Source organism: Gastrolobium bilobum, unplaced genomic scaffold, assembly GCF_033153095.1.
Source record: "Gastrolobium bilobum isolate Gb01-03AN ecotype WA unplaced genomic scaffold, APGP_CSIRO_Gbil_v1 utg1487, whole genome shotgun sequence".
NCBI classification, from domain to species: Eukaryota; Viridiplantae; Streptophyta; class Magnoliopsida; order Fabales; family Fabaceae; genus Gastrolobium; species Gastrolobium bilobum.
In genome coordinates this window covers 26,139-87,086 of record NW_026899081.1, presented here as the reverse complement: position 1 = coordinate 87,086, position 60,948 = coordinate 26,139, and the positions used below count along the sequence as shown (strand labels likewise).

At 33.3% G+C, this 60,948-nt stretch overlaps 6 protein-coding genes across 9 annotated transcripts; 5 read left to right on the top strand and 1 right to left on the bottom strand.

Moving 5' to 3' along the window:
• Window positions 1-11,943: 11,943 nt before the first annotated feature.
• Window positions 11,944-13,781, top strand: LOC133287067 (GATA transcription factor 7-like). 2 transcript variants are annotated; one of them, XM_061484622.1, is made up of 3 exons: window positions 11,944-12,103; window positions 12,185-12,535; window positions 12,632-13,781. In XM_061484622.1, exons 2-3 carry the CDS (start codon window positions 12,188-12,190, stop codon window positions 13,238-13,240), a joined length of 957 nt encoding a protein of 318 aa, XP_061340606.1. In that variant the 5' UTR covers window positions 11,944-12,103; window positions 12,185-12,187; the 3' UTR covers window positions 13,241-13,781. The 2 variants fall into 2 exon arrangements, with proteins under 2 accessions (XP_061340606.1, XP_061340607.1); XM_061484623.1 differs by having other exon boundaries at window positions 12,182-12,535.
• A 10,202-nt stretch (window positions 13,782-23,983) lies between these two features.
• Window positions 23,984-27,512, top strand: LOC133287027 (cytochrome P450 84A1-like). Its single transcript, XM_061484575.1, has 2 exons — window positions 23,984-24,916; window positions 26,701-27,512. Exons 1-2 carry the CDS (start codon window positions 23,984-23,986, stop codon window positions 27,331-27,333), a joined length of 1,566 nt encoding a protein of 521 aa, XP_061340559.1. The 3' UTR covers window positions 27,334-27,512.
• Window positions 27,513-30,736: 3,224 nt separating this feature from the next.
• LOC133287025 (zinc finger CCCH domain-containing protein 19-like) lies at window positions 30,737-40,139 on the top strand. Of its 2 annotated transcripts, none has more exons than XM_061484573.1 (10): window positions 30,737-31,675; window positions 31,779-31,858; window positions 32,742-32,932; window positions 34,623-35,547; window positions 35,646-35,773; window positions 36,209-36,268; window positions 36,350-36,400; window positions 36,596-36,666; window positions 37,744-37,898; window positions 37,995-40,139. In XM_061484573.1, exons 1-10 carry the CDS (start codon window positions 30,912-30,914, stop codon window positions 39,818-39,820), a joined length of 4,251 nt encoding a protein of 1,416 aa, XP_061340557.1. In that variant the 5' UTR covers window positions 30,737-30,911; the 3' UTR covers window positions 39,821-40,139. The 2 variants fall into 2 exon arrangements, with proteins under 2 accessions (XP_061340557.1, XP_061340558.1); XM_061484574.1 differs by having other exon boundaries at window positions 31,779-31,862; window positions 32,746-32,932.
• Window positions 40,140-41,134: 995 nt separating this feature from the next.
• LOC133287070 (uncharacterized) lies at window positions 41,135-44,872 on the top strand. Its single transcript, XM_061484626.1, has 5 exons — window positions 41,135-41,452; window positions 42,886-43,055; window positions 43,364-43,433; window positions 44,308-44,380; window positions 44,506-44,872. The coding sequence occupies exons 1-5, from the start codon at window positions 41,224-41,226 to the stop codon at window positions 44,615-44,617; spliced, it is 654 nt and encodes a 217-aa protein (XP_061340610.1). The 5' UTR covers window positions 41,135-41,223; the 3' UTR covers window positions 44,618-44,872.
• A 1,874-nt stretch (window positions 44,873-46,746) lies between these two features.
• On the top strand, window positions 46,747-50,742 carry LOC133287023 (endoglucanase 24-like). Of its 2 annotated transcripts, XM_061484571.1 has the most exons (5): window positions 46,747-47,452; window positions 48,699-48,904; window positions 48,980-48,998; window positions 49,552-49,713; window positions 50,001-50,742. In XM_061484571.1, the coding sequence occupies exons 1-5, from the start codon at window positions 47,048-47,050 to the stop codon at window positions 50,607-50,609; spliced, it is 1,401 nt and encodes a 466-aa protein (XP_061340555.1). In that variant the 5' UTR covers window positions 46,747-47,047; the 3' UTR covers window positions 50,610-50,742. The 2 variants fall into 2 exon arrangements, with proteins under 2 accessions (XP_061340555.1, XP_061340554.1); XM_061484570.1 differs by having other exon boundaries at window positions 48,699-48,998.
• Window positions 50,743-58,640: 7,898 nt separating this feature from the next.
• Window positions 58,641-60,477, bottom strand: LOC133287017 (V-type proton ATPase 16 kDa proteolipid subunit-like). Its single transcript, XM_061484556.1, has 3 exons — window positions 60,266-60,477; window positions 59,475-59,760; window positions 58,641-59,109 (listed from the first exon to the last, which is right to left on the bottom strand). The coding sequence occupies exons 1-3, from the start codon at window positions 60,339-60,341 to the stop codon at window positions 58,977-58,979; spliced, it is 495 nt and encodes a 164-aa protein (XP_061340540.1). The 5' UTR covers window positions 60,342-60,477; the 3' UTR covers window positions 58,641-58,976.
• Window positions 60,478-60,948: the final 471 nt, after the last annotated feature.

Sequence of the window (60,948 nt, the reverse complement as noted above, 5' to 3'; positions counted from 1 at the left end):
TACTACAATTGAATTGACTAATGTAATAAGGGATAACTGGAGTGAAGATAGAGTAAATTTTGTTGCGATTATTTAAAAAAAAAAATGAAAAAATCCCACTATTCTCTTCTTTGAATCACTTGTCTCCTTATATTTTTGGAGAAGGATATTGTAACAACTAATTAGGGCTTTTTGACCCTTATGACCCTTAATTAATAATTAATTATCAAATTGCCCTTCATTCAAAACTATTTCGAAAATTTACCCTCCCCAACAAACATAACACCAATCTGCCCATGTTTGACCGTTGACCACGAAGCCTACCCGGGTACACCCTTACCTACCGGGGTAATTTTTGAAAATTTTTAATTACCCGGGTATGTAGGGGTGTACCCGGGTAGAGTTCTTGAATCTGAAAAAATGGTTGAATTATTTACCTGGGTATGGAGGAGTGTACCCGGGTAAACCTCGTCCAGAAACCCCAATATGTATAGGTTTCGGCCATTGTTGCGAGGTATAGGATTTTTGAAACCCCAAATCTCTCTCTCTTACCCTCTCTAATCCGAAACATCACACATATTTCATCTCATCATTTCAGAAAGCTGAATCTTGGTGGGACATTGAGATTACATCTCCACACTCCCATTTTGTGCTCAAAAATCCGAACCAACCTCCAAACCCAAAACCTAGATCTAATTTTTGTGTGAAAGATGAGTTCAACTCCAAACATGGTTCCTATAGTTATTTACTACAATGGGAGGCATTTTGAAGGTCCGAACGGTGTCCGATTTGAAGGAAAAACAAAAACAATGAAAATCAAAGTGGGGTTAGAGACATCCATTCCATGGGAGGCAATGAACTGAAGGAGAGAATTCTTCAAAAAATGGGGTCAGAAGGCATCCATTCCATCCACCGCATGATAGCCAGGTTAGAGACTGTAGTGGATATGGATACAATATACTACATTGGAAACGATATAAATGATGATGAAGATGTGGAGTTCGTAACAGATGCGTTTGTTGAATGGAAAGTATTAAAATATATTGAGATATATGTTGAAGTTGATGCTGGTCAATCTTCATCTTTACCAGTGCATACAACCACTACTGCACACTGTACCGGTCAAGAAGATACAGTTGTACGATCTTCTGCACCTCCTCAGGTAGCATTAGATGAGGATGAAGAGGATGAAGACGAGGACTATGTGGACAGCGAAGATGAGGGAGAACCTGAAAGTGCTATTCCAGAAGGTGATTCGTCAGACACTGACGTGGAGGGTAATTTTGAGGCTGACATGAGCGCCGTAAGTCTGGGTACCCCAGCCTTGTCACCACTTCATGTCGACCCAGTCAGTAGTGGTAAGTTATTAAATTTGAACATTTGCTTTAGACAATTTATTATTTGTGGTGGTATTCATTCAGACAAATGAGAGTTGATCTTTAGATGCAGTGACTGAGGTGGAGCCATTCTGGAATGAAAGCCAACATTATTCATTCATTAACTGGGCACACCCTAATGAGGAGTTGGAGATCCTATATGGCGATGATGACTTGCACAGAGGTTGGAAGTTAGGAGATCCGTTATTTGTGCAACAAGAATTTGGGTCCAAACCAGAATTGCAACATGCTGTGAAGATACATTGTATGAAGGGGCGCAGGACAACCATAGTTGAAAAAAGCGACGAGTCAAGATTTGTTATGAAGTGTAAAAACCATGCTGACGGTTGTCCCTGGTATATGAGGGCAATTAAGCCGAAGAAGGGAGCTAATTGGGTGGTCCGTAAATGGGGTCAAGGTCACACATGCCTAAATCAAGGCCTATCACAGGATCATAGTCAGTTGGATTCAAATGTCATTTGTGCGGCTATAATGAGTATGTATTCTACTGTGTATTTAATGATTCAGATTAATTGAGAATATGGTAAAGTTATTTTTTTTTTCCAGATATGTTAAAGGAAGATCCATCCACAAGACCAGCTCTGATACAGGAGAGGATACAGGGAACATATGGATACAACATAACGTACAGGAAGGCCTGGAAGGCAAAAATGAAGGCCATCGTTAAGTTGTTTGGTGACTGGGAGAAATCGTACGGATTCTTGCCAAATTGGCTGAAGTATATGACGGAGGTGAATGTGGGTTCTGTGTTCAAGCTTGATACAAATCAATGTTTTGATGAACGTCGGGTTTATACAAACAGAGCCGTATTTCAAAGGGTTTTTTGGACATTTCACCAATGCATTGAAGCATTCAAACACTGCAAGCCTATAATTCAAATTGACGGCACTCATCTGTATGGGAAGTACAGAGGTACTCTCTTGATTGCAACATCTCAGGATGGAGTGTGGAGATGTAATCTCAATGTCCCACCAAGATTCAGCTTTCTGAAATGATGAGATGAAATATGTGTGATGTTTCGGATTAGAGAGGGTAAGAGAGAGAGATTTGGGGTTTCAAAAATCCTATACCTCGCAACAATGGCCGAAACCCATACATATTGGGGTTTCTGGACGAGGTTTACCCGGGTACACTCCTCCATACCCGGGTAAATAATTCAACCATTTTCCCAGATTCAAGAACTCTACCCGGGTACACCCCTACATACCCGGGTAGATAAAAAATTTCAAAAATTACCCGGGTAGGTAAGGGTGTACCCGGGTAGGCTTCGTGGTCAACGGTCAAACAGGGGCAGATTGGTGTTATGTTTGTTGGGGAGGGTAAATTTTCGAAATAGTTTTGAATGAAGGGCAATTTGGTAATTAATTATTAATTAAGGGTCATAAGGGTCAAAAAGCCACTAATTAGTGTTACTACTAATGTTATTACCAGTCAATTTCACTGTTAGATTGATTATGTTAATCCAACGGTTATATTTATTTTCATCTTTGTATGGTTAAAATTTTCCATATTTAATACATTTTTATATTTATTTTCACCTTTATATGGTTATGATTTCTCATATTTAATGTGAAAATATAACTATTGGATCAACATAATTGATCTAACGGTGAAATTGATTGGTAGTAACATTGGTAGTAACACTAATTGGTTGTTACAATATCCTACTTCATTTTTTTTTAATAACTTACCCCCTATAATTATTTTATCCAAATTCATTTTTAATATTGTTAAAAACTTAACTAATCTACCTCTTTTACCATTCTTATAAGAAGAAAATAATCTGAAGACAAAAAAAAATAGAAAAAAAAAAAGATAAAAAGTAGTAGAAGAAAAAGAAATTAGTGTTTTAAGTTTCCAAAAAAATTTCTTCTTTTTTGTTCTCAATCTATTTGTTTTATTCTTTATTTAAACATATTTGGTCTTTTTGTTTCTTTTATTTTTTATTTTTAGTCTTTTTTATCACTCTTAAAAGAAATAAAAAAAAAATCAGTGTTATAAAAGTTTTCTACTTATTCAGTGTTTTTTTCTATTGTCCTTGGTTTATTTTTTCTTTTTGACTTAGATATATATGTAGGGCCTGTTTGATTTCAATTTTGTAAAACAGTTTTTAAATTTTAGAAACAAAAAAATAATAAAAACTGTTTGGCAAAGCTGTTTTGTAAAAATAATTTTAAAAATTGTTACTAATTTTAGTTTTTAAAACAAAATTTAGGAAATAGCTAAATGGTTTTTTTGTTCTCTTTTTTAGTTTTTTTTCTCAAAACAAGTGAAAATACAGAGAACAACTATTCTCATTAATGGCAATTGTGTAAATAGTGGTGTTATCTTTATTCTCATTTTACAATATAAGTGAAATGAATTGAATTAGAATTTGAGGATGGCAAAATAGAAACCCTCTGAAGCCACTAAGCGCGCGCAAAAGGATTAGCTCATTGTCTCTTCCTCAGGTGCAAGGTACAGCTTCCCAAACCTTAAAGCATCATGTAGTTTTGTTTAGCATCTTACAGGTCAGCTTTGATTTATTTTTCTTGGATCCATTTTTGTTCCTTTTTTCTTGGGTTGTTCCTTTACAACCGATTGTATGTTCTTTAAGAATGGCAGACCATCATTCTTCTTTCTCTCTCTTTCTAAAACCTCTCCCAGATCTCTTTCTTTGTGTGTAAACTATATTCTGATGTGTAGATCTTAAAAAGTGGCCATTGTGGATGGATAATGTGTCTTAGGGTTTAAAAAGGTTTTTCTTTTTCTTTTTCTTCAATGGCTACACCCTTTAGAATATGAATTGAGTGCCATGTTTCCGAATGTATTTGAACTCTTCCTAAGGAAAATAAACAGAGAACAACACATGAGAGGGATCATTTTGGGTGAGAACTCATTGAGAGAATCAACACACTTCTCCTGTCAATACTCAGAGAGACCACAAATCAACTTTTTTTTCTAAGGATTAAAATGGGTTCCGTATTTTTTGTTGAAGACCCAAGATGGTATTTACTCTATTATATTTGTCAAGAACTTCAGAAGGGAAGATAGGCCTAAGAGAAAAAAAGGGTAACCACTTACCAAGTAAATAGTTCTATACATTTGTTTAGATTCTGAAATGCAGAGTAAACAGAACATACAATTGTCACGAATTTTTCTTACGTAGAACAAGTTTTCAATGGAGGTTTGAATTTAAAAATATTTTTAGATTGGTATTTCATACAATTTTAATTTTTAAGATTTAGGAATCCATCTTTTGCAATATATTCAAGATGCTCAAAGTTTTAACGTCTTTTAACAGAACATAATGAATTGTTTTTTGGATTTAGATTTAAGTCATTCTTAAGAAAATGTATTTTAATTTAATAAAGCACTTCTTAAGTGTTTTTTTTTACATATATAAGCAACTAAAGGTGTGTTACCTGGCAAAATTTCCAAATCATATCAAACTGCACACCAGTTCTGCAAATCTCCCGAAAATCATATACTCGTGACCATAAAAATATGCCAATTAAACACTACTACATCCCAAGCGTCCTAATTGGGGTTGCTAACCATGTTTTCAAACTCTACATTATATCTTCTCTCCTCCATGGAACACAACCGAAACTGATATCTTATAGTGCAATAATAAAATGTATGCATAATCTTTGAGTTGTAAAGTGAAAAACTTACCTTTGTGCCAAAAATATTAGGAACTTAGAACAAGACCCAGATTCTCTTCCCTTGTGTTGAAATGATTTTTTCTCTTGAAAGTTGTTGATGATCTTTGGAGAAGTTGTAAACTTCAATTGAACTCTCACGTTCAGTATATGTTTATTCTCTCCCTCTTTTTCTCAAAACCCATTGTTTTTTGAAGTGATATTTTTTTTTGAGTGTGTTGGTTAGAGATGAGTGTCGATAGGAGAAGTGTGTCGAGTCTCTTAGTGAGTTCTCACCCAAAATGATCTCTCTCATGTGTTGTTCTCTGTTTATTTTCCTTGGGCAGAGTTCAAATACATATGCCATTTTCTTTTTCTTCATTTTCTCCTGTGAAGTAATTACTATTAGATGGTTGTAGTTGGCTGCTAGATAGATGAAATTTAATTAGTATTCTGAATGTGTTCATGATTTCAAAAATACAATTATATTTAACATTTTGAAATTCTCATACTAGCAATAGTAACAAGATTGTTTTTATGTTGTTCATGATAGATGGAAACAAATATTGACAAACATGAGTTAAAGGTCTGACCAGTTTCAATAGTTAAGTCTTATATCCAGATTATGGTTGAAGATGTTACCAAAGGAAATATGCAAACTGGTGTTTTTAACTCTAAAACATGGAATTCCATAAAGGATAGGCTGAATTCCATAACTAACCGCTCTTTTAATGTTAAGCAAATAAAGCAAAAGTACAATAGCCTGCGGTTCAAGCATCGTAGGTTCTTTTTACTCTTGCAACACACTGGATTTGGTTGGGATGCAGAAACAGACATTGTTACTGCTAGTGAAGAAGTATGGCAATCATACATTCGGGTATAATTAATATTTTATTTGTGAGTTATGATTTTATTTGTTTGTCAACATTTTTAAGTATAATTTGATTATTTTTTAAAATTATTTTAGGCACATTCGGAGGCTGCTCAATTTCAAAAGAAAGGATGTGAGCATTACAAGTTATTGGGAATCATATTCAATAGAAGTACTGCAACCGGAATACTTCATCATTCCTCTACTCAAGACCCACCAAATACAGATGAAGAACAAGAGCTTGAAAATCAATACCTTAATAATGGGGTTCATGTAGATCTTGATGGGGATAGACAAACAACTGAGTACAACACACATGGGAGAAAGCGAAAATTCAAGTAAGAGAGCGCAAGTCACACAAAGAGTCTAAAACATATCAAATGGGAGATGCACTTAAAGCATGGGCCGAAGCATCTAAAGCAAGAGCAGAAGAATCTTTAGCTAAAGCTGAAAAGCATAGGGCCACTCCTTCAGTTGGCTATTCTATTGCAAAGTGTGTGATTTCCCTTGATGAGATTAAAGATATTGCTAATGACATCTACCTAAAAGCTTTGCAAAAGTTTATGGAACCTAGTTGGAGGGAAGTGTTTCTTACCAAGTTATGGTTAGATAGTCTTGATTGAGAACCTTTGCATGTGTGACTGATGTTTTTTGGTTAGGTCATGTTATGTTGTAGTTTGCTACACTTAAGTTTTAGTTTTGGTGCTGCAGTGTGGCTTTAGTGTTTATTTTGCAACTTCAGTATTGATCAGATTTACTTTGCTGTGAGTACAACTTTTGTTTTGCTAAAAACTTTGCTCTGATCATTTCTGTTAATGTGGACATAGATATGTTTGTTTTGGAAAATATTAATGCAAAGGAACACACTTGATCGTATATGTAGTCTTGACTTTTGGACTTCTATATAGTAGGATGTATAATGCCCAACCTAGCTTATGTATTTTGTTGTGTAGCTGTAGCATAATAGTTATAATAATTTGAAGTGTTATGCACTTGGAGTACTTTTGTTTACTGCCTCTTTGCCAAATGAATGTTCCAATAGTCATACAAGTTTGCATACCTTGTTAATGGATAGTAGTCTTGTGACATCAACTAAGAAAGATGCTAGATCTCACTTGTTATATACCTGAATGTACTTGGCAATGATTTACAATCTCATTTATATCTAAATGCTCTAGTTGTCCATTAATCACACTTATATATAAATAATTAGATGTATTAAATATAAAGGAGAAACGTAGATATGTTTAAAAGCCATTATCGTATTTTTCATATCAAAGGAAAAAGTTTATCAAGTGGGATGAAACTAATAGTTATGGACTGAGATTTTGTATCTCTTAGGCTTAGTTCACGCCCAAATTTTGCTGACTTGAAAACTTTACTATATAGTTGTATTAGCTTTGCCCTTGATCAATACAATTAACTGTATTTAGTAGTAAACTTTTGTCCTAAAGTTTATAAATCAGTTGTGTTGGTTAAAGTTTGTGGTATATAAAACTTGTACTATTGCTACAACTAGCCTGATAAGTGAACTACAGCATCACATTTGAAATTGGAAAAGTTTGAAGGTATGCTTATATTATCACTATGTAGCACTAAAGCAAAGGTAATCAAATATGAGTACTTTTTTCTCATATACATTACATAATGGTGATAGGGGTAAACAGGGACCTGAAATTGTTACAATAGAATTTGCTCTGAATGCCTAATTTTGTAAAAAAAAAATAATAAAAATAAAAAAATAAAAAATATATGATCTTACTATTTTAAATTGACATCCAAAGTGATTTTTGAGTTATTTGCTATTGTTAAAAAATTATAAAATGATGTTGACATTATATATGGTGCGGAAATAAGTTCTCCTTTAAAACATTACATACAGTTAAAAAAAATTTAAATGAAATTGACAAAAAAATAGTAATCAAACGAGTTTTATATTTTTTGACTTTGAAAATATGTTTTTAAAACAAAATTACCAAGCAAATTTTTTTGTTTTTTAAGTTTTAAAACTCTTTTAAAAACAAATTTTTTTTCTTCTTTTGTTCTGAAAAACAGTTTTTATAAACTATTCTACAAAACTGTTGTAAGAATAAAAAAACGAAAAACACAATCAATCAGACCCTTAGTCTCTTTTTTTTTTTTTCTATTCTCGTTTTTTTCAGTTTTAGTCTTGTCTATCGCTGTTAAAACAAATATAAGATAAAAAAGAAATAGAAGAGGGAGAAAGTAGTGTTATAAGTTTTGAGTATATTTTATCTTATATTTATTTTTATTTTCTTATTTTGGATTTAGATATATGTGGTCTTATATGTTTTCTTCTATTTCTTTTTGTCTTCAATCTATTTTATTCTTTTTTACTTAGACTATTTTTTTTTTAGTTTTAGTCTTTTCTGTTATTATTATAAGTTTCCAATATATTTCATCTTATCTTTTCTTTTTGTTCTAGATGAATTTTTTTATCTAGATATATTTGGATTTTTTTCTATTATTTTTTTCTTTTAATTCTTTATGTAATCATTAGAAGTTTATCACATATTCGGTCTTTTTTTTCATCAATTTATTTTCTTCTTCCATTAAAGATAAAATAGACAAATTAGTTAGATTTCTAACGAAATTAAGAATAGGTTTGGATGGGAAAAAAACCATATAAAGATAAGCTATTAAAAAACAGTGTAAGGGATAAATTAAATGATTCAAACAACAAAAATATAGAACTTTTTTTTGAACTTTCCCACTTTTTTATAAAATATATTCAATTTACCATAAGGACGGAATTAAGAGAGCATTTGGTAGAGAGATTTTGGAGAATTGATATTGAGAATTTTATGTTTGCTATAAGGATTGCGAAAATTTTATTGAAAAAATCAGATTTCTAGGATTCATTTTTATGCAGCAAAATGCCAACTTAAAATACCACCGGTTACTTCACGCCGCTTCCTCTGCTTGCCTGCTACGCCACTTCCTCTTTCTCTGCTAAATACATTATAGTATTATACCATTATTGCTGAGTTACATACACCGAGTGAACTCGCTCTTCACTTCTCCATAAACACACACACACACGCAAAAAAGCGTTGCATTCGCTTCCTCAACATTTCTTGTTGTTCAATGAGTTGCGTGTGTTCTTCTTAACTTGAGGAGGGTAAAAATCTGAACTTCTTCGTGTATAACGCTCTCAAATGTATCCTTTCACCTTGTAGTACTAAAAAAAAAAAAATTATCCTTTCACTATCATTTTCCTTTCTTTAGAATTATTATGGTTTGGGTATAACATACAATCAACAACTTATAATATGACAAATAACTCTCATAATTTAATTAAAGGGGTGTTTGGTCGGAGGGAAAAAAAATTCCCAAGAGAGTGGGATGGGAAAAATAATTTGGTCATTTTTGGTAGGAGGAATAGCAAAAAAATGATTGGAAATTTTTTTTTGTTGGGTTTCAGTTTTGCACATAATTTCTTAATCGAAGATTGTCATCGAAGGTATGGTAAAAAAAATTTCCCATACAGTGAGAAGGAGTACAACACAATTTTGTAAGACAATAATACACAATGGTGTGTACAAAACAGAAGTGTCGTGAACCATAACGTGAAGACTGAAACAGTTGTTTTGCTCTTTGTTACCGATGGTGTCATGGTTTTGTCAGTGAGCAAACATATTGCATAAATGATACAATATATTAGGAGAGGTATTGAGCTGACAGGACAGACAGTGCTGTAATATAAGCAATTATCTGCAGCAGTATACAAATGTCCAACCATGACAATGCATCTTGGAAGTTGCAAGCATTAGGGATATGCATGGGTCGAACCGAACTAATTTTTTTGAAAAAACAAATCGAATTGGTTTAAATGGTTCGGTTTGAAAATGGTTCGGTTCGGTTCAAAATTGGTTTGGTTCGGAAGTGGTTTGGTTCGGTTGAAAACGGTTCGGTTCGGTTCGGAATCGGTGCGGGTCGACCCTATTTTGAAAAGAAAAAAAAATTGAAATTTAAAAAATAAAGTTATAAAAATCAATTTGATTCGGTTCGAAAACGGTTCGGTTCATGAACAGATTCTTTAAAAATCGGTTCGGTTCATGAACTGGTTCTTAAAAACCAGTTATTTTAAGTACAGTTCAGTTTGGTTCATGGTTCGGTTCAATTTTTTAGTTATTTTGCACAACTCTAGCAAGCATACTTGCTGCTATAAATCCATACCTCAAACCTACTTGAACATGGCAAAAAATGATCTTTGTTGTTTCATATGAATATCTTTCACGTCATTTGGGAAAACATTGGAGAGACATGGAAAAGAGAAAGAGAGGTGAAGTATTACGTAGATAAAGAAACAAATATAGAGAGACATAAGGCAGAGGAAAAATAACGTTTTTATGACATACATTCAATTTTCAAAATGCGGGGTAGTTTGATAATTTTATTCATTTTTCCATCAATATTTTACATTCATCTAAACATAACATCAGTAAAATTCACACAACTTTCCAGTAAAAATTTTCTCTGCCAAACACATTTTTGTAACTTACCCAGAAAAAAAAATTCCATCATATTCTAGGAAATCTTTTTTTATTGGTAAAAAATATCTCTTCTACCACGATGAATAAAAAATTAGGCTTAAGGTTAGTTTTGTAAATTTAGTCCACATTCTCACTTCTCAGTAATATTTTATAATTAACTAAATATAGAATCAAAAAATTTAAAGAAATATTTTAGGAATATTCTTGCCTATAAAATAAAATTTTTGATAATATTTTCGCGAAATTCACTTTTCAATATATTTATGTGAATCGTAATTCCAAAAATATCTAACGTCCCATAAATAATGGCTTCAAACTTGAAAAACTTGGGGTCTTATAACTCGGAACAAGTTAGCTATTTCAAATTCAATTTTTTTTTTTTAAGAAAAAGAAAAAAAGCTAACTGCATGTTGCAAACCCATCGACAGAATATTCCCGCGCCAAACAAGAACATTATCTGACATGATCTTTACATTTTTTTTCTCGTGTCAGTTAAAATGGGATTTTAAAAAAATACAGAATATTTTTTAAAAACAATTGTTAAACAAAAAAAATATCTTTTATTTTTTTTTCCAAATTCAAACATAATATTACTTTGAGTTGCATTGCGACAGAAAAAATATTTTTTCATTAAATAAATTAAGTTATTTAGTAGTAAATAAATTATTATTTAATAAATGATATATGTTTATCCTTATTATTTTAATTTAGCTAATTTATAAGAACAAAATTCACAAAATTATTTTTCGTCCAAATATTGGAGAATCAGAAAACAAAACAAAAATGTACCAAAATAAATAAATAGAGAATATTGTTTCTCATGTTCCATGAGATCAATTATCTTCTATAACACATACAAAATAGATGAAATTTACTTTTTTTTTTTGTTGTTGTTGTAAATCTCATTTATTTTTTATGTGTGTTACATAAAATAATTTCTCATTTATAATATAAAAAATAATATTCTCAAATAATGGAAAGGATAATCCAAAAAAGTAACCACATCCAAGGCGCAATTAACGCTGCCAACTGCCAAGCAATTGATAGCTAACGTATAATTCTATTTCTTTTTTTATGTTGAATTTTCAAAAACTTAAGAAGGTTGTACTTTCTACTTTGTAACGCTCTGGTTAGTTCATTATGGACTTATTACGGTATCTTTGAAAACTGAAAGCGCCAAAGTGATTTTTAATAAAGCACATACAGTCAACCACAGGCGTTAAACTCCCGCAACGAAAACCCGATTACGTTGACTGTGAACAGTCAAAACCGGCATGTGATTTTAACGTTTTGTTTGTAACTGGATGGAATGTTGGATTGGATGGGGTCAGTTTTTTTTTTTTTTTTTTTCTTCAAGAAATAAGAATTACAGCATATATTTTTGAATTTAAAATGCCATCGTCGAAGGTCCTCTATTCCAAAAATAAATAAAATTAAAAATAAAAAGATGCTAATAATAGTGATGCCCCCACCACCTGACCAAATGAGTGCATGGCCCTCTCCAAGAAGGAAAATTTAGTAGTGGCATATTTAAATTGAAAAAACTGTAGAGAGAGTAAAAAAGAAACAAGAGAAAGATAAGATAAACCAATACCTCAACGCTTGTTTCGCCCACGAACCTGCCTTTCATTTCAGTGTTTCCAAACCAAAGGAAACTCCTGTGCGGTTTCTCTTCTTTGTCTTCACTGCTCTCTTTTTTCTTTATTTTATTAACAGGTAACAACGCTCGTGTTTGCAAAGAAAACAAACTGTTAAAAATTCTTTTGTTGTGACAATAATAGTCTAATTTTGTAGTAGAAAATGGAAGTTGCGGTGGCGAAAGCGTTGAAACCAAGCTTGCAGAAAGACGTTGTTCTCCCGCAAGCAAATTACGAGGAGATTTTGTGCGTGAACACAAACAACGTTGTTGTTGGTGAAGATTTCTCCGTGGACGACCTCCTTGACTTTTCCAACGGCGAATTTCAACATGGCTCTGTTGGAAAAGAAACCGATGACTACGAGGAAGAGGAAGACGAAGAAAAAGACAGCACCTCGGATTCCTCGCAGTCACAGGACCGGATAGAAGACGATAGCAACTCCAATTCCACCGGTTTTTCCGGCGTCGCCGGCGACTCTGACTCCATTTTTGCCGGCGGATTGGCAGTTCCGGTGAGTCTCTATGCTATGCATCAATATTTTTACTTTTATTTTATTTTATTTCATAAAATAAATAATTCAATTAATGACCCCTTTGGGTTTTTGTAGGCTGATGATGTGGCGGACCTGGAGTGGGTTTCTCACTTTGTGGACGATTCTCTCCCGGAGCTCTCGCTATTGTACCCTGTTCGTTCCGAACAAACAAGGGCTTGGGCCGAACCGGAACCTAGACCGGGCTCAGCCAAAACCCCTTCTCTTCCCTCTGCAATTACCAGCAAGCCCAGAACTACCAAGACTAGAAAACCCATCGGTCATGTCTGGTCATTTAAACCCGTGTTCTCGCCGGCGCCGCCTCTCGTGTTCGCCGGCTCTGTCCCGAACAAGGAGTTCTACGAACCGCTGACAAAGAAACAGAAGAAAAAGCCTGAGGCCCAAACCGGTGGGCCCCAGTTTCAGCGACGGTGCAGCCATTGCCATGTGCAAAAAACGCCACAGTGGAGGACCGGTCCACTGGGAGCCAAAACCCTTTGCAACGCTTGTGGGGTTCGATACAAGTCGGGTCGGCTTTTTCCAGAGTACAGACCGGCCTCTAGCCCGACGTTCTCCGGCGATATTCACTCGAACAGCCACCGTAAAGTGTTGGAGATAAGGCGGAGGAAGGAGATGACTGGACCGGAGTCCGGTTCGGACCACACTCAAATGATCCAGAGTAGCTGAATTTTTTTGAGTACTAGCACAGATTAGGTATAGGTAAACGAACCGGTAAGAACCGGTTCGTTTTTTTGTACCGTAGTTAGTGAATTAGGGATTTTAGTGCTAGTCAGCTAGGCAGGTAACGGACATTAGGAAGGCATTGATAGTTTGAATTTCATGCGCAGTTTGATTTATTTAATGAAGTATAGTTAAGTCGAGGTAAAGATATTTAAATATGTGGCCATCTTGGCCATATATACTCAAGTTGGGTTTGATATTTTATTTGCCTCTCTTTCACGACTCATTAACTTTTGATTGAATTATTCAACTTAGTTCAGCGGTGTCTGTGTTAGATTCTATGAGCGCATGTGTAAGAGAGAGAAAGAGAAAGGAAGGTGGGGCAAAGAGTGATTGAAGCATTAAAGTTGGGTGGCATTGATTTGAGACCACCGAAACTGTGCTAGTGCCAAATAGAGTGGACATGTGGGATGTGGTGGACTTTTATTATCTTTACTTTTGTGTTTTCGGCCCTTGTGACCCAAAACTTGTATTGAAATGGCCCGTAAAGAATCAATAAATCTTTGGTATTATTGATATATCTAAATTCAGTGTATTTTATCAATGAAAGTATTATACATCAAAAAAAAAAAAATTAGATAGAACAAAAAAAAGTTGACATGTAATATTTTTATTAATGTGATGCACTGAATTTTTGATACAGCAGTAGTACCAAAAATTTATTCGTAAATAACATGCTTTATAATTGCACAAAATTTGAAGGAACCTTTCTTCTAGAGGTGATAATATGGGTTAAATTCGATAGGTCAACCCGCTAAAATGAGATAGATTGGATTACATATCTTAACCCACCAACCCATCTCAACCCGCTCCGTCGAGTTATGGGTCAAAACGGGTTGGCGACGGGTCGGGTGGATTGGCCGATCAGGTCATTTTTTTTACTATTAAGTAATATTTTATTTGTTTTTAAGCTTTTGTAATATCCAAAAATTTTTATCTTAGCACTCCCTAGAAAAAATAGAGAAGAAAATCTTTATTTATGACAAATGTTATCTATATATGGAGATAAAAATAAATTCTTAAAGAATGTTTAATTGAATATTAGCATACATTTAGACTTGAGATTGGAAAAAAATTAAGAAAAGTGTGAAATAAAAATAATTAATATTATAAAATTAATAAAATATAATTTATTTTTTATTTTTAATTATTTAGGTGGGTTGACCCGCGAACCCACCACAAATGGGGTGGGTTGGGATTTTCTATCCACATTGAAGCGGCAGGTAAAGGAGGGCCGACCCGTTTTGTCACCCCTACTTTCTTTCTTTCTTTTCAGTAAAGAAGGAACCCCTTTAAATTGTAAGGGGAAAATATATGTTCTTTTAAAGAATATAAATTTATGTTTTTTTAAGAGAGATAGACATAAAAAGGTGAGTCCCACAGAAAAAATAAAGACAAAAATAAAATAAAAGTGTGAATATCATCTTTTTGTATTTATCTCTTTGTTAAGAGGACCTAAGTTTGTATTATTTAAAAAAACACATTTTTCCCCAATTTTAATTATTGAGTACTTTAGTTTTAAAATTTTTAAAAATATTTATGAATCGTTCAAATTTTGCATGTGTGCGTTTAAGATCAAGTTAATCATGTTTATCTAAAATTTAAAAAATGTACTAAGTTGATCCTCTAACTTTTTAAAAAGGAATCTCTTAATCTAATTTTTGTCAAGCAACAAACAATATAATGAAAAATATATTTTTCATATTACATGAGATAATATTGTCTCATATACAAAATGTTGGTGAAATTCACTTTTTATTTGTTTTTGTTTTTCTTATTAGATTATATCTATTTTTTATGTTGCATGAGATAAAATCATAATATGAGAAAAATATTCTCCATAAATAAATACGTGTCACGTAATAATTTTCGTTCCATAAATTACTTTTCAGTCGATGCTTTAACCTTTAAACATTAATTTATGCATAGGGGCCTGGTTTGATAGGTTTTGCTCCCGTTTAGGGTGAAGGGAGTAGCATAAATTAGAATGATTTATAGGATGTGGATGTTAAGGCAATAATTCTCAATCCATATTGAGCAAAAGATAATCATGTCACTCTCAGGTGATCAATCAAACGTATCGTAGCTCTTTGATGAAAAATAGATAGATGACTAAGATGCGGACTTTTGAAAGTTGGAAAAATAATTTGGACATTTTTAAAATTTCAAGATCAAATATACAGTACTCAGTTAAAAGAGTTAACATGAAAAATCACATGCAATATATTGATAAATAATTCGATAAAGATATCCTCATGTGTAGGTCCTATGAATACTTCTGTTCAAATTTTGATGAAAGATATCATTTTAGACTTAAATAGTTAAATGTACCTATTTAACAAGATGCACGTACATATTTGTATAGTTTAAAAATCACAATACACAACGACTAAAGTTGAAGAGATTTTTTGGATTTCCCCTTAATTATCTTATGGATCCGTGTGAAATATTGCTAGTGCAGTGAAAAATGTTGGGTATTGTTCATACTTCTTATTCAGACGTGAATTTTTGTTGACAAGATCAGCAAAAAGCCAATTAAAATCTTGTAGAGGTCTGATATTGTTGTGAACTTTTGACTTATTGTAATTTTCTTTTTTCTTAATAATTTGGACTTGAACTTATAAATAGTTGTTGTTAGGGTTTTTCTACATTCTATTTATATTTTACTATAAATCGATTGACTTATAATAAATGACGGTAATGTGAATATAATACTGACAAACTGAACGTATTCTACGTTGAATGAATAAGAATAAATTACTGCATCAATTTTCTTTTTTATTTTCGATTTATGTATTATGCGATTTTCAATTTCCAACTAAAAGTGCTTCCCAAATGCTGTAGGGAGTCTATGTTCATTTGGATCTAGTGTAACTAGTTGTTAGTGGACAATGACGATGGAAGCCGCATCCATTCAATGAACAAGGTGCCTCTCATGTAAGAGGCTACGAGGGCTGCTGTTCTAGAATCTCAGGTCTTATAAAACAATCTAAACGAAAAGCACCAATTCCATTGCACATCACCCTTGCACACCATTTTGGGATATGGTCATTTTTTAAAAAGTATGTGCACTGTGCTAAGTAAAACACCACCCTCATCATTAATTTCTATTTCCTCGGTTTTTTCATTATCGTAGCTCTTATGTAATAATTAATTACTAAATTGACCTTGATTATAAATTATTTCAAAAATTTAACCTCTTCAGAAAACATAACATCAATCTGTCCTTATTTGACCGTTGACCACCAAGCCTACTCGGATAATCTCCTCCCTACCTGAGTATATTTTGAAATTTTTTATCTACCCGGATAAGAAGGGATACCCGGATATATTTCTCAAATCTAGGAAAATGTTTGAATTATTTACTCAGGTAGAGAGGAGCTACCCGGGTAAATAATCCAGATTAAATAACAACAGAGATGGTGCTATGCCAACTGAAGAACAATTGATACTATAACAGCTTTTTCCCCTTCTTCTTGAATTCTTGTGTTTTGCGTCTTCTCGGTTAAACTTTAGCTCGACAGTGTTTGGGAGCGAAGAGATACTCTAGTGATTGAAGGTGAGGCCGTGAGGGTAGTATATATAGTGCGAGGTTGCAGATCAATCCGCAGTGACATTCGTGCCTTTACTTTTTTTTTTTTGGGTATATAGTAGATTTAAAAGTTATACTTTAGAATTTATTTAATTATTGATTTTTAAATTACTTTCAACTCATCATATGGTTAAAAGAATTTATTTTTTAAAGTATCATGTTTTTATTGTCCAACTCATTTTTAAAATTTAAAGAAAAATATAAAACTACAAATATATTTTATTAATTATTTAAGGATTTAAAGTTTTAATAATACTATTAAAAAGGATAAAATCTAACCTTATTTTTTAAATTCGTCCTAATATATTAAATTAAAGAATAATAATTTAAAAAAAAAAGTTAATTTCTTATTTTATTTTTTCTAAAAAATAACATATATTATTCTTAATATTTTAAATTTTGAATTTAAATATCCTTTCAATCTGGATATGCATATTCTTATTTTTAATTATAAACATCTTATCTCTTTTAAATTTTATTTTTTTAGAATATTAAAACAATTTATAAAAAAACCTTGCAATGCATTAGAACCATCATTGGCTATGCTATCGAGAATAAAATTAAAATATTACTGATTTCCTAAACTATCAATGTTTAAAACCATCAATAAGAGATAATGGCTAAAACGGAAGTCGTAAATAAATTCCACCATTTTCCCCATTGTACGTCTTGGGAATTGAGATAATCCTTTCTTGTGTTGCAACAACTACCTAGGGATCGGTAGCTGTATTTTTTCTTGGAGATTGTTCGTCTTTTGCTTGAGTCCCCCGTCTCCTCCCAAAAAACTCCAGTGTAAAAATCCAAAGAGCTTCTATTCTCTCGGTCATGGCCAGCAGAACATGAAGGGGACGTTGTACCTGGTGCGTATTTCCCTAAAATTGCTGTGAGCTTCTCTACCTACAAATGTTTTTGAGTTTTGTGGACACAAACCTCAGCTTTGAGTTTGACATTTTCAATTCAGAGTTGTTGTTCTTCAGTTGGCATGGCACCATCTCTGCTTGTTCTTCAATCTGGATTATTTACCCGGGTAGCCCCCTCCCTACTCGGGTAGATAAAAAATTTCAAAATATACCTGGGTAGGGAGGGGGCTACCCGGGTAGACTTGGTGATCAACAGTCAAACAGGGGCAGATTGGTGTTATGTTTTCTGAAAAGGTTAAATTTTTGAAATAGTTTATTAGCAAGGTCAATTTGGTAATTAATTATTACATAAGGGCTACAATGGTCAAAAAGCCTTATTTCCTCCCCACGTATTTTTTTTTTCACAAATAAAGTGTAATTTTCTTTTTTGATTTTGCATTTCTTTCTTTTAATGCACTACACAAAGCTCTTCTGGTGGACAATATAAGAATTGATATTATAATAGGGTTGAATAAGAGTAGGATAGGATATGAGTTTGACAAACTCATATCATATCTTGTCTTTGATTTGCATTATAGGTAAACAGTCTAATAAGATAATATTATCTTATCCGGTGTTTGAAGAGAACCATATAATATCATAATATGATTGATATAAATACACAAAAATATATTTTTCACTCAAATTTCATATTTTTTTAAAAAATTGATTTTTAATTATTTTGTTTACTTATTTACACATTGTTCTTATTTTAAATTATCAAAAAAGTTTAAATGTAATAATTTTAAATAAAAATAAATAAATACATAAATAATTTAAAATTATATCCTCACCACATAAATTTTTAAAAGTTTAGTTTTTAATTGATTATCAATATTGATGGTCTGCATCTAGAGACAATGGTTGGTGTTAGTGGCAGCAGGTGCGGTGGGTGACTGATTGAATTGATGGTGGTGGTTAATAGTGGCGATGGCGCCAATAATAGCCGGTGATTGATTGATGGCGGTGGTTAATAGCGACGATGGTGATGGTGGTTGGTATGAAGGTGGCAAGTGAGTGTGTGATGGCGGCGCCAGCATTGACTGATGGCAATTGTAGTGGTTGACGGATATTGACAGTGGCAGTGGCAGCTAGTGGTGGCGGTGATGGTTGGTGCTTGGTGGTGGTGGCCAATGGGATGACATTCGTAGGAGAAGAGTATATAACTATATTTGGAAAGAAAGAGATGTAACATTTGTTATCTTATAATGTCCATTGCTGACCTATTTTTTAGGATAGCTTATCATATCTTGGTGAACATTGATGCAATAAGCTAAGAGTATACCATATATTGGTGAACATTGATGCAAGATATGATAGTCTACCATATATTATCCTTTCTATCTTGGATTCTAAACGAGTCCAAAAAGTTTTCCTTTTTAAAAATACAGGTTTGATGTAGTTTATATTTACATAATAATAACTAAAGAATTTTTATTTTTCCTTTAAAAAATAATGATTTTTTCTGTCATACGAGATGATTTCTCTCTACTACTAACAGAACAAGCAAATAAGCCCCACATGTTTCCAATGGACCTCACTTGCTTGTTGTATTAGTAGGAGAGCTTCTCCTGTGATATAAGAAACCATTTTCCCTTAGAAAAATAGGATGCAAAATTGAGCATAAAATTATTGTTAACTCGCTTTTCATTTATTGAGGTTTGACAAATTCATAAGATCGAATAATGGAATATTATATGTATATATATATATATATATATATATATATATATATATATATATATATATATATACATATATATATATATATATATATATCTATATGAGAGAGAAATATTTCTTAAGCAGCTTGAGATATATTTATCTCCGTCCATTCCAAAATCATGTCATTTTGTTTATTTATTTTCTTATATTAATTTATTCACCTTGGAATGGTTATGATTCCTTTTTTCTCCCTTCCTTTATTACCATTGATCCATCTTTATATAGTTATGATTCTGTAGCCGGAGATAAAATTATCTCAAGCAGCTTGATAAATGATAAGCCCTATATATGTATGTTATTTTATTATTTTTCTATACAATCTCTTAGAATTATTATTTTTATTATTAGATCAAAATCAAATAAACAGTTATAAAATAATATTATATTAATTTTAATTTAGGAAAAAATTATTATTATTTTAAATTACACAACTTTGTGTCATTTTTAATAAAACTATGACGATTTGGTGTGCTTTTTGTATTTTTTTTTTTTACATTTTCTCTTTCTTATAAAATTAGAAAGAAAAAAGTGGAGGAGAGAATGTAAAAATATACAAAAATGACATAGTTTCATTAAAAATACAAAATTATGTCATTTAAAATGATAAATATTTTTCCATTTAATTTAATGATAACAAAATAATTATAAGAGGTTATAAAATATTGTAAATATAACCTACCCCTTTCTCTTTATATATATTTCACAATGTTCTTTGCATCCTTTTTCATATAAGCTTGTTTAGAAATCCAAAAAGAAGACTCGGAAAAATATTTTTTATTTTTGAAATAGTGTAGTGCCATAAAAATTACAGTTTTTCTATGTCCCAAATAATATATTCTTTATGGTATTTTCGTATTAACTTTCAAAGACAAATAGGCTATAATCTCACTATTATTATTATTGAAGAATTTTACAAATGATGGCGTGCCATGCATCACTTAGGGTTTTACAGGAAAATTTGGGGCCGTTGATCCATCTAGGGTCAATCCACAAATTGCCTGATTAGACATGGTTTGGATAGGGTTGGCAAAACGGACCAACCCGACCCGTTTGTGTCATTTTTAATGTAAAATGACACAAAATGATATTATTTTAATTTTAATTTAGGAGAAAATGTTTATTATTTTAAATTACACAACTTTGTGTCATTTTTAATAAAACTATGTCGATTTGGTGTGCTTTTTGTATTTTTTAACATTTTTTCTTTTTTATAAAATTAGAAAGAAAAAAAAGTGGAGGAGAGAATGTAATAATATACCAAAATGACATAGTTTCATTAAAATTAATACAAAATTATGTCATTTAAAATGACAAATATTTTTCCATTTAATTTAATGATAACAAAATAATTATAAGAGGTTATAAAATATTGTAAATATAACCTACCCCTTTCTCTTTATATATATTTCACAATGTTCTTTCCATTCTTTTCATATAAGCTTGTTTAAAAATCCAAAAAGAAGACTCGGAAAAAGATTTTTTATTTTTGAAATAGTGTAGTGCCATGAAAATTACAGTTTTTCTATGTCCCAAATAATATATTATTTATGGTATTTTGGTATTAACTTTCAAAGACAAATTAGGCTATAATCTCATTATTATTATTATTGGAGAATTTTGCAAATGATGGCGTGCCATGCATCACTTAGGGTTTTACAGGAAAATTCGGGGCTGTTGATCCATCTAGGGTTAATCCACAAATTTCCTGATTAGACATGGTTTGGATACGGTTGGTAAAACGGGCCAACCCGGCCCGGCCCAGTCAAACCTGCATTCAACCCGAAAAAACGAGTCGGGTTAGGGTTGACTCGAAAAAAAAAATGAGTCAGAAAACCCAACCCAACTTGACCTGAGTCGGGTTAGAGTTGGCTCGTGGGTTAACTCAAAAATATGGCTCATGGGTTGCCTTGAAAAAATAGCTCGCGAGTTGGCTCAAAATTTGGCTCACTGGATGGCTCGAAAATTGCTCGCGGGTTGTCTCATTTTCAGCCTATTTAAGTGACCATGTATTATTAATGCACCGGCTATATGGCTTCCATTAGCTTAAACAAAGGATTACAAAATGAGAAATAAAAGCAAATATTTTAGTTTCAAATTTTCTTACAAATTTGCATCAACATCAAGAAACAATCAGAACCACTTGCTACGAAGTGAGTAAGATATTTGAACCAAACAGAGCCAGCACAGCCTAAAAATATAAAATGGCAGGGATGTGAGAAGATTAGGGACTTAGGTTTAGAGAAGGAAGAAAAATGATGACAGCATTTGTGGATTTTGTCTATTTTTGTATATTATATTTTCGTATTTTTTTATAAAAAAATAATAATAACAAAATTCTCAACCTGCGAGCTGGCTCGTTTGACCCGCGGGTTGGCTCGTTTTTTCATGAACTGGCTCGGGTTGGCAAGCCAACCCAACCCAACTCATTTTTTGCGGGTTACGAGCCAACACGAAGGGTTGGCTCATTTTAGCCAGCCCTAGGTTTGGATACATCTCCCCCCCACCCCCACCCCCCAAGTATTCTCCGGCTCGAATTTCGAGGTGAAAATCGCATTGAGTGGATAAACTTCACCAAACAAAGCTTTTTTTTATATACACAGTCAAGGATCGAACCCTTGTCAAGCCAACCCAACCCAACTCAACTCATTTTTTGCGGGTTACGACGGGTTGGCTTGTTTTAGCCAACCCTAGGTTTGGATACATCTCTCTCCCCCCCCCCAAGTATTCTTCGGCTCGGACTAATTCTTTCGAGGTGAAAATCGCATTGAGTGGATAAACTTCACCAAACAAAGGTTTTTTTTATATACACAGTCAAGGATCGAACCCTTGTCAGCATGCTTAAGGAATCCAACTATCAAACTGTGTTAGGCTTTATATTTTGATACACATAAAAGTATATACTATATTATTTTTATTAATTTATTATTACTATTTATTATGGATATATACTATTCTTATTTTTATTAATTTATTATTACTATTATTATTACTATTTTTCAAAAGGTATTACTTTCAATGTTATTAAACTCGGCCCGGTTATTGACCCAGTCGAGGTACTGGTTCAACCGCATGACCCGGTAAGTATATGTAAATCTACAATTTATATTAAAAAAATTATAAATATACTTAAATACTTGTAAAAAATATATCAATTTCAAATATTTTAATATGAAAATAATAAACTACATATCATTGTCCAACAAAAGATCAATCAAATATATAATATTTGTAATACTAGTGTTTCACATTCAGTAAACGACACCTCTAACTATAAATCTAATCAAAATTCCCTGTATATTGCATAATTAAGATAATATTAATGTTGTAGGTACATAATCTATGTAAGTTAATAAGCTACAAATCACTCAAATATTTCAGAAGAAAACAAATCATTTGTGTTTTAGAGTAAAAAAAGAAAAGACATTAATTTATGAAAATAAATTAATTTTTTTTTATAGACCGGACCGGGTCACCAGTTTTTACGAAAACCGGTCGGGTCGCACCGGGTCACACCGGTTCTGTAACATGACCGGTCCAAATGTCCAATATGAAAACCGAACCGGTTTCCGGGTCGGTCCGATTTTTATAACATTGATTACGTTATACACTCCTTAAAATAAGTTTTGAGTCAGCAATATCATATCTAACAAATAAGAATAAGTCGACAGATCTTATTTAATAAATACAATAGATAAAAGCATTGACATATTTGGAAAAGAAAATAAAAAAGTTTAAGGGTTCGTTTTTTCTGTAGTTACTGCAGATAAGTTATCTGCAGTAAGACCAATACGACATCATTTTGGGGCGAAAATCATGGTGTTTTTGTAATTTTAATTTATTTTAGAATTATTTTAGTCTTTATGATTATAATTTTTTAATTTTTCATTCTCAATATTGTTTTGAGAGTAAATGCAGATAACTTATCTGCATTAACTGCAAAAATATTTTTCTAAAAGTTTAAAGGGATAGGATATTGTGGCACACAAATAATGTTACGCACAATGTTACGACCACATCTTAACCGTTGATTTCCGCCAATCAACGGTTATCATTTTTCAAATCAAACTCATTAATTAATTATTAATTCGCAATAAATGATAACCGTTGATTGACAGAAATCAACGGTTAAGATGTGGTCGTAACATTGTGCGTAACATTATTTGTGTGTCACAATATCCTATTCTAAGTTTAAATAGTAAAAGTAAAATATAAATGGATTGAATTTATTGCCATTTAATTTTGTTCCCATTGATATATTTGTTTATTTTGGAGCCAAACGTTTCCATTAAATGTTTACATTAAGAGCTGCAAATGGAAATAAATCACCGATTTTAGGAATATCCTATACAAGCAAAAGCAATGCCATTTTGGTATTAAATGTTAATACCATTTAATGTGCTGTCCACAAAAGCATTTATTAACTCTCTACAAAATGCTTCCCTTCACCCATTTCGTTTCACATCCCCAACACAAATGGAGTTCCTTCCTCAGTCCCTCCAATCTTCAGCCATTCTTTTTCTTCTCTTATCTCTCTCAGCTTTCATTTTCTTCTTGCTTCGCCTACATAGAAAACTCCCATACCCACCGGGCCCAAAAGGGCTACCCATCATAGGGAACATGTTAATGATGGACCAACTCACCCACCGTGGCTTGGCTCGGCTCTCTGAACGTTACGGTGGGCTTTGCCACCTACAAATGGGCACACTCCACATAGTTGCCGTGTCCACACCGGAAATGGCCCGTGAAGTTCTACAGGCCCAAGATGGCGTTTTCTCAAACCGGCCCGCGAACGTTGCGATCACCTACTTGACCTACGACCGGGCCGACATGGCCTTTGCGAATTACGGCCCGTTTTGGCGGCAGATGCGTAAGATCTGTGTGATGAAGCTATTCAGCCGTAAACGGGCCGAATCGTGGGCTTCCGTACGAGAGGAGGTCGAAGGAACGGTTCGAACCGTAGCAGGGAAAGCCGGTTCGCCGATTAACTTGGGTGAGCTGGTTTTCGCTCTAACTAGGAGCATCACTTTCAAGGCAGCGTTTGGGGCCAGTTTGAACGAAGGGCAAGAGGAATTCATGGGAATCTTGCAAGAGTTTTCGAAGCTCTTCGGAGCTTTCAACATTGCGGATTTTATTCCATGGTTGGGTTGGTTTCATGCACAAGAGTTTAATAAGAGAATGGTCAATGCAAGACAAGCACTTGATGTGTTTATTGACAAGATCATTGACGATCATGTGGCAAAGAGGAAGAACAACATGGAGAAAAAGGGTGAGAACGAAGCAGATACAGATATGGTGGATGAGCTCATGGTTTTTCTTATTGAAGGAGATGGTGGTGATAGTACTCATTCGGACAATTCACAATTGGCCCTTAAGCTTACCAGGGACAACATCAAAGCTCTTATCATGGTAAGTACGTAAATGATATATATATATATATATATATATATATCCCGCTAACATCATTTGATACAGAGTCATTAGATCAAAAAAGATCAATAGACAATGGTGTCACATACATACAAATCTACAAATCACAGTCGTGTTGATAGATAGTTTTTGATCTAATGGCTATAGGTGAGGTGTCAAACTTTAAATTTGACATTGGTGTCAAATAGATATTACCTTTATATATATATATATATATATATATATATATATACTTTGATACCAGTGTCAAACTTTAAAATTTGACACCCAATTGTAGCAGTTGATTTTCGTTAATCAACTGTTATAATTTTCCTTAATTTAACTTATTAATTAATTATTAATTTTCAATAAATAATAAACGTTGATCGATAGAAATCAATAATTAAGATATGATGTCAAATTTCAAAATTTGATATGGATATCACTCTTGTCTCATATGTATATATATATTAATATTGATATCAAATTTCAGTATTAATTTTTTTTCAACACAATCATTAATGTTTGACTTTTATAGCAGAATATTTTTTTTTTTTGGTAAGCAGCAGAATATTTAATTCTATTAAAAAGATATAAGAAAACTGAATATACATAAAAGAAGGAATAAATTTTTGGTGCTATTGTTGGATCAAGATTCAGTGTATCTCACCAATGAAAGCATATCATACGAGAGAAAAAAAATTGACAGAGAAAAGAAAATTTTAGTTAACATGTAATATTTTTATTGGTGGGATGTACTGAATTTTTGGTGCAACAGTAACACCAAATATTTATTGCAGAAGATGATGTGAGAAAACTAAAAAGACAAGTCTAAAAGTCTTAAAGTACTTTTTTTTTATTGATTTCCTTCTTTTTAAATAATTAAGAATATTGATACAAAAAGATTTGTAGAGTTTAATTGGCATATACAGTAATTATAAAAAATTATTTTAAAATGATATTTATTATTATTTTAACACATTGTTATTTGTTATTACTTTATTTTCTTATTGATTATAATAATAAATAATGAAATGTTAAATTATTACTAGGTATCATTAATTATACGTAGGTACCAATTAAATTCAGATTTCTAAAAGAGTTTGACACTTCTATATTAATTCTCCTTGACTAATAGTAATTACAAGATTTTGAGATATATTTATTTATATATTTCCACATCCTTTTTTTTGTGCCATTGACAAGCATTCAAATTTCAATGCAGATGTTTAACGATAGAATCCCTTAAATTGCCATAAAAATCATAAATGAAATATCGTATTAATTGCACCTCATTTTTGGATTCCAACTCATACTAGTGAGACGGTACAACTGCAAAATGTCAGTTAGCGTAATTTTTTTTATTCAAAGTCTCATGTCACATTAACCATTTCAGACGTTTCTAATTTTCTTATAATTTTATTAGGATTTATTATTCTTATGTTACATAAGAAAATACTTATTTCCTACATACATAAATTTAAGATGGGTTTCACTTTACTTTTTTTCTCTCTTCCCTTAAAAGTAGAACTCACTTATACAAATGAGTCAGTAGGAGATAATTATTATCTCCTACTATGTGGAACTCACTTATACAAATGAGTCAATAAGAGATAATTATTATCTCATACTATGTGGAACTCACTTATACAAATGAGTCAGTAGGAAATAATTAAGAGATAATTATTATCTCCGGCTACGTGAGAAAATTATTACCCAATTTTATTATTCAAAAGTCTTGTAACATCATATAAGAAACTCTAATGATCAGAATGTTATGTTAGGATGTAATGTTTGGTGGAACTGAGACTGTAGCATCGGTGATAGAATGGACCATGGCAGAACTCATGAAGAGCCCAATGGATCTCCAAAAGGTCCAACAAGAGCTCACGGATATTGTGGGTTTAGACCGAAGATTCACCGAATCTGATCTCGAAAAATTGACTTATCTCAAATGTGTGGTCAAAGAAACCTTGAGGCTCCACCCTCCGATTCCCCTCCTTCTCCACGAGACCGCAGAGGACAGTGTCGTCGCAGGTTACTCTATCCCAACAGGAACACGTGTTTGGATCAACGCGTGGGCCATTGGCCGTGACAAGAGCGCGTGGGATGAACCAGAAACATTTAAGCCGTCAAGGTTCTTGAATGATGGCATGCCAGATTTCAAAGGAAGCAACTTCGAGTTCCTTCCTTTTGGGTCAGGGAGAAGATCATGCCCAGGGATGCAACTTGGACTCTATGCTGTGGAAATGACTGTGGCTCACTTGCTTCATTGTTTCGAGTGGGAGTTACCCAATGGAATGAAGCCAAGTGAGCTTGATATGAATGATGTGTTTGGCCTCACTGCTCCAAGAGCAGTTCAACTTGTTGCGGTACCCAGTTATCGTCTGAATTGTACCCTTGATGAGTCTTTTTAGAGGATTTGGCGTCCATAATCCATGCTTAGCTATGTATCAAATAAATAAATAAAATGCATTATTTAATTTTCGTGGTCTTTTATTTTGTATTTCGCATATGTAGTCATATACAGTTCAAAAGGGACATTTAATGTATCTATTGCTCCATTTGATGTTTTAAATATTCAACGGGTAGGTGTTACTGCTGCTAATATATTCTTTCATGTTTTATTTTATTTTATTGCTACATTTTAATATTTTATTTTGACTTAACTGATCGCGTTATAATGATGCATTCCCCTCAGTGCTATCATTAAGAACGGATGACGTGACAGGCAATTTTTTTTTTTTTTTAAATAAAGAGGGGCACAGCCCCAAAAACAAAAACTAAACAATCATAGACCAAGAAACAAGACAAAGAAACAAACTTGGAGACATCCCTTACCAGGGGCTCCTTAAGAGAAGGAGGAGGCCTAGCAAATTTAATAAAATTTCTATCTCCATCATTTGTGTAAGAAGCAATCCAATATTGTTTTCCCTGATGATATAATTGCAATGCACAATCCAATCTTGTGCCATCCACTTACGAATTCGGTCTATAACCTGAGGACTTATAGAATTAGGATCATTGTTGTAAATGAGAGAAATAGCATTCATGGAGTCACACTCCACTATAATCCTTCTGAAACCAGAACTCCAAACAAATTCCAAGCGCTTCAATACTCTCCATAACTCTGCATTCAAAGGATTATTACAGCCAAGATTTTGTTTGAAACCACCAAGGAACATACCATTGTGATCTCTAACAAGGTCCCCACAGCTAACAGATTTTCTTATATAAGAATATGCCCCATTTGTATTGACATTTACCCACTTTTCTTCGGGAGCTTGCCACCCGAAAATCACGTGACAGGTATTTTATTGGTAAGTATCTCTTGCTTGCATTGTAGGGCTTTTTTGCCGGGTTTTTCTAAAACAACAGGAACATGGGCAAAGTAAACGGATTAGACGATGTATAAAAAATAAGAGAAATTTTATTTTCAGTCACCGTGATTTTATGATTTATCATTTGATTTTATGGGATTTTAAATTTATCACTTAGATTCATTGTACTTAAATAATTTATCATTTAACCCTTTATAATTTCAAATTTTCACTGAGACGCCTTATGGTTTTCACTTAGATTTCTTGTGGTTTAAAAAAATAAAATTTTAAAAAAACAAATATTTAAAATTAAAAAATATTATTTAAGATAAATAAAATATTTAGATAACTTTATAACGATGTTAGGTAAAACATAGATAAAATAAAAAAGTTTATTTTTTTGATAAAAATAAGTCTTTTTTTAATTTTAATTTTAATTTTTTAAACCCTAAATGCATCCGGTGAGGATATAAAATAATAAGGAGGGAAAATTTATTTTAAATATTTATTTTTTACAGTTTTTATTTTTGTAACCATAAAGGGTTTAAGTGGAATTTTTTCTAATCACAAGGTGTCTACATGAAAATTTAAAATCACAAGGGGTTAAATGACAAATTATTTAAGCATATAAGTGATAAATTTAAAATCATAGAGAGTCAAATGATAAATTACAAAACTACAATGGTGAAAATAAATAAAAATTAAACAAATTCGACTTGTGACCGAATACAAAAACAAATAGTTCAGATATGTTTACCAAAAAAAAAAAAAATAGTTCAGATATCAACTTTTATTATTGAATCGGATTGAATTAATAAAGAAAACCTCCCTAAATTGTTGCAAAAAGCTTAAGGGCCTGTTTGGTGTGACGTATAAGGCATGATAGTATAAGCTTATACTATACGTTATGACATTTTCAATTATTTGGTATGACCATCGTATAGTATAAGCTTATACAACATAATCCTTTAATACATCAAAACGATGTATAACTTAATCCGGCATAAGGGTGAGGGATAAGGCCTGATAAGAGATTGATGTATTAACATTGTTGACCAATGTAATTCTCAAAAATTAATATATTATTTTAATATTAACCTATTAAAATAAAAATTCATTTTTCAATATATTAATTTTTAAAATATTGAACATTTTTATTTTTATAAAAATTAATTTATATTTTGGACACATTGATCAATAAATTTTTATAAAACTTAATATCATATGACATTTTTTGAAGAATTATAAATTATTTATTAAAAATATTTATTTTTATCATATATAGTATTATACAGTACATTACCAAATACTAGATGATATTATCTTATACAATATATTATTTTATACAATACCGTGCCAACGCTGGATAGTATTAAAATTCAAACAGACCTTATACTATCAGGCCTTATCCTATACTATGCACCAAACATGCCCTAAGGTTATGAAGAGTCATATTGATATTTTGTGGGGCACTTGAGATTTTTTACAATGAATGGTGAAAATAAAATTTTAAAATTTTAGGGGTTATTGAAATTAATGGAAGGGGTTAATTATTATAAATATTTTCCAGGGAAGTACTAACTATCAATATTAATAGTTTATAATTATTAAAAAATATCAATTTATGCATATAATATTAAAAAATCAAAGTCTAAGAAGAGATAACCACCAATAATATCCCCTCCTCTAGAAAGTTAAGATCAAATTCTAGATATTATATCATAAATCAACTCTATAAAATTGAAGATATTCGATAAAGATAGATGGATTGTTTATATATGAGAATAACATCTGTCATTTTAAATGATATAACCTTATATCATTTTTATTGATTTACCGAAAAAATGTGCTTTACGTGAAAAAGAGAGAGGAAAAACTTCAAAAATTTTCCTATAACTCTCTTTATAATCATTTATCCCCTCTCCAAAATTTTGAATCATTTATCTCGTTGGCTTAAATTTTTTTTTATCATTTACCCCCCTAAGTGAGGGGGTAAGTGATAAAAAAAACTTTAAGTCAAGAGGGTAAGTGATAATTTTTTTTTAAATAAAAATGTAAATGATTCAAAAAATTTGTGAGGGGATAAGTGATAATTGAGAAAACTCATAGGATTTTTTTTGAAGTTTTTCCAAAAAAAAAACAGTAAAATTTGTTAAAAAAATGGAAACTGCCAGTCCTATATTGGTTTAGCAACATTGGAAGTGGGGATCGAGCTCAACTAAACAAAAGAGTATGCCCCATTAATTGGGCTCAATGCAGAGCCCAAAATGCCCTGGTCTGAAATTTTCTCTATCATTTGGTAAGTGGTCAATAATCAATATGAGTTTGACCAATTTGGATCGATCCAAATAATCAAGAAAGCCCAGTCCGGTCCGTTTTGACAAGTACAATGTAGGCCCTGTAGGGCACTAAGGCTGAAGGCAAGATTGTCATCGTGGAGCAGTACGTAAGGATATTTTGGTCTTTTAATCACAGAAAAATGCAACCGAAGAAAAAAACACCCTTCTGGCTTAATTCCAGTTTTCTCTGTGCGAGTTCTTGGTTACATTAAAAGCCACTGGGTTTGTTTGGTATCAAAGAATTAATAAAGAAAAAGGAAAAAAAGAATTGATCAAGATTGAAGCTCGAAATCAATATTAGGGATTTCAATCCCCAAAATTTCAAACCTCTTTTCCATGGATGCTGACGACGACGAATCTCCACGCAAACATTCTCCTGCACTCCAACACCACACAGTAACTGCCGCAGAGCTCCCAACCACAGTGCTACAATGCGACGCCGGTGAATTAAACAAGCCGTCGCCGGCCTCCGGTGAAAACGACGAGGTTGCTACCGCCGGGGAGTTTAGTGAGGTAGTGGATACGGGCACGAGCATGGAGAATAGAGACGAAGAGGCAGAAGTTGTGGAAGAGAAAGATACGGTTGTTATGGAAGCGGCAGAGAAGACGGAACTGTCTGAAGTTGTAGGTCTTGCTGCTAAGAACTTGGTTACTGATTTGGCTAGTGAGAGCCACGAAATGGAAGTTATGAAAGAAACGCGTGACGAGGTTTCTGTTGAGGAAAGCTTGGAAGATGAAACTGTGGAGCGAAATGATGAGGAGGGAAACGATGTCACGGATGTGGAGGTGGAACTGAAGACCGAAGAGGTGAATGTGATTGGCGGAGTCGATGGAAATCACACTGAAGTGGAGGAAGAGGAAGATGATGAGGAGGTAGCAAATGGAACTGATTTGGTAGAGGAAGAAGCAGATGCTGCTACTTGTATTGTGGAAGAGGAAGATACAGAGGAGCAAAGTAGAAGTGTTAGTGGTGGTGGCAAGAGGAACCGTGTGAAGAATTCTAAAACTACAGGGAGAGTTCCATCTAGGAAAAAGACGGAAGAGGAGGTTTGTTTCATTTGCTTCGATCATGGGGGTGAGCTTGTGCTTTGCGACCGCAGGTGAGAGATTATTATGCAATGTCATACTTTGTATCCAAGTCTTCTTTTTATAAGTTTATTTAGAAAATTCGTTGTTTATTTTATTTTTTTATTTTTTGATTAGGGGATGCCCGAAAGCTTATCATTCTACATGCGTTAATCGGGATGAGGCCTCTTTTAGAGCCAAGGGTAAATGGAATTGTGGTATGTTTCCTTATTCTCTGCCGTCCCTGTTAAATTTGTAGTTGAAGTTCGAAATTTTGTTAGTGACATGTAGGTAATATTCTCATGGCTTCGAAGCTTTAAATATGGTCCAAATGTATCTCCGAGGTTTGAAGATAGTAATTCAAAATGTGGATAGTGCCTGAAAGGGTATGAATGAAGTCATGGATATGCATATAGTTTATGCATCCAATGGCATTGGAGGAGGCTTTCAATATAACCTTATGGAATTTCTAACATTAACAAGTTTACCCAGATCTTTAACGTTTTAACTCAAATCTTCATTCACCTACTCTTTTCGTAGGCCCTGCCCATTGCCCATAATAAACATCAGTGGCTAAACTACGAACCTCCATTTATGCTTTCTCCTTCTGTATACACTAGAGACGTGTTGAAGTTAATATCAGTTGTTGAGATGTACTAGATTATTTTAGGCAAATGATCATTGTAGGAAGTGATTAAGATTTTGGATGCATGGATTCTCCATTATCATTGTCAGCTTTTAATGGAGAGGGTGTGAGACTGTGTTAAAGCAGTGCTTTTTTAAAAACATATTTTATAGATCATAATACTAAATAAATAACTTTATTAAGAATAAAATATCAATGCACTTTAATGGAGCTCATTCATACTTAATTTAACTCTTTCTTTTTAAAATTTGCTCTTTCTTTTTATTATCTCTGATTTGTACGTGCCTTTTTAGTAGAAATAGATTTTGGTAGGCGTTTTTTTTTTTCTTTTTTTTTAATTTCTTGTCTTTAAAAATAAATTGAATTTATTTTGAAATATAAGATATAAAATCTGCAAAGCTTAATCATCATGTTTATATTTCTTTACCATATCCTTTGATCTTTCACGATTCCAGGTAGGCATCTTTGCAGCAATTGTGAGAAGAACGCTTACTATATGTGTTATACATGTACATTCTCTTTGTGCAAGGGATGCATCAAAGATGCTGTTATTTTATGTGTTCGTGGAAACAAGGGCTTTTGTAAGACATGCATGAGAACTTTAATATTGATTGAACAGGATGAGCAGCAGGGAAGCAAAGACTTGGTATATGTTCCCTAATCAATCCCTCCTATTGCCATATTTTTTAATTTTTTTAATTTTGTTTTTTTTGTAAAATTGTTACTCTAAATTCTGAAATGTCACAAATATTTTAGAAAACTTTCACCCATTGTGACTAAATGTATCACTTAACCCCTTTATGTTTTAAACTCATCACTTAAATCCCTTATGGTCTTCTTTCGTTATAGACCCTGCTCGCACTACATTTTTCAAGTTTGAATGACAAAAAATGCCCTCCACCTCCACAACTTGCTGCTCTACCACCAACCACAAACTAACCCCTCTCTCATCCTCTTTCCCCAACCCCCTTACCATCCTCCACCTTACACCCTCCCCAATAATGTACGACATATTGCCATTGTTAGGTTCTATTTGCCAGTGAAACAAAACCAACAACCCATATTGTATCTCCTATTTTTGTCGTCATGAAACCAAAAAAACGACATCATCATCTTCCAAATCCCATTTGCCAGTGAAACAAAACCAACAACCCATATTGTACCTCCTATTTTTGTCGTCTTGAAACCAAAAAACAACATCATCCTCTTCCAAATCCCACTGCTCTCTGTGTGTGTGCGTGCGTGATCAACTTACACCGGTGTAAGAATAAGAAGTCTTACATTCGTCGTTAGCCATTAATCCACTTGTATCGAATGACTCGCATAATTAATAAATTGGAGCCGTTAGATATCAATGAGATCAATGACACTGAGAGTGTAACTTACGGTAGTGTAAAATGATCCCGTTCTTGATATATTTACAAAGATAAATAATAAAATGTATAAAAATATATATTATATTATATTATATAAAATATAAATAATAAAATAAAAATAATATAATGTTAAGAGGAAGAGGAGAGAAATGAGATTTAGATTTTGCCCTAATTTTAAGTGTAACAAGCTCTTAAACAAAGAGATTTAAGTGATACGCATTGTAACTACAAGTGGTGAAAATGAAATTTTTCCAATCTTCTTAAAAAAATAAAAAAGCTTATGTTGGTTGGTTGCTAAATTGGTCAGTTAGTGTTCCTCCTCACACTAGTTGTAATTTGTTGCTTTATGGGAGGCGACAAGTAAACATATCAAGCATCTGAATTTCTGGTAGCAATACAGTTTTATTTATTTGATTTTCTAATTACCTTTTTAGAAATGTAATATGAAATGATTCATGTGTCTTCACTAACAGTTTAAGCTTTTGGGAAAGTGGGTTCATGACATGGTATTAGAGCCTTCAATGACCAAGTGGTCTAGAGTTTGATTCTTGCCATCTCCATTTTCCTTATAAACAGTTGAATTTCAGCACTAAGTAGATACGTGAGGGGACTTGTTAGAAATGTATTCTATAACCATTCATATATCTTTGACTAATAGCTTAAGTTTTTTGGACAATTGGTTTTGACATATCTAAAGCTGTTTGCTTTAGTTAATCCTTTTACATGATGATTTTTTATTTTAATTTGCTCGAAAGCCTTTACATCAGGATATTCATTCTTCAGTTGATGATTGCAAACTAAATGAGTTGTTTGAAATATGAAACGATTCAAAGAAAGCCTTTAAGTTGTTCTCGCAACAAAAGTTGTCCAGTCTTATTCGGCTAGATTTTAGCTCTTGATTCCTTGGCTTGACTTGGTATCCTTAGCTTTCTTTCTACTTATTTTTCATGCACGTTGCAGGGACAACTGGATTTTAATGACAGAAACAGCTGGGAGTATCTCTTCAAGGACTATTACTTAGATCTAAAAGAAAGGCTGTCTCTAACATATGATGAAATTTCTCAAGCTAAAAATCCATGGAAGGAATCTGAGATGTTTCCTGCTGAACTGGAATCACCTGATGAAAGTTTTTATGCCAATAATGATGAAGGATCACATTCAGATAGCTCCTCTGAGGATGTATATTTGAGTACTTCTAAAAGAAGAAAGGCCAAGAAACGGTTGAAGTCCCGTTCCAAAGTAAGGGATTCAGATAGTGCATTGACAGTGAATAGAGCAGAAGGGTCAGCTGCAGATGACAGCTCTGAGTGGGCATCAAATGAGCTTTTGGAGTTTGTTATGCACATGCGGAATGGAGACAAATCTGTTTTGTCTCAGTTTGATGTGCAGGCTCTTTTGCTAGAGTACATTAAGAGAAATAAGCTTCGAGATCCTCGCCGAAAAAGTCAAATCATTTGTGATGCAAGGCTTCAAAATTTGTTTGGTAAACCAAGAGTAGGACATTTTGAAATGTTAAAGCTTCTTGAATCCCATTTCCTTCTAAAAGAGGATTTCCCGGCTGAAGATCTGCAGGGCAGTGTTGTCGATACTGAAGTTAGTCAGTTGGAAGGTGACGGAAACTTTGATTCATATTTAAAAACTGGCAAAGATAAGAGACGTAAAACTCGTAAAAAGGGTGATGAGAGAGGACTCCAATCTAATGTTGACGATTATGCAGCCATTGACAATCATAATATTAATTTGATTTATCTAAGACGTAATTTGATGGAAGATCTACTTGAAGATACAGAAAAGTTTCATGATATAGTTGTTGGTTCTTTTGTCAGAATAAGGATTTCTGGTAGTGGTCAGAAGCAAGACTTGTACAGGCTGGTTCAGGTTGTAGGTAAATACTTGTGCAAAAATATCTTTGATACTGTTATTGCGTGTAATATAAAATGAAATTTGCACTTTTGTTTCTCTTTTTGATCGTCTTTGTGTCAGGTGTATGCAAAGCAGCAGAGCCATATAAAGTTGGTAAAAGGATGGCAGATATCTTGCTAGAAATCTTAAATTTAAACAAGACAGAGATTGTATCGATTGATATCATCTCAAATCAGGAGTTCACAGAGGTAATTCAATACACAACACCTTTTTGTTTTAGGCTCGCCTCACCCTCCTTTTTGTTATGATATTATTTACCTTTTAGGGAGAGTACAGTTTTTCTTTTTGGCGGTCTCTCCTTTTGTAGTGCTGTATCGTATCCCTTTAAAACTTGACATCGAAATGGACATTGTAGACTACCATATTTCAATACCTCCAAATTTCATGTTGGGTGGTATCCCACTTGAATATTCCATTTTGATTGTTAATTATACCCTGATTGGTTAATATGCTTAAAATAGAATCAGAATGCAGTTTTGCCGGTCACTGATATAACCATATAATGTCAAGAGAACAAAATTATTATTTGTCTATTCTAATTATCAGAATTGATAATTTATGCAAACTGTACTCAGGTTAATATACTTTTTATTCTTTAAGATCTTGATTATTTCTTTTGTTAGGATGAGTGCAAGCGTCTCCGCCAGAGCATAAAGTGTGGCCTCATAAATCGGCTGACTGTGGTAATTTTAAGCTCATTAAAATCATACTTTCAGGCATCAGATGTTGTATTCTGCGCTGAGGACACTAATGTTTGCTTGTAGGGTGACATTCAGGACAAAGCAATGGTGCTTCAAGCAGTCAGAGTAAAAGATGTGAGTTAATATGCTATGCCTTTAGCTTTACTTCTTCCTCCTGGGGTGTATGCTTATGCATGTTTCAAAAGTTATTATTTTCTCACATTTTTTAATAATTTATTTTATTGATTTGGATTAGATTTCATCTGCGTAATTTGAAATATAATTTCTGGTCTTTGTCATCTAATGCAAATATTTATTGTTTTATTACAGTGGCTAGAAACAGAGATAGTGCGACTAAGTCATCTTCGTGACCGAGCTAGCGAAAAAGGGCACAGAAAAGAATATCCTCTATTATTCGTAATATAATTAAATATAATAATCTGGCTATATATTGGTTCTTGTTGATCTTTTTTTCTTTGTTGTAAAAAGACTTCTTGTAGTATAACTTATTTTTTCTTCCTCCAATTTAATGTTTAGTCTCGTTTATAACACTCAGCTGTGAAATTATCTGGCTGTGGAGATAGAAATCTGTGGATTGTTTTGATTTTAACTTGATCCTTTTTATCACTTTATAATTTGGACAGCTACTTGTAAATTGAGAATTGATGACTCTTATGTGGGATCTTGTCGTATGAATGAAGAAAATCTTTAGGTGTTTGGTAACCGGACATTCTATTCTATCCTTGAAAATCTATGTAATATATTTGAATCTAAGTTACATATAAAATTTCAGACCCCCATGCTGGTTTTATTATATGAGGATATTGAAATTTTCATAGATCTCATACTCAAAACATCTAAATACATAGGTTTTCTAATATTTGGGAAAATAGTTTTAGTTTCTATTGTCCTTGGCAAAGTTAATTTCTAATACATTGCCCATTATAAGCCTTGAAATCATATGTTGTATTTACAAAAGGTTTATGCTTAAAAAACACAGTACCGTAGTGCATCAATGTATGATAAATTGCTAACTGTCTTTTACCAGCTTGGAGACCTTAACTTTTTGGAGCGTATGGACTACGCATTTTGAAGTTGATAATACAATTGTCTTATGTTGTTTTAAATCTGCTTTGGGCTCATATGATCATATTCAGTTAAACAGATGGTAGGCATAACCTTTGGTTGCTAGAAAAATGTTTTGGTAATATATGGCTGACATTTGAGTCTTGTGTAGTGATATTTAACATTTTCTGTTCATAATAATGGAAAATTTATTGACTGCATGTCATGCTATCTAGCACCAATCTTTTGATTGAGATGGATAATTTTCATTATACATTAATTTTTATTCAAAATAATGTTTCGCTCTGTTTGTCTATTATATAGTTAGGATAATTTTTTATTCTAATAATTGCTGTAATTATTTGAAAACAACTCTGAGTACTATATTGATTTAATCCCTAACTGCCCCTCACGCTCAGAGAATGTGTAGAGAAATTGCAGCTTTTGAAAACACCTGAAGAACAACAACGTAGATTGGAGGAAATTCCAGAAATACATGCTGATCCAAACATGAACCCTAGTTATGAGTCTGGAGAGGATGAAGATGACATGGATGATAAAAGACATGGTAGAATTGTTGCTGTGTGAACATGTAACTTAATATATTATTATTTTTCTTATTTATTTCTAATATTCTATGATAATTTCATTTATGTGTCTGCAGAAAACTACATGAGACCTAGAGGATCTGCATTTGGTTGGAGGGGGAGAGAAATGGTTTCTCCTAGAAGTGTTTCTATCACAAATGACTATTGGAGTGGAGCAAGGAATCACCCTAACTTGAATCGGGAACTAAGCAGAAATTTGTCTAATAAGGGATTTCCAATCAAACGCGATGATCTTTCAAATGCTAGTGAGGCATTAAATGCTCAATATTTCCAGGGTAGAGATAGGGAATCACAACTATCTAACAGCTGGGAGAGGCCAAAGCTATCTTCAAGCTTTGAAAGTGGTTCTAGAAATACCCAGCCTGTGGTAACATCCGACTCATTTTCTACTGCTGTGTTAGAAGTTCCTACAGCACCATCTTCTACCGGAATAGCACCTCCGGTTGTGAAAATTAATGAAACAGAAAAGATGTGGCAATATCAGGATCCATCTGGAAAAATTCAAGGACCATTTTCCATGGTGCAGCTTCGTAAGTGGAATAGCACAGGATATTTTCCTTCTGATTTGAAAATTTGGAGAATCATAGAGAATCGAGACGAGGCTATACTCTTAAAAGATGCCTTTGCTGGAAAAAATTTTAAGGAAGCATCGGTGGTGGATAAACTTTTTCCAAAGGCTCAAACGGTGCATGGTTTGCATTACTCATCACCATACTCTGGGAAGTCTCATTTGGCTGCTCAAGGTATAGATGGTCAAGTTGAAGGAAAACCTACATTTGATCAAAATAGTGGATCTTTGAATTCACACAGTATTTTGGGTTCTTCGGGTCAAATTACAGGAGGAAATTGGAGATCTAAAGATGATATGAATTCTTTAACTAGCAGACCTTCTCCATGGGCAGTTGAGATCCCCCATAATCCTGCAGATGGATGGGGTTCTGATGCTTCTGTTAGAAATGAATCAACAAATCTTCCATCACCTACCCCTCAAGTAGCAGCAGTGGCACCTGCTCTGGCTTCAGGTGTTGACATTAAAACTGCAGGTGCGAATGTGCAAAACCTGGTTGTGAGCAGTCGTAACTCTCATGCTGAAGCTCAAGGTTGGGGATCTGGTTTGGCTCCAAAGCCAGAACCGCAAAGGATAGAACCAAATAATCCTGCTACGATGCCTACCCAGCCGCTGTCCCATGGTCACTTGGGTGATGCTTCATCTGTCCAGAACTCTGCCTCATTTAGCACAAGAAATCCAACTGGGAATTTCCCAATGCCTGGCTTTCCAGGCATGACTACACCTGATCCTTGGAGACCACCAACTTCAAGTAATCAGTCAAACATTGCAGCTCCTGCTCCACCCAATATACCTTGGGGCAGCAATGTTGCAGAAAATCAAAATACTGGTTGGGGAGTAATGCCAGGAAACCCGAACACTAGCTGGGGTGGACCTTTACCGGCAAATGTGAACATGAACTGGATGCCTGCACAAATGCCAGCCCCTGGAAATGCAAATCCTGGATGGGCTGCTCCAAGTCAGGGGCCATCTCCAGTAAATGCAGTTGGCTTGGGTGCACCTGGTCATGGACATACACATGTAAATGCAAATGCAGGTTGGGTTGTGCCTGGTCAAGGGCCAGCACCTGGAAGTGCCAATCCTGGTTGGGCTTCATCTGCTGGGAATCCAAGCATGCGGGGAAGTGAGCATAGTCATGCCAGAGATTCTGGTTATGGAGCAGGGAAACCTTGGAACAGGCAGTCATCATTTAGCAGTGGAGGAAGAGGAGGGGGTTCTTCGAGGCCTCCCTTTGGTGGGCAAAGAGGAGTGTGCAAGTTCCATGAGAGTGGACACTGCAAGAAGGGTGCTTCCTGTGATTTTCTGCACCCTTAGAGTTGTAGGGCAGAATAGTAGCACAGAAACATCTTACTGTACAGTATTTCCCCATTACATGGCCTAACATTGTATAAGGATGCTTTATGTATGTAGAACTTGTGCATTGTAGCATCTCATGTATTTTTGGCCGTTTATTCTCTAGTTTTTTAGAGTTGACTGGGTACAGAAGTGGAGACTTTAGATTGACCAATAATGACAAAGACGGTTGAGTGAGGCTATAATTTTTTATTGTGGGAAAGCATTGAAAGATAAGCTTAGAAATCTTAGTTTGTAGTCTTTGATGTGGAAAATTTTGAATTTGATGAAATATACAAGACACTGGGCGTAGAAAATACTTTCCATATGAAAGTTCGATGAGGTCAGAAACTTTGTTTTCTGGCTATCCTAAAACAATATGAATAGTTTTTTTTTTTTAAAAAATTTATCTGGTATAATCTTGTGTGGACTTGGTAGCTTTGCTTCAGAATCTTTAACATTATGGAGTTTTAATTTTTAAACATATCGTAAGTAGTATTCCTTCTGCGAAAGAGTCAGTAATAAGAGCAAAGCCGTAAAAAGCGATCAAGTTGTGTTTTTATTTTTTTTTGGTACACATCAAGTTTGTGTTTTTTGATTGAAAGAGAAGAGTCTCCATAGGCTCATTGGGTTTTGTTAAATAAATCATACGAGACGTGATTGGGTATTTATAAAGGGTTTTGTAAGAGTTATTTTGTAGGAAAAGTGATTGTGTAATGTTATAGAGATTCGTTTTGCGTGCCGTAATTTTTTTTTTTTTTTTTTGATTCAAAAAGTATGGATCTCATAAAATATTGTGTGTAGGAAACTTTTTTTTGTCATGTTAAATGATAAATACAAGCCCCATTTATAAATGATAATTTACTGGTATTCTATCCTTTAATTTGTATCAAGCCCAATCAAAACGGTAGATTATTTAATCTATCCTTTTTTCATGCTAATTTTATTTACTAATCATCAAGACTTTTAGATCAAAATATTAAAAGAATAGAGAAATGATAAAAGTTAGTCGAAGAAATTCTGATCTATTAATATTAGAGTATGGTAGGAAAGGCTGGTATGAAAACAAAAATGATATAAAAACTTAGGGGTTTGACTTTCTCATGTTGAATGAGAATTCAATTCTCATGTTGTAGAGATAAAAAGCATGTGGGACCCATGTGTTAAAAAAAATTATATGTAAGACCCATGTCATGTCAGCACAAAAATGGGTACGTAGAAATTATAAAACCCAAAAACTTATCCCATAAAATTACATTGTCGTGTCATTTGCTCGTTGTTGCGTTTAATGGGTCATTGACCTGTTTTCCCGGTTCCTATTTGCGGTTAGTGATTGAGCCAAGATATAGTAACATAGGAAGAAGAGCAAGTTCCTCTGCCAATTCATGGAGGTCACCAGAGACGAAGCACCAACAGCAGGAGGAGGAGGAGGAGGTCAACCTCGAAGTCCCATTTCTAACCCAAATCCGAATCCAAACCCTAACCCTAACCCTACTCCCACTACCACAGGATCCAAAGGAAAATCGTGTAAGGGATGCGCATACTACACATCCCTTCATAAAGCCAAATCCAAAAACCCCACATGCGTTGGCTTCTCCAGAACGCTCCAGCAGGGTGTGTCTCTCTGTTTGCTATTTTATTTATTTTTGGGTTCGATTTCCTTAAAGCGTGAAGTGAAATGTTGTGGGTGAAAGTTTTAAACTTTGTTATTGAATATGCTATATTGCGTTTTTTGCTAAGAGAAAATATCAATCCCCGATCGTATTTTTCATTTCTATTTTGCAAGCTAAGAGCCATTTCCTTTTAATCTGAGGGAGCGATTCTTCCCCTTTTCTTTTCTTTTAGTTAATATTATGTGGTGGGCTAGTTATGAATTCGCTTCAGCATTGGTCTTGTTAGTGGAAATTGGGTTATGCTTGATCATATTCCCTTACATTACTTATTTGTATAAACCCAAATAATCGCATTTCTTGTTTTGACATTGTGGAAGATGGGGGGCACCGGCTTTGAATTGAACCTGAAGTTGAATTCTAATTTTGCTTTCCTTGAGAGTTAGCTTATGTTTGAAATCATTAAAAATTGAATATGACAGTCGCAGTCATCATTATCCTTGCCCTCAAGAAAATCATCAAGAATACTTCTTGGCAAAGGAGGGAAGCTGAGAAATGGAGAGAGTGACATTATCCTTGGCAAAAAGATAAAGTGAGACTAAACTTTTGAGACAAGGGCAAGAATAGGCAACATGTGAAGAATGAAGAAGAAACATACAACTATACTCGAATGAAGAAGAAACATACAACTATGCAAGAATGAAGAAGCATACAATTACACAAAAATGAAGAAGAAACATACAAATTTACAAGAATGAAGAAGAAACATACGTGAGAAACATTGGTAAAACTGATAAATTAATGATGGCAAAATAGTCCATTTAAATTAAAACTTAAACCAAGACAAATCCGATCAAATTTGAAAAGATATCTAAATCCACATAATTAAATCAGATAGATTTCTGAATCAATTCAATTTCCATGTCATAGCTTTACGAACAAAAAATTTCATTTACAACGTGAATCATTTCCCAAAATTTCTCATTCCAAACAGACTATGAATGCTTTTGGAATAATTCAGTATTATTGGTCTGAAAAGATTTACAACTTTACAAGTGATGTGTAGTCTTGCTATCTATAATGTTTTTAAAATTTTGTTTCTGTCAGTCCTTTTTAATAACTTGTATACAAAGCTTACATGTGTGATAAATGTAGTTCATAATATTGAAACTTATGTTATTTGGATGTCTGATGCATAGTATTTTAATGCATATATTTTTTGCTGGATTAAGTTTTTGGACCATGTATTTTTACTGCGTCTATTTTGTTTCTTACTTTTTCAATTTGTTCATTTTAGTCAGTTTAATCATTACATCCATTGTTATCCTCATGCTGAACCTTCATCCAAATTGTTCTGCTACTATTTTAGTAGTACATTATTTTTTTATGATACATATTGCTTACTAATGTTTTTGATATTCTTATGCACATAACCAGTACCCCCTCACATTGTGGGAGAAACTGAGTTGGAAGCTTCAAAAGAGGGCCGCAGCCTTACAAATTTCAAGTATGCTTGTATTGGATACTCTGTGTACTTAGACAACAAAGATTCTTCAGCTGAATCACAGGATAAAACAGCAAAATTGCCCTTTTGTGTTGGTCTTGAGGTTTCATATCTCAACCTCTTTTCCTTTGAATTTATGTCTATGCAAAAGCTAGATTTATCTTGCTCCAAGGGTTTCTTGGGAGTTGGGCCATGCTTTGTTCAATTTAGAGTTATATATATCATGGAGCAAACAGAAATTTATTTAGGGAGCCAAATAATAGATTTCTGAGGCCATTAAAGACAAAATAAAATAAAAAGATATGAAGGAGAGAGTGGGGATGAGGGGGGAGGTGGTGCAATAAATAAGCATTTCAATTTATTCCAAGAAAATATGGATTAAGTTTCTTACACTATTATCGTATGTTTCAGGTGGTATTGGAGGAGAAGTCCTCAACTTCACCGGTTGGCCATGTTCCTGCTCCTGCTCATAAAACTGAAGGTATTAAATTTCTTGGTTTTTCTTTTATTTACAGTTCGTAGGTTATTTCAATTCTTTTCAAGCGCTCATTAACTTACAAACAGAATAATGGTAAATTTAAAAGCCTCAGCATATTTGGATAATTCCCTTGCTTCTTGGAGTTGGAGATCATTAGTTTATGTTCCTCTCTGTATCTCATAGCTTCTCCCACAATGTGAAATATGTAAGCTGGAAATTCTTGCAAAGTCATAGAAGCAGTAGGACATATTTTCTGCTGTGTGTTTTTCTGACATTCTCAAGTTGTTCTTTATTGTGCTCAGCGGCTTAGATATATTTAAGATAAAATGAAAATGAACCTATTTTTTTTATGTGAGCATCATTTAGTTTTGCCAATCTTGAAGAATTTCTATTAATCATCGGAGATATTATTTGTTCATTAGTAATTTTGGATAACAAATTTTCCACAATACTTGCTTGTGAAGCAATTTCCTCTGCCTGTGCTACCAGTGGACTTTTCTACGCTTGTAATGGGGCAAGTGATTCCATCATGAATGTATCACTTGGAAAACTCAACACAATCCTATTTACAACTGTACAGCGTAATTCTTTCTTCTATATTATGTATTCTTCCTATGCTATATTTACAGTAAATAAGCCAGTAAAAAAACTAACATGTCATCTATGAAAAATTCCGCATGAATTTATGTGTCAAACAATTATTTTATATTAAAAATGATTACGTATCAGGATTTTTGTATTATTATTTTATTACTCGAGGCTCTTATTTTGTTGGAGATTATATTTTGTGGGTAATTCGGTTTCTTTTCTTCTCTTTTTATTTGTACTTTTTCATACTGTGCATTTTCATTTCTTGATTTTTGGCTTGTTCGTCCAGAACATGAACATGCTACTCCTCAACCACGAAGATTTAAACCTCCAAATATCACAGCAGAAGATTTCTTAAACAGGCAAGCAGAAGTTTAGACTTTTCAGCATATATGCCTGTAGTATCTATGTGCCTTGTAGAAACACAAATGTAAGGGATGTTCTCTGAAATTACTAATTCTAACTCTCGAAGATTCTAAATGTGCAGGTTTCAAAGAAATGCAAGCCTAGTGGCATCCGGTGTTGCCAGAAACTTGAACAGAGTGGGTCACTATGTAAAAGAGACCCTAGATGACATTCTATATAGGCGACCCAAGTGAAGCTGACAGTTGTAATTAGTGTGTCCGAAATAATTTCAATTTTACACATTGGCCACTTTCCTTTCCTGGGGTCAATTTATTACTTGGGTTCTGGCAGTATATGTTGCACTTACTAGTTCTTCAAATGTATGTTTTTGTAAGAATAAAATTGCATCACCACCACAAAATTCACGTTGATTCTTTTTTTGTTGCTTGTTCCATAATTCATTCTTGGTTCCTAATGTAGACATGAAAAATTTATGTGGTGGTTTATTAGTACCGCTTTTTTATTGATGTATTGGTAAAACAGGTTGATAAGTGGTCCGCTAAACTGCCGCTGTGCAACGTGCCTTTGCTGTCTGTCACAGACTTGCCTAAGCATACTGTGGACCGATGTTATTAAACCCACCGGATTAATAGATAATTAGTTTAACCAGTGAGTTATTGGTTGAATTGCATGATCCGGATAGATGTATAAAAATTTATATTTTATATTTAATTATATAATAAATATTTTAAATGATGTAATTTAAATAATTTAATATAGTCTAGTGGTAAAGTATTATGATGTATATTTCTATAACATCGGTCTGATTTTTACTAGTTGTAACTTTTGAAATAATTTTATTAAATTATATAATAAATATATTAAATAATGTTTATTATTTAACAACTGATGGTAGTCTAATAGTAAGTAATAACATCGCTCACTTCCATCAATTGGGTTTGATGATTATTTTGTACTCCCATGGCCATCCCACTATAATCGGTTGACTAATTTATAGAGATTAAGGTTTATTTTTTAAGATTGAATTCCCAAACGTGTCAATGCTAGTGGCCTTTGATTCTCACTCATTTTATGGAAACCAATTTGGGTTGATATATATTAAAAAAGAAAAAAAGAAAATGGACACTTTTATCCTTTTTTGCTACTTTCGATAAAGAGATAAATATTCTACAATTTTGGAATCCACTACACCACCACTAGCTCATCAAGTTGCAATAAATTACCTCGAAAGTATAAATTTTTTCTCTTCAGGAACATACAAACTAACAAAAACCCACTCTATCCTGGAAGAATCTGCAAGACACGCAAATAAACCTCTTAAGATTACTAAATTAAATCTTGAACTGCAGGACAAACTTTCTTAGGGAGCGTTTGGTTGAGGAAATTTTTTTAGAATAGTAAGGAAATGTAATAGATAGAGAAATGATTCGAAAGATAAATAAAGTGAGATAAGTAGAAAAATGTAAAAAAAAGTTGTTTGGTGAGAAAAAACTTTAATGAAAAATTAGTTAACTTTATGAAATCAACCGTGCATTAAAGGCCAGATAATCGGTTTTCTGAAAAATCTCACCTTCAAATTGGGTTTCTAAACAGTGCGGATATCTATGTTTCTCATAAATCCATACAAATTGGATAGATGAGTTTTTGGTGAAAATACGTTGAAACAAATATGGTGTTTCTAAAAGCCATACTTGAGAAACATAGATATCCACTGAAAAACTCCCAACCAAACACTACCTTATTGTTGGGTTATAGCATAGAATGGAACTGTGTAGCCCGGAAATCCTGATAATAGTTTGTCATTGAAACTTGAAAGCGATAGGTAACGGCAAACCCATCTCATCGCGCGTGAACAAAGTAGTGGAATAAAACACTTTAGCAAGAAAAAACAAAGAGTTTAATATTTTTATTTCTGAAATTTGTAAGTGCGATAAACTTACCTGATGGTAAGTATATTCGTCTCAAAAAAAATAAAAAAATAAAGAGTTTTATATTTTTATTTCTGAATTTTTTTTCTATACATTTGTATAAAAATAAGTGGTTCCATTATTTTTTTTCTGTTTTTCTTTAAATGGGGTTCATTTACTTTTGTGTAAATATGATAGAAAAAAATTTCTTCATAAAAAGAAATATTTTTCGCAAAGAAGAATTTGAACCCACAAATATAAAAGCCCCAAACTCACTTTTTATATGGGAATTAATATTTTTTATATTATTTATTACATATACATAAAAATTTATAGAATTCATATAAGATGATATGAAAAATAAAGAAAAAAAGAAAATATAAATATCGTTTAAGAGATAAAATGATTTTTTATAACTTAATAAAAGGTAAACCTTTTATCTGATAGGTGAAGCATTTGTGCCCTCAGAGCAGTGTTAGCATGTGATATCACTGACACTCCTCGCTCACAAGTTTTTTTTTTTTTTTTTGATAACATCCTCGCTCACAAGTTTAACTAACGCAAACGCACACATTCTCTTCCCTCCAAATCTATAACCGACCTTCTCTCTCTTGGTTTCGTTCTCACCCCGTGGTACACTCCCTCTTCAACTGCGCGGTTATAAATAAGACCCACTTCACTTCAGTCTTCAATAATTGACCCACTCATCACTACACACACAAAGAGAGAGAGAGCAAAACCAAAACCAAAACCAAAATGAAGGTCTCCAATTTATACCATGTTGCGGTGTTTCTTGTGTTGCTGATTGGAATGGGAAACAGCCATGACTACCAAGATGCATTATCAAAGGCCATTCTTTTCTTTGAGGGACAGAGATCGGGTTTCCTACCAGCGGATCAGAGAATGAATTGGCGTGGCAACTCGGGTCTGAGTGATGGGTGGAACTACAACACGGATCTCACCGGCGGGTACTACGACGCCGGCGACAACGTCAAATTCGGGTTTCCGATGGCGTTCACGACGACAATGATGGCGTGGAGCGTGCTGGAATTCGGGGACATGATGCCACCCAACGAACTCAGAAACGCATTCGTCGCAATCCGTTGGGCCACCGATTATTTGCTCAAGACTGTTTCTCAGCCCAATCGGATTTTCGTTCAGGTAAATTACTATTGCTATTACTAATACTATTTATTACATTTATAGTGGTTAGTTTAGTAAATTGGAATTAATGGTGAGTGACGGTGATGCTAGTTTTTTGAGAGAACGTGATTCCATTCCATGAACACTTTACGTCTATTCCTTTGTCGGGTATTGACCCTTTGCCCCCACCACAGGTTATGCCCTTTCTCATACATTCAAGAGGTTGGCCAACAAATTCCAACCCCTCCTTTTTTTTTGTATATTTTATTTTATTACCATTTGGACAAATAAGATTAGTTTGGACTTTTGGGAAAGATGTGAACCATCGACTACAGTTTTTGATGGGAGATCTTATATTTTTAAGGAAAATATAATTCTCTTAGTTGTTGGAGGAAGAAAACTTTTTCTGCAGATCCTTCGAAAAATATGCTATTTTTTTTATTTATTTTTAGAAAAAGAGCCCACGTGAATTTGTATTGGCAATAGATAATATATTTTTTTTATGTCGCGGAGAAAAATATTATCTTATTTTTAATTTTGACATCTTATTTATATTTAATAATTTTGATCTATTAAATATAAATTATAAAAGGTTAATAATTTTTTTTCCCTACCTTCACGTCAAAAGCTGCGCTTTGTTTTTCAATGAAATATGTGGATAACTTATTAATATAATATGCGCAAATAACCCAAATATAAATTATGTTAAAGAAGTATAATATAAAATTATTTATTAACCTTTATCTAATAACTTAACTTTTGGATTGAATTTACAGCCACAGGTAGCTAGGTGGGTCTTTTGGTAATTTTAACCTAGAGATAGAGAGAGGGTCATTTCCCTATTTCTTCCTTTTGTGGCACAATTAAAGTATTCTAATCCTGTTAGTTAGTAAGTGGATTGCACTTTAAGTATCGAGGCTGATTAAGTCATGAGTTCAATTTCTAAAAGTATTTTGGGGTTAATGGTGAAAATCTTTTTCTTTCAAGTCACGAAGGGATTAATTTTATCCTACCATATGGGGACATCCTGAATTTATTGGAAAAAAAAATATTCTGAATAAATAAATAAAAGGGGTGGACCAATGGGACATTTTCACAATTTCATGCTTCATTTTTTTTCTCCCTTTCTGTTTCTTAATCTCGAAGGAAACATACGTCATTTAAAGTCCAGGGAATAAAGGAATAGTGCGTCATTAGTTTACTGTCCCGTTTTGCTTTATATTAGTAACATAGGTTGTTACTTTATTTTATATGAATGGCATAGGTGGGTGATCCAAGCTCAGACCATGATTGTTGGGAGAGGCCAGAGGACATGGATACAAGTAGGACTGTGTATGCTGTTGATGCACCAAACGCGGCTTCCGATGTCGCCGGTGAAACAGCTGCCGCACTAGCAGCCTCATCCATGGCATTCCGGTCATCGGACCCGGGATATTCAGAGACATTGCTTCGAAATGCTATTAATGCCTTTCAATTTGCTGACAGCTACAGGGGTGCTTACAGCGACAATGCTAATGTTAAGTATGGTGCCTGCCCATATTATTGTGACTTCGATGGCTATCAGGTATATGACTATGACTTTTAATAGCCTTCCGAAGATAATGGTCCAAACACTCCCATTCAGGAGACAATGAAAACTATATGGACAATGGTACATCCAAATAATAAAAATGATTTCAACAAATTGAACAGTAGCTAGCCATCATTTCCAAATTAAATTACCCTGCTAATTTGCTACCTCTTTTGTTAATTCAGCTCCATTAATTACGCTCGTCTTTCGTTAATTCGAATTACGAGCATATTGTGTTCAATCATCATCAAATTACATTGGTTAAATAGATTATATATCTTATAATTATGAAATATGCAAGCTGCACAATCTAATGATACAATAAAAAATGGGAATGGTCACATGAACATGTGGATTTTTTCTTGTCTATTTCTCTTTTCTATAGAAATTAAATAAGTACGACATATCAAAATTAATTGTTAATATATATAAAGAAAGCAAATACAAACAAAATTTTCACGTGGATATCCATTCCCATCGGGGGAATATATTTGTAATGTGGATATGTTTTTGACGGGTCAGTTATTGTTAATTTTTAACATGATAGGACGAGTTGCTGTGGGGAGCCGCATGGCTAAGAAGGGCCACGCAGGACGATAATTTCCTCAACTACATTCAAAGCAATGGCAAAACGCTTGGAGCCGACGACAACATCAATGAGTTTGGTTGGGACAACAAGCATGCTGGCCTAAACGTTCTTGTCTCCAAGGTCAGCCTCATATTTTACTCCTCGTACCGAATTCAACCACACACTTAAAATCACACAAATTTAGGTGTCCTAAAATAAATACACATTGTTCACAGTTTCACATACCCAAAGAAAAATTAAAATCAAAGTGCATGTTGTTGATGCCAAAATTTATGAACACACTTAAAATCACAAAAATTTAGGTGTCCTATATAAAATAAATACCCATCGTTCAGAGTTTCACATACCCAAAGAAAAATTAAAATCAAAGTGCATGTTGTTGATACCCAAATTTATGAATTTTTTAGGAAGTCCTAGAAGGAAACATGTACTCTCTAGAGTCTTACAGGGCCTCAGCAGAGAGCTTCATGTGCACACTAATACCTGAATCACCAAGCTCACACATAGAGTACACGTCTGGTGGACTAGTATACAGGCCAGGAGGCAGCAACTTGCAGCATGCAACTTCAATCGCATTCCTTGAGTTGGTCTATGCCAATTACTTAACTCGCACGTCACAAGTCATCAATTGTGGGAACGTCTATGTTAGTGCACAAACACTTCGCCAGCATGCCAAGAGACAAGTTGATTACATTTTGGGTGATAATCCAATGGGATTATCGTACATGGTTGGATATAGCAACTACTATCCGCAGCGTATTCATCACCGTGCTTCTTCTTTACCTTCGATCAAGGATCATCCCCAGTTCATCGCGTGCAAAGATGGTTCAATCTACTACAATTCAACGAATTCCAATCCTAATGTACTTGTGGGAGCCATTGTTGGAGGACCTGGAGAAGATGATTTTTATGTGGATGATAGGGTTGATTTTAGGAAATCCGAGCCAACCACATACATTAACGCACCATTTGTTGGGGTTTTAGCATATTTTGCCGCTAATCCCAACTTTAGTTAATATATTTTCCAACAGATATAAGCCATTTTTCGTTTAAAAAAATATATATACGGAGAACATGTCTCTCATCTTGAGAAAAGCAAGAGGGAAGAGGCTTGCTTCGAATTTGAATTTTAATGTTTATAAAATATTATCGAACGAAGTTAATATTTCAAGACTTATTCGAAGTGTGTGTGTATATATATAGCATGGGGTTTGCATTCATCATTTAACATGATCATAAAATTTTTTCTACACACAATATTTTGTGGGACCCGTATATTTTGAAGAAAAAAAAAATTATGCCACGCAAAACGAATCTCTATAACATAATACAATCATTTTTCTTACAACATAATTCTTATAAAACCCATATAGTATTACCCGAACTTCATCGATAAAATCCTTAAATCCAAATTCATTTAAACTCTCAAATTGGCACCAAACAAGTAAACAATTTGAATACCCATTAGATCTGGATTTGATTGTTATCCTTTTTTTTTTAACCATAATTGGCATCCTTAATGTATCAAGATGAGTAATGTATTAATTACTTACCAAACTTTATCAAAATTAATTATATACTCTTAAATATAAATCAAAGCGCACAGTTACATGCATTTATTTGTAACCAATAGTTGTACAAACAAGCAAGCATTGGCCCAACTGTATGACGATATTTTCGAGAGACATGACGGAGCAAACAATTTGTTTAGCAGAGTTGGACAGTGATTAATATTTCAACCGGAAATGAAGCAGCATTATTAGAGAGAGACGTATACCAGGATAGACCCAAAAAATTTAAGTTGAGGGAATGAAATATAAAATTTAATTATTATATTATTATTTTAAATCACGGATGACTTTAAGTTTAGGACCTGTTTGTTTAAGATAAGATAATTATCATGCTCTCAACCATTATTCTGGATCCACAGCAAGAAAAAATATCCTAATGCTTTATTTTGGGAGTTAATTTAAGGAGGAAAAGGAAAGGAAAGAGAAGATTTTAGTAAACCCTTTCCTTGTTTGTAAGTTTAAAAAATGAGGGGAAGAAATTGAAGATTTTTACTAAATCCTCCAAAACCCTATTTCTTCTTAACAGTTAAGTTCTTCAAATTTGGGGGGTTTGAGGGGGAAATATTCAAAATTATTTATCTACTTTTAGCATTAAGATGTGAAAACTACATAATTGTGAATCAATTTTAAAAGTGACATTATTAGAAAAGTTTCAAATATCGACAGAATTTATCGACGAAAAATATTTCGTCAAAAATAATGATGAAAATCATAAACGTCAAAAAGTTTCGACGTAAAACAATTAGGTCAAAAATTTTACGAAAAATATTTCCACCAAAATTTTTCTCAAAAATTTTCGACGAAAAAAGTTTCCATCAAAATTTGTGATTAAAAACTTTTTGACTGAAAATGTTTTTTGTCAAAATTCTTTACGGAATCTAAATTTCGTCAAAAACTTTTCCCACAAAATAATTCACAAAAAAACATATTCATCGAAATTTTTTACGGAAAAAAATTCATCAAAATTCTTTACAAAATTCAAATTCCGTTGAAAGTTTTCGACGGAAATATTTTCGTTAAACTTTTTGACAAAAACAATTCCCGTCGAAATTTTTAACGAAACACATTTCAAATGAAAATTTTTGACTCAAAATATTTCCATCAAGTTTTATGATAAAAAAATATTTCCATCAAAATTTTCAACGGAACACAGTTTTGTCAAAAAAGTTAAACAAAAAAATTTTCCGTAAAATTTTTTGACGAAAAATTTTGACGAAAAAAATATTTTGTCAATTTTTTTTACAGAATCTAAATTTCGTCGAAAGTTTAGAACGAAACATTTCCCTCAAAAATTTTGACAAAAAAATTTTCGTCTAAATTTTCGTCAAAACAAATCTCCATCGAAATTTTGAACGAAAAACGTTCCGTCAAAATTTTTGACGAAATTCATTTTCGTTTAAAACATTTGATGGAGGAAATCATTTTCCTCAAAACTTTTGAAGGAAACTAAATTTATCGTAAATTTTGATAAAAAATTTATTTTTGTAAAAAATTTCATCGGAGAAAAAATTCCGTCACTTTTCGACAAAAAATATTCCGACGAAAAAATAATTTTGTGATGAAATTTTCATCGTTTGCAACGTAAAAATTTCAACGAAAATATGATTTTTTTTAGTATTGTGAAAAGTACATAAATAATTTTGTTAGAAATTTTGAATTTAATTTAATTTGCAAAATATAATAATTATATTAATTTTAAAAAAAAAAGTAAAAATATCTCATTAACCCTCTAATTTTCTTCCTTATCATTTTTTTAACTTCCAAACAAGGAAAAAGAATATCCTTCAATTTCCTTCACTTCCTTCCCCTCCTTCCCCTTGGATCGCCTTCCTCCCATTCCCCTCCAAACTCTCAAACAAGGCCTAAGGGGAGACTCGAGATAGAAATTGATAGGATAGCAAATATCATACTCCTCTCATCCCATACATATATTCTTCTCGTACAAACTTTGTTGGGCACATGATAGTCAATCTTTGCCACCATCCAGCCACCATTGTTGTCACCGTCGGCCAACAGCCACCTTTACCATCCATTATCACCACTAGCCATCATCATGAGCTACCAACTACCACTACCCCAACCATCGGGCACAACCATCACTGCAACCATTAGCCACCACCATCGTCGCCATTAGTTAGCCACCATAATTGTCTTCAGTATCGGTCACCGCCACCGCCACCTCCATCATTGCCATTGGCTATCACCACCCCAACTATACGGCACCAGGCACCAACCATCATTTCCACCACTAGCCACTACCATCACTGCCATCAGTCACTTCTGCCACGGTTGCATCGCCACCGCACCAACTATCACTGCCACCATCACTAATGACTAGTCAGCCACCACAATTGCCATCTGTTATCAGTGGTGGTGACACACCACCCATCACCACCAAGCCCTACAAATGTCATCATCACCACCACTTCAATTGGCATCCCTACCTACCACTATTGCACTAGCCACCCATACACAATCAATTTAAAATTTAATTGTAAAAAATTTATTTGGTGAGGATATGAATTTTTATTTTAAATTTTTTTATAAGATATTTATGTTTTCAATATTATAATTTAAAAATGTGACTTTTATTTTTTTAATAATTTAAAAAAATAAGTAAAAAAAAATATTTTTTTTAAAAATCATATGAAATTATTTTAAAAATAATATTTTTTGTCTATTTATATTATATAATGACACCATATGGTTTGCCTTAAACACCATAAATGATAACATTATCCTATTAGACTGCTTATTTAGCCCACATTAAACACATGATAAAATATGCTTATCAAACTCATATCATTTTCTACTCTTATCCTATTCATTACTGATCAGTCCATAAAGAGTTATGCTTAACCATACACAGTTGAACTTGGTCCAAGTTGATAGCTTATTGGGTTGTTGTTACGGGATCAACTGCTTTGTTACATAAGATGATATCTGCGGGAAGGTAATAGTGATGAGTTAAAGTAAAATTGAAAGAAGATAATCATACATGGGCTTTGAGTCTCTCTTTTATAGTAGTGACATAACCTGCTTGTTTCCTTATTACCCAGCCTTAGTATGACAGCATTTCTCTAATTGGTAGATTATTGTGGCTTTGTCAATCTATATCCCTAGTGGGATGACTCTTAGGGGGCATTTGGTAGAGTAGAAATATTTTTGTTCCTGAGAATCACGATTCTTAGGAACATGCTGGGAAAGTGAATTTTTCAGGAATGTTGGCTCAAGTTTTCTGATTTTATGCTTGTTTGATTGTCAATGATTCTTGGGAATGTGAGTTAATTTTACAAAACTAACATTTGATGAATTTTTGAAAAAAATAATTTGATATGCCATAAAACTTCTGATATGCCACAAAACTAACCCAATAAAGGCGTTATGAAATGGAAGAAAGGAACCCACGATTTTGTGAAGCAAAGTATCACGGCTAAGGTTTTAACAAGATAGGGTATTTTAGTCATGAAAATATTAAAGCAAGGTTATTTATCTCCGATAAATTATGTAAAAATTTTCCACCAGGTGGGAATGCAAGAATACTATTTCATGGGATTCTTATTCACAATTTTAATTACATGGAATCTCATTTTCCTAGAAAAATGTTAAGAATCCTTTTACCAAACACGGATAACTAACATTCCCAATGTGACTTTTCTGTGAATCTAAAATTTATCCCTCTACCAAACAGCCCCTTAGTGATGTTCAGGGTTGGTTGAAATCTTGTGTCTATCCTTTACTATTGGCTATTAAGGAGGCCTATGAGTCTTCTGCGGTAGGGTGTTCATCAACCAATCCAAACTGCGGTGATCGAACTAAAAAGTTGATAACCGAATTAACCGAAAAATCAAAAACCGAAAAAAACCCTGCATATTATAATTGGATTGGATCGTTTTTCAGTTTGGTGAGTGAAAATCGATCCAATCTAAATCAATCCAATGTATTATGTATTTATTATTTTCGAAAGATGGTGACTTGGAATCTTATTGTTTTGTAAACTTAGAATCTTGGATGTTATTGATAGCAAACTATCTTATTTTAATTTTTATTGTCTATTAATCTATTTTAACTCTTCACGAGTTTTAAGACTTGTTTTAGTTTGAAGGTTTGAATTTTCTTATGGTTTGTAACTTTGAAGGACTTTATTTTGATATAGTTAGTGGTTTATATCAGTGTTATAAAAACCATACCGGCCGGGTCGAACCGGAAATCGGTAAATCGGCCATGTGACCGGTCCGGGTAAAGTTATGGATCAGACATGCAAACAAACAGGTGTGACCCGGTGTGAATCGGAATAAACCGGCCGATTTTACTAAAACCGGTGACTCGCCGGGTAAAAAATAAACAACAAAAAGGAAGGAAAAACGTCGGAGAAAATGGAACGGTGGCCGCCGGGGATGGTGGAGATGACTTGGTCGGATCTGGTCGGGGCAGAGGCGGTGGAGGAGATAAATAGACGAAGAAGAAGAAGCTTGATAAAGAGACAATAGTTGTTTTCAAAAGAAAAAAAGAAAGAGAGACTAGAGTTGTTATCAAAATAAGAGACGAAGAAGAAGAAGAAGATATGGCAAAGAAGAAGAAGCAATAAAGAGATGATAGTTATTTTCAAAAGAAAAAAAAGAAAGAGACGATAGACAGCTGTGAAATAGGGCTGTGAAATAGCAGATGAAAATGACCAATGTTTTTGTACTTTTCATTTATTACATTGTATTGAAAAACGGAATGTAATGAATTGTATTTATTGTATTTTTTAGAGTGAAAGAAGTAATTTATTATATTGTCAAATGTAATGACTCTTTTGCAAAGCTACGGTTTTTTTAAAAGTTTATTATATTAAATTGTATTTGAAAAGTAATATTTTTTCTTTTGGAATACAAAATGGAATATTCATTACTAATAAAGTTAGAATATTTATTTATAAAAAAAAAAAAAGAATATTTGAAATTAAATTTTTTTTTATAAGTACTTAAATATATTTATAATTTATATAAAAAATTATAAATTTATATATACTCATCGAGTCATGCGGACCGGGTCAATAATCGGGTCGAGTTTAATAACATTGAATTATATGACTGAAATTTTAGGCTTTTTCAAGAAATCGAAAACCGATCCAATCTAAACTGAATAAAATTGGATTGGATCGAATCGGATTTTAAAAGAAATCCAAATCGAATAAGTGATTAAATGATCAAACTGAAGGTATTGAGTCAGATGATTTTTGTTTCAAAACCGATCTAATCTAGACTACGAACTCCTGGCTGCAAATGTTTCCTTATTAATTAAATTTTTATCTTTGGGCTATTATTGGACTGGACCTTTCAAGCCCAATAATTACTATTCTATTTAAGATTCAATACTCATTGGATTGCACTATGGCAACGTTAGTATCAAGTTTTTAGTTACATCTTTCACACAAGAATGAATGATAACGCTTCATCTGCTTCCTCCCTTTTTTAGTTACCATAGGTTCTTTAAAATTTAATCCAGAGTGTTCCTTACTTTTACACATATATGCTCATCGCATCTGGCTACGTCCCTGGTGTTGTTCCTCCGTGAAACTTTCTTGCTATAGATTTAAGCTCTTTGAAAACCTTATGACCTTATCTAAAAGTTTAAAGAGTAAATACATTTTTTGGTCCTCAGCAAATTTCACGATACCCGTTTTAGTCCCTAGGAAATAAAAAGACCCATTGTGGTCCTTAAAAAATTCAAAATGGACTTATTTAGTTGAAATCGTGGTCCCTCACAAATTAAAAAAAGACCCATATTAGTCCTCAAAAGGACTAAAATGGGTCATTTTGAATTTTTTAGGGACAACGATGAGCCTTTTTATTTGCTAGGGACTAAAACGGACATCATGAAATTTGCTAAGGACCAAAAAATGTATTTACTCAAGTTTAAAACAAATATAAAAGGAGAAAAAGCCATGGTTGCTTAGTCAATTGAAATATCAAAGGAACCAATTCAAATAGAAACAAATTAAATTGCCATAACTTGAAGGTTATAATTTTTCAAGGTTGCTTTTGGGGCAATGTCATCGATAAGAACTGGATCAGTGCTATCAATTGAACCGGAAATTGAGTTAAACCACATTGAGTTAGATAAATAGGAGCAAGCATCCAAAGGAGTTTAACCATCTGGGATCGAGGACATAGGACTAGAAGCTAAAAGAACAAACAAAATATTGGACGCAGCATAATCCAAAAAAGAATGGGTGAAGCTAGAGAATTTCCTCTTGGTATTTGTCGGAAATTTGCGATTGAACTAATAGAAATGTGAACAAAGTGAAAAGCATCCCACTGTTAACAATTTTGGACATTATAACATATTTATTATTATTTTATATAATAACGGCAATGAGGTTTAATCCTCATGTAAGCTATTCAAAAGCCCTCGTCACTAGCTCATTCGAACTGATTATTGGAATTTGAAGTGGTTATTGAAATTATAGGTGACCATCAAGGAAAAACGAAAAAGAACATATTTTGCTGTATAAGAAGAGAAGGGATATTCTAACTACCAAAATTTTTTATTACCAACTTACTACCTATCTAATCACCATTAGATTAACATTTTCTCTCTCTTCAAAAACTTTTTAACATTCTCTCTCTTTGATCCAATGGTAATGTGATGGGTAGTAAATTAGTAGTGAAAATTTTTAGTAGTTAGAATATCCTCACTCGTATAAGAAATAACAGCCAAATAGCACGTGGACAAAGGCTCAAAATTAGATGACACCATCTATGGCACGTGGGAGTGAGAGGGTCATAAAAAGATAAAGTTAGTTGTGTGATAAATAGTGAGTGGTTTTAAAGAGATAAAAAAGATGACAAAAGCAAGCACAATTTTAGATGAATTTCTCATCTTCCCTCTTGGATCAGAGCCTCGCTTGATAATTCTTCTTATCACTCACTCTTATTTAAATTCTGTTTATCTTTCAATGCTCAGAGTAATCACGTTACATTTAAGAAACAAAAAAAAATACTAACAAACTCAGAAATATCATGCCGTTACTTTAATGGGAACAGATCTACTGACCATAGAAAAAATTTATCATTTTTACAACTAATTTAATCACCGTTGATTTTTGACAATCTAATAGTTATAATTTATTGAAAATTAATAACATTTATTGTGTCACATTTATTAATTAATTATTAATTCTCAATAAATTATAACTGCTAGATTGACGGAAATCAACGATGATTAAATTAGTTGTAAGAGTGATAAAAAAATTTTGTGGTAAATATATCTTGCCCCAACTTTAATACAACAGTTTGTTGATTTAAATTTCTTTTAAGTAAGTTCATTTCATGTTATGAGCTTACTTCAACAATCAAATAACTATGATATGATTTTAAAGTATGACCACGACTCAAAAAAATGCTCTTCTCTTGGTGAGAAGATCGATTATGCAGCTGAAAACACAAAGCAGCTTAGCCGCGCACCAGCATCCAATATGAAAACACCCATTAATGCACATAATATGAGTAACATTGGCAACCAAATCATTACATGCACCAGTTTCAGCAGCAGCATTAAAAAAAAAAAAAAAATAGACCAAGATCATATGGCATAATACATTTCACTAGAAAAAAAGAGGAGGCTTAAGAAGCTTTATTAAGCAAAGAAAGACTACTTATACAAACCACCGAATAGCTGATGGAGCTATTGCTTACACATAATAAGTATTAGTTAAATTCTGCAAGTGCTATCCGAACATTACTAACCTCATAACTAAAAAGTTTACCCCATCGCCCTCTTAATAAGAAGGGTGATCAAAGAATATTTTGCAGCACAGCTCCTTTCTTAATCAGCTCTAGACTGACCAGCACGAGAAGACAGGATAATACCAACAATGAGACCATACAGGGCAAGAGCTTCGGCAAAGATGAGGATGAGAATCATTCCAACAAAAAGTTTTGGCTGCTGAGCGTTGGCTCTGCAGAAGAAGAAGAATTATTCAAAGAGAGGAATGTATTAGGAATTATTGCAAAAGGTGTATTCCTAAATCAAATTCACAACAAACGCAGGCTAGCAACAGCAAATTATATGTTCCATCAAGGATTATACTTATACCCAATTTGATGGTTAAAAAGACTAGGGATATATCAACATGTACTTCCTAAGAAAACAGTTCTGCAGTGTAACTAAGAATTCAGGGACCCATATACTCAATGATAAAAAGCAGTGTCAATGTGGAATTCTATAGACATTAGCACCATAGCAAATAAGAAACAAAAAGGGTCCCTGAAAAACAGTTTCAAGTTTAATCATAGATGAGTTACTAGGGAAGAAGAATTATACCTAACACCAGCATCACCAACAATACCAATAGCCATGCCAGCAGCAAGCCCAGCCAGCCCGCAGGCAAGGCCAGAGGAGAGATGTGCATAACCATCAAAGAGGTAATAAGATTTAGCCTTTGGATTAATCCCTGTACTGATTATAACAGCGATAATAAGGCCATAAATACCCAAAACTCCAGCCATAACAACAGGGACAATAGACTTCATCACCAGCTCTGGTCTCATTACACCCATCGAAGCCACACCTACGCCACTCTTTGCTGTGCCATACGCAGCTCCCATACCTTCCTCCATCAGTTCAAATGAAACTCTTAGTAACATAAATTTTGAGAGAAGGAAGAGATACGACGAAGCTACCAATTGTTGATTTTTTTATAATTTAAAACAATTCAACTGTTCTTCTGCCAATCATTTTCAAAATTAAGTGAAACAATTTCTATAAGAATTATTTTGTTTGCAGAATTTCAAAACAAGGAAGATTCTTACAAGAGATAGTTGACCAACTACCTATAACGTGAGAAACGACTACTTGACCATGAAATCATTTCAATAACATTTCAGCGTTTATATATAAAACCCAATATATGATTTGCATTAGCTTATTGAATCCAACAACAATTGCTGCACAGAAACGATCAAAGCACTAACAGAATCAACAAGCACAATATAAGACATATTACTGTACGACTTTTGCGCATCGAATATTAAAATATCGTTAAAAAGCGAAACCGAAAAGAGATCGTGAAAAGACGAACACAGATCTAATTGAGAAATTAGGGAATGAATTACAGGAGAAGACAAGGGCAGCTGCGGCTCCAAGGAAGCCAAAAAACGGTGCCGTCTCATCGCCGCTGAATGGAGCCATCAATACTGAAACGACGTCGAATAGATCTGATCTGAGAAGTGAGATATTCCGATTTCGTCACAGAGACGTTTTCCAAGTTCCGATCTCTGTTTGCCGTACAACGAGTGAGGAAAACGTGGCTACACCACCTATCACTGCTCTCCTTTTTTATATAGTTAGTTTATTACATCCTCGGATGCCTCAACTGGTCCTGGTAGAAATGACCCAAACCTCAATTTAAGCGGCCCAGTTGAGTTGTCACAACAAGCCAGTCAAGTTGGGCTCTTAGCGTGTTTCATAATGGGCTTGGGCTATTCAAAAGTAGTGGCCCGAAATTGAAGGCGGGAATAGTATAAATGGTCTTAGAATTCGTTTGGATGAAAAGTAATTCTCACTTTATATTCGTTTGGATATTTGCTTTAAAAAAATCAAAAATCAAAAATTTACTTTTATTAGTAGTTGAAAATTTTAATTTCTAAAAAAAGCAGAAGTCAAAAGTTAAATATTTTTTCAAAAACTAAATATTTTTATAAAAATATAAATAGCTTTAGCTTTTGTAAAGAGATAAAAGTTAGAAAAGGAACCAGGTGAGTGAAAGAGGAATAGAAAAGCATGGCAATAACACTGA

Bases quoted from the DNA above. Each gene is read 5' to 3' on its own strand.
- LOC133287017 (XM_061484556.1), bottom strand. From the start codon at position 60,341: ATGGCTCCATTCAGCGGCGATGAGACGGCACCGTTTTTTGGCTTCCTT. The intron at 59,761-60,265 runs GTAATTCATTCC...TGATGGAGGAAG, and splicing joins AGCTGCCCTTGTCTTCTCCT to GTATGGGAGCTGCGTATGGC. The intron at 59,110-59,474 runs GTATAATTCTTC...CTTCTTCTGCAG, and splicing joins GTTGGTGATGCTGGTGTTAG to AGCCAACGCTCAGCAGCCAA.
- LOC133287067 (XM_061484622.1), top strand. From the start codon at position 12,188: ATGGAAGTTGCGGTGGCGAAAGCGTTGAAACCAAGCTTGCAGAAAGAC. The intron at 12,536-12,631 runs GTGAGTCTCTAT...GGGTTTTTGTAG, and splicing joins CCGGCGGATTGGCAGTTCCG to GCTGATGATGTGGCGGACCT.
- LOC133287023 (XM_061484570.1), top strand. From the start codon at position 47,048: ATGAAGGTCTCCAATTTATACCATGTTGCGGTGTTTCTTGTGTTGCTG. The intron at 47,453-48,698 runs GTAAATTACTAT...TGAATGGCATAG, and splicing joins CCAATCGGATTTTCGTTCAG to GTGGGTGATCCAAGCTCAGA. The intron at 49,714-50,000 runs GTCAGCCTCATA...TGAATTTTTTAG, and splicing joins TAAACGTTCTTGTCTCCAAG to GAAGTCCTAGAAGGAAACAT.
- LOC133287027 (XM_061484575.1), top strand. From the start codon at position 23,984: ATGGAGTTCCTTCCTCAGTCCCTCCAATCTTCAGCCATTCTTTTTCTT. The intron at 24,917-26,700 runs GTAAGTACGTAA...ATGTTATGTTAG, and splicing joins ACATCAAAGCTCTTATCATG to GATGTAATGTTTGGTGGAAC.
- LOC133287025 (XM_061484573.1), top strand. From the start codon at position 30,912: ATGGATGCTGACGACGACGAATCTCCACGCAAACATTCTCCTGCACTC. The intron at 32,933-34,622 runs GTATATGTTCCC...TGCACGTTGCAG, and splicing joins AGCAGGGAAGCAAAGACTTG to GGACAACTGGATTTTAATGA. The intron at 35,774-36,208 runs GTAATTCAATAC...TTCTTTTGTTAG, and splicing joins CAAATCAGGAGTTCACAGAG to GATGAGTGCAAGCGTCTCCG.
- LOC133287070 (XM_061484626.1), top strand. From the start codon at position 41,224: ATGGAGGTCACCAGAGACGAAGCACCAACAGCAGGAGGAGGAGGAGGA. The intron at 43,056-43,363 runs GTTTCATATCTC...CGTATGTTTCAG, and splicing joins CCTTTTGTGTTGGTCTTGAG to GTGGTATTGGAGGAGAAGTC. The intron at 44,381-44,505 runs GCAAGCAGAAGT...CTAAATGTGCAG, and splicing joins GCAGAAGATTTCTTAAACAG to GTTTCAAAGAAATGCAAGCC.